The 72089-nt window shown below is 44.3% G+C and overlaps 1 protein-coding gene across 2 annotated transcripts; it reads right to left on the reverse strand.

Annotated features, from left to right (window-relative positions):
- Positions 1–16991: 16991 nt before the first annotated feature.
- Positions 16992–37671, reverse strand: ZNF395 (zinc finger protein 395). Of its 2 annotated transcripts, none has more exons than XM_075201164.1 (10): positions 37596–37671; positions 30859–31094; positions 26393–26640; positions 25900–26006; positions 24799–25043; positions 24529–24629; positions 23837–24095; positions 22833–22925; positions 22371–22474; positions 16992–21784 (listed from the first exon to the last, which is right to left on the reverse strand). In XM_075201164.1, the coding sequence occupies exons 2-10, from the start codon at positions 31087–31089 to the stop codon at positions 21673–21675; spliced, it is 1500 nt and encodes a 499-aa protein (XP_075057265.1). In that variant the 5' UTR covers positions 31090–31094; positions 37596–37671; the 3' UTR covers positions 16992–21672. The 2 variants fall into 2 exon arrangements, with proteins under 2 accessions (XP_075057265.1, XP_075057264.1); XM_075201163.1 differs by lacking the exon at positions 37596–37671 and adding an exon at positions 36520–37210.
- Between the last annotated feature and the right edge of the window lie 34418 nt (positions 37672–72089).

Below are 72089 nucleotides of genomic sequence, written 5' to 3' on the forward strand. Positions count from 1 at the left end.
TTCCTCTTTCTGTGTGTGTGTGTGTTAGGGAATTTAGACTGTAAGCTCCATGGAGCAGGGACTGATGTGAGTGAGTTCTCTGTACAGCGCTGCGGAATCAGCGGCGCTATATAAATAAATGATGATGATGATGATGAATATTGTATGACATTTGCAAAACAATCAGTTCTGCTGCACTAGTACAGGCATGGTTTTGAGAATGACACAAATATTGGTTTTCACAAAGTTTGCTGCTTCAGTGTTTTTAGACCTTTTTGACAAATGTTGCTATGGTATACTGACGTAACATTACAAGCATCTCATAAGTGTGAAAGGCCTTTATTGACAATTACATTAAGTTTATGCAAAGAGTCAATATTTGCAGTGTTGACCCTTCTTTTTGAAGACCTCTGCAATTCGCCCTGGTCTTCTAAATCTGCAGTCAGATTGTACTGTGTTATATAGGTAAAAAAAACAATGAGGAGTGCTACATTGCGCCATTGCTAGTTGTACCATTTTTCTTTACTGCCACTGCTGTGTGGCAATGTTTCCTAGATGTGCTAGGAGCTGCTGTGTGTTTGTGTCATTGCTCTGTCGCTTACCATCCAGCCAGGTCGCAGCAGTCTTTGTTTGAAAGTGTATGAAAATAATATTGTGAACTGTGAGGTGGTCAAAATTGACTGCAAATGACTTGAAACTAGTGTTATTGAGGTTAATAATAATGTAGGAGGGGATGGAGCAAAAATATGTGATTTTAGGAAAAAAAAATCAGGATTTTACAAAACAATCGGTATCCAAAACCAAAACCAAAACACGCAAGGATGGTTTGGCCAAAACCAAAACCAAAACACGAAGTTAAATCAGATCCAAAACCAAAACCAAAACACGGGGGTCAGTAAACACCTCTAGTTCATAGCAATGTGAAGGACAACAGAAGGCGAGCGGCCCCAGCCAAGACTCGGAGGAAGTAGTTAAGGTGATGGAAACAGTGAATCCATTAAGGTTATTCAATCATTGGCGACTGCGTTGAGCCAATCAGAGCTCACTGGGGGCATTTGGAATTTGCGCACCTCGACAAGTCAATCCAGGTTCGCTGCGTCATTTGCTCTGCCCTCTCACAATGGTTTATATTTAGTCACTGGTCAGTTCTTCGTTGGAGACACAAGAGCTCCAGAAAAGAAGAGAGAAGTGCTCTGGCGAGTCAAACAAGAAGGCAGCCAGCAGATCCTTGAGAACAGCTGGCGAGTCAAGATAGGAGTGGCCATTGGAGAGGGCCACCGAGAGATGGTCGGGATCAAGCAACAAGATTGCCAGAAGACGAATTGGCTCTGTTATCGCTAGAGTAACAGCAGGGAGAAAGTAAAGGAGCTTTCACGTTTCCCCCCTGATACCAACTAAAGCTTCCAGAGTAAGGTTAGGCCTCAGGCAAAATATTAAGGCACTAGACCCTTAGCCACCAGTCATAGTTCGGGCACTAGGCCTGTGTCCTAAAGCGCAGACATTCCTGCCATGTTGCGGCTGGCCCCATTTTCCCGGTCGGTGCCATCTTTCATCCCCTCAATCACTGGACCACCACAAAGGTCAACTATCCACGCCTACAAATAAAAAAAATAAATTAAATTAAAAATACAAATTTCATGAGCATCAGCAGATTGGAGAAAACACATAAGTGACAAACTTGAAATTCTCAATATACCGTCCATAGTGAAGTTGACATTCCAACTCATCCCAAAGATGTTCGATGGGGTTGAGGTCAGGGCTTCCGCACCAAACACTGGAAACCATTTTTTGAATGGACCTCGCTTTGTGCACGGGGGCATTGTTATGCTGAAACAGGAAAGGGGTTAACCCAAACGGTAGCCACAAAGTTGGAAACACACAGTACTGTAGAATGCCATTGTATGCTGTAATATTAAGATCTCCCTTCACTGCAACTAAGGGGCCCAGGACAAACCATGAAAAACAGTTCCAAACCACAATTTCTTCCCCACCAGTTGGCAGTATGCATTTGCATAGGAGGTGTTCACTTGGCATCCTCTAAACCCAGATTCATCCATCAGACTGGCAGATGGTGAAACGCAATTTTCCACTCCAGAGAACACATTTCCTCTGCTCCAGAGTGCAATGGCGATGTGCTTTACAGCACTCCAGTCAGTGTTTGGCATTGTGCTTAGTGATCTGGGGCTTGTATGTGCGGCTGTTTAGACATGGAAACCCAATCTATGAATGCATTTTGGAACTCGGTAGTGAGTGTTGCAACCGCGGACAGAATTTTACACGCTAGAAGCTTCAAAACTAAACAGTCCCGTTCTGAGGGGCTAGTGGAGCCTACACCTTCGCAGCTAAGCAAAGTTGAAACTCACTGAGCTCTTCAGCGTGACCCATTCTACTGTGAATGACTATTGCTGGCTGTATGCTTAATTTTATACACCTGTTAGCAATGGGAGTGGTTGAAAAGGCTAAACACACTAATTAGAAGGGGCGTCCACATGCTTCTGGCCATGTAGTGTATATAAAGAAGCCTACAAATCACACTGCCCTACAAAAAGGAGTAACTGCTGGTGCTTGTTCAATGCTAGAAGTATCAGCTACTGGGATGTGCACTCAAAGGCGCCCATTATTTGTATTGAGCATATAGCCGATTTGCAGATCCTTGCATTTATAGATGCATGTTAGGGGTGTGAGAAAGGTGTAGAGCACAAGTCAACCACACCCCTTAAGGATGCATCAATTTGGACTTACACCTATCCTGAAGACACGGCTTTTAGGATGCGTAGCTTTGTATGTCCCATAGGCATGGTGTCAATTGCCTTGTGACGAAGGCCACATCTTGGCAATGGGCATATCTATATGCTAGATTGCAAGCTGCACATGTTAAGACTGGTACAACTCAAACTACACATGAACAACTGCAGTTTTTGCGATCAACTCTAAATGAGGTCCTCTGTGCTCTGTTTTGGAGGGTGGGGGCAGCACAGCAATGCTGTCTAGGGCAACAAATAATTGTAGTCAAGGCTTTGCAGATTAATTTAAGAAAGTGTTGTGAGCCACCGGCGCTAGCCATGACAGGTGGCCTACCTGCCTTCCTGGTCGCGTCTCGGCTGTTTCCCTGGCAGTTGGGACGCCACGTCCTGGTCTCAGCGCCCTGGCCATTGCCAGAGCAACCGGAATGCTCTGTTCACTGCCACCACTTCCCGGCAAGCAGGCTGACAGCCACACTCACATGCTGAGTAAGACCTAATTAACTAACAGTCCTCTGAGGCTGATTTTGGAAAGTTGAGCTCTGTGTTCTGTATTTAATGCAGGAGGGCTTAGCCTCCCTGCCGTTAAAGTGTTTGTGCCACACATTAGTGACCTGCTCCAGTTTCCTGTGGATACTCTGCCCGAATTCTGATTGATTCCTGTTGTGACCCCTGACTTGTTTCTGGACCCTGCTTGAACTCTGATTGCCCCTGACCTTTGGCTTTGTCTTTTGAATTCTCCTTGCTTGAAACCTGCCCTGACCTTTTGGCCTGTCCCAGACTAATCTGGTTGCTACTGACTCATGACCTTTGACCTGGTATTTTCCTCCTACCTCTGCACTACGGTAGCCATACATAAACTTTTACTATGCTAGAGCTAAGATCTAGGGACATCCAAGTATCTGTGAGCGTGGTAGGCTCTATAGGAAAGGCGGCTGCTATAGGTGAAGACCTCTTACCATCTGTTCTAAAAGTTTATGTCAGTAGCCGTTAGTCGTAACATTCTAACCGGCCATACATTGGACGATTTTGTTTCGAAGGACCCCAATCAAACCAGTTAAGTCCGGCCCAGGTCTTGGGTAGTCAGATTCAGACTTTGTCGCAAATGATCTAAGAACTCTCGTATTCATGGTGCCGGATGCGGAGCCCAAACTCAATCTCCCGGATCGAATCTCCGGAGACCGAAGGCAGTTCCGCAACTTTAAAGAGAGTTGCAAGCGTTATTTTTGCCTGAGACTTCGCTCCTCTGGTCTGAGAAACAAAGGCTTGAGATCGTTATCTCTCTTTTCCAAGGAGATCCTCAGACCTGGACCTTCGTCTTAAGTTCTAGCAGTCCCACTCTCCAATCTGTGGACGTATTTTTTTTTTTAATGTTTTGGGGTTACTGTATGATGAAACATGGACGGCTAACTGCTGAAGAATATTCTGCTGAGTTCAGGGGTTGGTCCACAAACAGTGAGTGGGATGATCCAGCCTTCTGAAGCCAGTTCCGTTTCAGATTGTCGGATTAGATTAGAGATTCCCTAGTACAGTATCCTTCACTAACCTCATTGAAAAATTGTATGCAGCTCCCCATTAAGATTGATAGGTGTATTAAAGAGAGGAAAGTGGAAAATAAATCACCATCTTCCTTTGCACCTTCAGCCTCTTTTTCTGTACCTGTGGATACTGTAGAAGCCATGCAGCTAGGAGCTTACCACTTTTCTTAAGAACAAAGATCAAGAAGATGTTCTCTGAGTCTCTAACTGTATTGTGGCAATAAGGGCCATCTCCTTTGCTCATGCCCTAAAAAGGCAGGAAAAGATCAGGCCTAGTGTAAACAGGAGAGGTCCATCTAGGAATACTGATCATCTCTTCCAAAGACTCATTATTGGTTCCTGCTCAGATCTCTTTTGGCATTCATTCTGTTTCTATTTCTGCCTTTCTGGATGGCGGTGCAGCTGAAAACTTTCTGGATTTAGAATTCATTAAGACCTTAGGTATCCCATCTGTTGAACTAGAGATGGTGATTACTGTTTGGTGTCTAGATGGGAATTCATTGACAGATGGTAAGATCGTTTCCAGGACTCCACCACTTCAACTCATGGTGGGCACCCTCCATTTAGAGACTCTGACCTTGTACTTGATTAACTGTCCTTCAGTTCCGCTAATTCTGGGTCATGCCAGACTTCAGCTCCACAACTCATAAATAGATTGGAGTAATAAGGAAATCACCCACTGGAGTCTTTCCTGCTCACCCACCTGTCTGACCTTGCCCCTCCGACGAGTCCTACAGCCTTGGTCTGAACAGCTCCCCTTACCTTACTGGGACTTTCTAAAAAGCACGGAAGCCTGAGACCGTGCATAGATCTTCCAAGGTCTTAATAAGATAACCATCAAGAACACCTACCCTCTCCCTGTCATCTCAATCCTCTTCGATCATCTCAAAGAGGCCATGATCTTTTCTAAAATAGATCTTTGCAGCACCTAAAATAAAAATGCAAAAGTCTTAGTTGCACACATTTGCAAATGTTCCACCTCCAGAGACCCTGCCTGATAATCGACTATTCAATCCTGACCATCTAAGAAAGGCAGTGCTCTCTGAGTCTCTTGACAGTAAAACCTCTGGACATCCTTGTACTACTAACAAGACAATTGAAAATTTGTCCCGTGTTGTCTGGTCGTCCTCCTTGTCTATTGATGTCAGAGAGTGCATTCTCTCTTGTGAAAGCTGTGCCAAAAATAAGTCTTCCTGGAGTTGCCCGCCAGATCAACTAATGCCTTTAAATGTTCCAGAAAAACCATGGACACATCTACCCATCAATTTAATTGTAAATTTAGCCTGGTCGTCTCTCCATAATACCATCTGGGTGACTATAGCCTGGTTCAGCAAGATGGCACACTTCATCTCTCTGACCAAGTTATTATGTGCACGAAACCCTGGCATCCTTGTTCGCTCAACATATTTTCCGGCTCCATGATCTCACAAAGATATTGTGTCAGACGGTGACTTTTAATTTGTCATTGTTTTCTGGAGATCTTTCTGTACCCTACTCAGAAATAATCTCAGCTTTTCCTCAACGTACCACCCTCAGTCAAATGGGCAAATGGAGAGGGTCAATCATTCCCTCAAGCAATTCCTAAGGTTATATGACTCGAAATTCCATAACGACTGGACCACCCTTCTTTCCTGGGCAGAGTTCGCCTACAACAATACCTGTCACTCCTCTAGTCATGTATCCCTGTTCTTCTGCAACTTTAGTTTCCATCCCAGGGCCAACTCCTTGTCTTCTATAAAAGATTCTGAGCGTCTAACGCTTCACTATGGCTTGCAGCCTCTAGTATGTAAATGGAATACTACCACAAATTCCACATAGATATAACAGACAAATGTAATGTATTACATACACGAAGCGCTTCCTTATTTTGCACTTGATATTATTCCACACAACACGAATGGAATATAGCTGTAGAAATCTCTATATGAAAGAAATTAACCTCACATAGTGTATTACAGTGTATAACATATGGGAATTAATATGGGATAGATGTGCAGTAATCTAAGGATCCACCATCCAGACACCGTGTTGACCCCGTAGTATCTCCCCCTAATGGTTTAAACTTACAAGATGTAACTCCAATATACGCAAAAACAGTGTACTCATAGGATGGCTTCCTTCTCCCACTGAATTCGATATTACTCCATCGATACCACTTCCGCTACTCTCATCACCCAATGTGGATATGTATATAGAGGAGAGAAACAATCTAGTGTTTTACCCTTTATTTAAAACAGTACCAACAATAAAATAGAGGAACTGTACCGGAAGACAGATGTCAAAACAGCGTGTCAGAACAGCATACAATCATCAACGAGAGCCCCTCTCACGGACTTAACAAGTCACGCTGCTATTCATCTCCCCGATACGTCCTCTGCTAAAACCAACGCGTTTCAACTTCACTGAAGTCTTTATCAAGGTATGATATCCGGTTCCATTGGGTTCCTTTTATATTACCCCGTCTGATGTTGAATCTCCGTCCTCTTTCTCCAAACGAGGCTTGGTCAGAGAATTTGTCCGGAAGTCCTCAGTTCATATCGAGGTTTGAAACAATTTAAAAAAAAAACACAATCAAATGTAGATAGCTTCTACTACAATGTTAAAAAACCTTGGAACTTGATGACATAAATAGATCTTCTTATTGAGCATATGGCATATAAATACATCTTACATATGTATGTTATAACATATAGTACGCTAAAAAAATAAAAATAAAATTTTTGGGTTTACAACCATCATCGCATGTTGTTGGATACATACATATTAAAAACATGTATAATACAAGCATACAACTGTCTAAACAACACAAATCATCATAATCTTTATCAGTTGATCCCTCGATGAATGGGAATAGCTCCATATATGTGAAAAGAAAAAAACAGCATCGTTAAATATGGACACTGTGGGTCCCAAAATCGACTCCACACAGAATGGCAACCTAATCTAGAGATATCTGCTAAAACAAGCCATTGCGATTCAAATAGATCGTTCTATATCTCCCAATCAACCGTCAGAAAAAGAAAAATTTCAGAAGCATTTATCCCAAAAACCATTTAAGCTCAAATTCTGCATTGAGACCTCTAGGAATGAGAGGCTCTATATCATATATGTGCTTCATCTATAGTTTGGCTAATAAAGTGACAATATCTCTGTTCTTCCAATTATCTTCAATCTTTGTTAAACCCCAAAAACCCTTAATATGTTCACCCAAGCAGGAGTGTGTCTGCTTAAAATAACCTTTTTTAATGTTATACAGATGTTCCCTTAGACGTACTTTAAGGGGTCTGGTGGTTCTCCCCACATATATCTTACTGCAGGTGCATTCAATTGCATAAATCACATTCTTTGTGTGGCATGTTATAAATTGTTTAATACAGTAATCTTTATCATTCAATTTAACATTAGTAAACTTGCCACATTTACTTTTGCACATCTTGCACGCTGCACACAGACCACATCTATGAAATCCTTGTGTCCTAACAGAATTTATAATTGGTTCCGGAAGATCACTCCGTACAAGTTTATCTTTTAGATTAGGAGCTTTTCTATATATAAACTGGGGTCTATCAGGAATTATTGCACCAATAATGGCATCTTTCTTAAGAATACCCCAATGTCTGACAAAAATCTTTTCTACTTTAGAAAAATCACTATTAAATTTTGAAAGGAACGCCCATTCTATGTTCTTTTTGGACCTGGTCGAATCCCTACATTTCTTTACTAATAGATCTTCCCTATTGCATTCACTGAGTTGTTGTTCTGCATTGTCTAACATTTCTCTGGGATATCCCTTACTGATAAAGACCTTTTTCAAATCTTTCACTTGTTCACTAAGTACTTTTTCTTCCGTACAATTGCGCTTCACTCTTTTCATTTGACCAAGAGGTACACTGTTCAGCCAATTACTGTGATGATTACTATTGGCCTCTATGTAACTAATTGTGTCAGTAGGTTTGTGAAACGTTCTGGTTTGAAGACCACTTTCTTCTACATATACCGTAATGTCTAGAAAGTTCACATTTTGTCTGTTTTTTGTAAAAGTGAGTTCAATCCCATAGATATTAGAATTCAGGTGCTGACAAAAGGATTCAAGATCCACATCTGAACCCCTCCAAATAAAGAAAATGTCATCTATGTAGCGAAACCAGGACACCAGGCTCACCCCAAAGTCATGGCCAGACCAAACACTCTCCTCCTCCCATCTGGCCATAAAGATGTTAGCGTAACTTGGGGCGAACCTGGTGCCCATGGCAGTCCCCACACACTGGATATAGTAGGAACCCTGATATCTAAAATAGTTATGTGTTAACACAAACATGATCCCCTCCATAATGAAGGCCTGTAAGTCCTCACTATGGCTGGTCGTAGCAAGAATTAATCTAGCGGCTTCAACCCCATATTCATGTGCAATCACAGTATAAAGTGATTTTACATCGGCCGTTACAAGGATCATGTCTGTTTCCCAAACAATTGAAGATAAATTGTGCAAAAATTGCATTGTGTCTCTTAGATATGACTTAGAGCTCTGGGCTAGCGGTTGGAGGTACACATCCAGTACTTCTGAAAGGTTTATGGTAACCGACCCCGTCCCAGAGACTATGGGTCTGCCTGGGGGGTTTATGCTATCCTTATGAATCTTTGGCAATATATACACTACAGGGATTCTTGGATGTTCTATTTTTATATAGTCTGCCATTTTCGAATCAATGGTACCCTTTTTCTCATATTTATCAATCATATTTCGGAGATCACTATTGATCTTTTCTGTAGGATCTTTATTAAGTTTTTTATACGTGTCTCCTGTTCCTAATTGTAAATAGATTTCCTGCTTGTATTTGTCTAGATCCATGATTACCACACCCCCACCCTTATCCGCAGGCTTAATCACAATCTGGTGATCTTCAACTAGAGCTTTGATGGCTTCTCTTTCTTTACGATTCAGGTTCCCTACCTTTTTAAATTTTGATTTGTTTGACATCTTTCTAATGTCATCAGCCACTAGTTTATTGAAAGATTCTATAAAACATCCCTTTACATGTTGAGGAAAAAAGGTGGATTTGTTCTTAAAAATATTCTTATCATCCCCTTCCTCTTTATTGATAACTTCCCCATTATTTTCTTTCATTTTGAAGAACTTCTTCAAGGTTAACTTCCTTACAAATTTCTGTAAAATTTAAGACCTTTTTTAAGCAGAGACTCCTCCCCTTCTGTGAGAATATGTGAACTAAGATTATATATATTCTTACTACTCTCTACTTCTTCCAATTCTGGGACAGGGGATGTAGTCCTTATAGGCTTTTTCCTCTTTTTCTTATTCAGACCCCTATTACATCCACCTTTCTTTCCTCTCTTTGTGGGCCTAGATTGACACATTCTGGATTTGTGTTTTACCTTTTCCTTCCCCTTCTTTCTCGCCAGGATAAAAAAGGGGATTTGGTAGGTGGAACATATCTTTTCAAACTCGTTCCCTCACCTGGATCTTCTCCTAGAGGTTGGAATCTATTATATGTTAAATGGTTCCTCTCATCTTTTCTGTAAGTTCTTTGCGGTGAGTGCTCTTTGTACTCATCACGGGAGACATGATTATTCCTATTCCATCTCTTCTTAGGGGCCTCATAAGCCTGAGTTCCATCTATATTTCTAGTGTAGTTTTGTCCCCCTCCTATCCTGTCATTTGAGACAAATCTTTTTCGATCATTATAATTTCTTTTTTCCCTATTATTTCTACTGTGAAAAAAATGCTTAGACACTGGTGTTCCCACATCAGTGTGTATATCCTTCCTATATTTGTTATTAGCCTCTGTAGCATGATCTCCTACGGGGGTCATCCCACCACATCTATCTCTCCTATATTTTTTCTTTTTCCTATTCCTTGTCTTCTATGGTTCCTTCCAGTCTGCCTGAGGCTCGCCATACTGCTGCCCGCCTCAAAATTATGTGGAAAAAGGTTTATTCTGCTCTACGTCAAACCTCATTTACATGTAAGTACTTTGCTGACCAGCATCACAGACCATGCTCCTTCAAGGACGATGACAAGGTTTGGCTCTCTACTCGAAACATCAAACTCCGGCAGCCCTGCAGAAAATTCAGACGTTGGTTTATTGGACCTTTTGTCATCATGAATGTTAGGAACTCCCAAGCCAGTACAGTGAAACTCGGGGACTACTCTGAAGGCCCGGTGTTCGCTGGAGCCCCTAGTGGTGGGGACAGACTGGGCTGCGGGCCGACCGAGGGTCGAGTAACGTATACTGACTTAAAGGAGTACCCAGGAGTGGAGTGATTGGCGGGCTGTAGTTAAGAAGAATCCTAGGTCAAAGGTCACAAGCACAGATGCAATATCCAGAGACAAGCGAAGGGTCAGACACACAGGCAAAGAAGCAAAATCCGGAATCCAGGCAAAAAAGTCGAGGTCAGAAGAGAAGGTTCACAGGTCCAAAAACAAGCAGGGGTCAAAACACGGGTAGTCAATCCAAGGTAGCAAGAACCAAACAGATAGCACAAGCAGGGAGCAGGACTGAGGGCAGAACGCTATAACCGGCAGTGAGGTTCAGTCCTCACTGCCTTAAATAGTACTGATGGCCAATCAGAACACAGCCCATAATGTCCTCAGCTGCAACATAATAAAACTGCAGAGCCTGCAGCCAATGGAAAAGGCAGTGTGCCAGCGGCAAACTAAGTTCCTAATCAACCCTGATTACTGATCTATAACAGCCTTGCATGGCTGTCCCATACTTTCCCTATGCGCATGCGCCCGGCTGTTTGACAGCTGGCCGGGCGCTGCGCCAAAGCTCCCCTGCGTCCCGGTTGTTGCCCAGGCAACCGGAACGCTGAAACCGGAAGTGACGCCCCGGTTGCCATAGCAACAGACGGGGCGTCCCCAGAGAACCCGGAAGAGTCACGGCGGCGCCCGCGGCCGCCGCGATCCCTAACAATGAACAGGTCAATCCTGTGGCCTTCATACTGAAGCTCCCTCGGTCCTTGAGGATTCCTAACACCTTCCATTACTCCCTTCTGAAGCCAGTAGCATTTTCCAACAAATTCATACCACATCGTTCACATAGACTACACCATGTCAAGATTGATGAATGCCAAGAGTTTGTTGTGGAAAAAATTCTTGACTCCAAGAGGGTCCAAGGCCAAGTTAACTTCTTAGTACATTGGAAGGATTACAGCATTTAGGAAAGATTTTGGAGTCCCCAGAAGCATTTGCATGCTGACAGACTTCTCAAATAAGTCTTCAAACAATTTCCTATGGAACTTTGATGTAGCGGCTCCTTAAATCTTCAAGGGGGAAAGGGGGGGTACTGTTACGAGTTGCCCTGGCAGCTGGGATGTTACATCTGGCCTCAGCGCCCCGGCCATTGTCAGGGCAAGCGGGATGCTCTGTTCACTCCCACCACGTACCGGCAAGTAGGCTGAAAGCCAGGCACGCGCAGTGAGACCTAATTAATTAACAGTTCCCTGAGGCTCATGTTGGCAAGCCGTGCTGTGTTCTGATTGGCCCCTTTACTGTATTAGGCATGGGGGGGCTTAGTCTTCCTGCTGGTTACAGCGCTTGTGCCACACATTACTTGATCTGTTCCAGTTTCCTGTGCAACTCTCCCCAAATTCTGATTCCTGTTGTGACCCCTGGCTTATTTCTGGACCCTGCTTGAACTCTGACTGCCCCTGATCTTTGGCTTTGCATTTTGGATTCTCATTGCTTGCAACCTCCCCTGACCCAGACTAACCTGCTTGCTAATGACCCACGGCCTTTGGCCTGTACCTGGTCTCTGTCTGCTGTGTTTCAGTTATCTGCTTCCTATCTCTGTGTTATGGTAGCCATAAATAAACTTTTACTACGCTAGAGTTACGATCTGGGGGCATCCGAGTACATGTGAGCTCGTCAAGCTCTACGGGAAAGGCGGCTGCTATAGGTGAAGACCTCTCCATCTGTTCTAAAAGTTTATGGCAGTAGCCGTTAGTAGTAACAGAAAGTAGATGCAAGTAGAAACCATCTTCCCACTGTGCCCTCGGGTGTATTGCATCCACTGATCCAGCTTCCAGACTGTATGCACCTACTTGGTGTCCTTCCTAAACTCTAATAATTTCCTTCATACTTATCAGCCTGGCTTTTAAACTTCCAATACCAGCACACCATCCCTAACTAAAGTGAGTAATGCCCAGAATGGCCTATCAACGCCAGATCCTTTCAGAGGTTGGTTAATTAATCATTGAGATGACCCCACAGTAGCCCCATGTTCTTAGAAAAGCAACATAAAGACCATTGGATGCCTTATCTAGAATTTTAATCTAAGTTAGTCCTATATTTCCAGGTTGTTCAGGGTTTCTGAAGACATCTGTTCCTTATGGCTCTTTGGTGACCCTGTAGAGCTTTAATCTAGTTAGATCTTCCCATCAAAGATCCAATGTGGCCAACAGTCTCTGATGATGTACTGCGTTATGGTACCACAGGAATCGGTAACAGATGGATTAAATAAAACGGATTTGGTATATTTAGACTAGAAGATAAAAGCTGTGTTCTCACCCTTGGACCTCATCAGATCCCACCACTTACTCACCATATAATATTCAATATACTTACATATGACTTTTTTAGGCATTATATTTGTTGTAGTGTATTGTTTGTGAGGTTCTTTTATTTTGTCCCTCTCCATGTTCCATAGAGGATAGTCTATGCTTGTGAACAGTTAATAATGTACTTTATTAAGACACATCAATGTTTTAATAATGAAATGAGAATCCCTAATGGTCAATGTGATTAAAATAGAGGCATGTCTAGTGCCCGTATTAATTCTGCACTTCTGAAGAAGCCTCTATCTATAAGTGATGAATCGCGTTGAGCTTATTTAGCATGTGTACAAGTAACACAGGCCTGGATATCACCTATGATCATTAGCCGATAATAAACCAGCAATACAGAATGTAATACAGGGAAACATTGAGGCTGCATCAAGGTAGAGGAATTTCCTTGTCAGCCACATCTAAGCACCTGGGGCCTGATTCATTAAGGATCTTAAATGAAGAGGATTCTTATTTCAGTCTCCTGGACAAAACCATGTTACATTGCAAGGGGTGCAAATTAGTATTCTGTTTTGCACATAAGTTAAATACCACCTCTTTTTTCATGTAACACACAAATACTTGATCGCTTATTTGTACACTGATATTTGTGTGCTACATGAAAAAACAGTCAGTATTTAACTTCTGTGCAAAACAGAACACTAATTTGCACCCCTTGCAATGTAACATGGTTTTGTGCAGGAGACTGAACTAAGAATCCTCTTCATTTAAGATACTTAATGAATCAGGCCCCTGGTGTCCGCTGACCTGATTGACAGCTCATTGATTTGCTTCATGATCTCTCAATTTCCATCAGCATCTGTAGCCTTGAACCATATATCAACTAATGACTTTTCCTTCTTAAGACACGTGATCTAATTATCTCCAGAACAATGACGTGTGTTCTTAATACTTATTCGCAATGTTTTGTTCATAGAGCTTTATATGCGTTTGCCAATCGGTGGTCTTTCTTTCATACGTTTTTTATATACTTTTTATATCTAAAAAAAAAACCAAACAAAACATTTTTATCTATAGGATGAGATTTACGATCTATAAATTACTTGACTTTAGTTACAATTAACTATACTGCATACGGACCAACATTTTACTAATGAACACATTTGCCTCAACATCAGCGCGACTTTATCAGTGGACGACCACGAGCGATGACTACGTTTTTTTTATTATATTGATATTGATGTAGAGATTGTAAATTAATAGACATTGCTCAGTGCAGTGTTGGCTAACCTGTGACACTCCAGGTATTGTGAAACTACAAGTCCCAGCATACCCTTCTAGCTATATATTGGCAAAACATGCTGGTACTTGTAGTTTCACAACACCTGGAGTGTCACAGGTTAGCCAACACTGATATTGTGCCAAAATAAGAAAAAGTATATAGATTTGTCAGCTAGTGTTAGCTTGTTGGATGCCAAAAAAACAAAACAAAAAGTATATTGTAATAAAAGGTCTGGTACACCCAAGAGATATACTAAGATTCTGAAATGTTTCATTAAAACAGTGACAGTGGAACAGCTTTGCAGATAAAATGAAAATCCGGTATCTATAAAAAAAAAAAAAAAAAATTCACTTATCTATTTTAACTCACACCCTCCTAGCTCACAAATCCTTCCTTGACTATCATGCTTAAGAGGTCTAAATCCTTCCTAAGGCCCTACAATTGTTTGATACACAGAAGCAATTAATCCTGCAGATCTTAAATTCAACATTGCACCTGGTGATCAATATCAAGTTAGCCAGCCATTTAAAGGTACGGACAGAAACAGCTAGAAAAGCTGGAAGTTACTCATAAGGCAACCACTGAAATGTGTCTGTTTGATGCACTAACTCGAGCAGCGTTCATCAGAAAGCACTAATGGTATTTGCTTAACATTAAACAAAAAATGCTAAGCAAACCAATAAACAATTTGATCAGTGTTTACGGATACAATAATCCAACACATAAAACAACTCAAATAGATCAGCTGTTGCTAATTTCGTACTTAATTATTTAAACCATTTTCCATTTGTGATTGTAGACAGCTGTGTGACAATTTCATTGAAAACTATATTTGGCAACAAAGTGTCTGTGGGCAGATTTAATGCTGACTGTACCAAATGACATCTCTCTCGCTCTCTATACATTTTTTTTATGAGAATAATGTACCCCTAGTGTGAAATATTACAGTCCCTGCTGGATACACAGATCGATCCTACTGCTCAACCCAAGAGTCAGGCAATATAATCACCATTTTATGTGGCCACATGCGTTGCTTAATTATTATTATTATCATTTATTTGTTAGGCGCCACAAGGTATCGGCAGCGCCGCACACAGTACTAACAGTAGACTATACAGGGTGAAACCATACAGAACAATGAACAAAAAGTACCAATACTTCAGAAACTCCGGCCAGTCATATGCAGTAAAGACGGAGCGGAAGAACAGGTATGGAGACAGGAGGGGAGGGGGCCCTGCTCATACGAGCTTACATCCTAAGGGAGGGTAAACAGACCAGGCACAAGAGGAGCCAGTTGAGGCAAGAGGAGAGAAGAGAGGACGAGCAAAGGGAGGAGATGGGGGTTAAGTAGATGGGTGGTAGGCTTTGAGGAAGAGGTGAGTTTTGAGTGCACGTTTGAAGGAGCACAGAGTAGGAGAGAGACGGATGGAACGAGGGAGGTCGTTCCAGAGAAAGGGGGCTGCACGGGAAAAGTTGGATTCTGGAGTGGGAAGAGGTGATAAGAGTGGAGGAGAGGCGGCGGTCGTTGGCCGAGCGCAGGGAGCGAGCAGGAGTGTGAATGGAGAGGTTAGAGATATAGGGGGCAGTAGAGTGGGAGAGAGCCTTGTAAGTGGTGGTGAGGAGTTTGAAAAGGATTCTATAGGGGAAGGAGAGCCAGTGTAAGGCAAGGCAGAGAGGGGAGGCAGAGGAGGAGCGGCGTGAGAGGAAGAGGAGTCTTGCGGGCGCATTGAGTATAGAGCGGAGGGGGGAGAGGGGGGAGTGGGGGAGGCCAGTGAGGAGGTTACAATAATTGAGGCGGGGGATGATGAGTGCGTGGATGATAGGTAATCTTCTGACTGTATATTCCGCAATCCCCATATTAGAGTGTAATCAGTTTGAGCCATTCCGCACATCAACCTGATCTAAAATTAGAACAATGGTGACATTGTACACCAAAACTCCTTTTTCGAATTATGAAATAATTGCCCTAATTCTCCCATCCTACATGTTTTTGGTAAGAGATATACAGACGCACCAGATAATCATATACCCGGTCTATTATTATAATATTTGTTATCATATGACTGGGTTGGTGCACCCTACACACGTTGGACTGATATTTACAGAGGTAAGTAGAGGGTAGAAAACGTGTATATTAGGGGCACTCTATGATTGTTTATTTATATAAAACATACATTTTAATAGTTCATTTAAAACGATAGTAGAGTCCCAAATTAGTACCTTAGTACCACTAGTAGCGAAATAAAACCAAAATAACCAAAATAAATTTATTAAAAAGGCAGAACCAACTGCCTAGCCTCGCTGTGTAATTTGTATTACAATTTCCCTAATTATATTATATCTGGGTAATATTGACCATCATGCTGTCCAGGTGTCTGGCATAATAAGCAGATTAACCAAATCAGTGTAGACACTATTTAAAAGTGCAAGAGAGATAAGTTACACCGTTACAAGCCGTTCCTATTTGCATACATATGATGTCATAAATCTAATGCAAATAGATAATATCCTCCCAATGTTTTTGGTACCTTAACAAAAAAATATTTGTATTGTAGGATTGAAGGAAAAAATAAATACCAGTATGAATTTATTTTTTTATTTCTGTTGAGGCATTGTCATCTGCTTCTATGCAAAAGGTGGAAAAATCGAAGCGAGGTAAGAAACTTTCTATGTTGTGCTTGGTGAGGAGTCATCGGTGGGTTGTCCTCACAGTATCAGTGGTCCGATGTCGCCACATTTTAATTCATACATATAAAATTTAGGACCACACAAAAAAAAAAAAAAAAAATTATAAAATAAAAATCTGCCCTTACACAATTTTGTCTCGTGGAACCCCTAACACCCATTCCTTGGGGAGGCCTTGGTTTTCCCGAGCAACCCAGTTTGAGAAGACTGCCCTAAACAATAAAGACACCAGCAACTCCACGGTATTATTTATAAAATATATTTCATATCGCCGCTGTATAAACATACAAGTTCACATTTCTTTATTGTATTACAATGGAAATAATACTTGGAAGACAGCTGAAAAAAAAACAAAGAAAAGCTCCAGCAAAACCAACAGTGAGGGATCATGCACATATACAACATAATCATTTCACAAATGAACAATTTTCATCTCTCGCATATTTATGAGAAAACAAAACAATTACCAAGTTTAAAAACTGCATAACAATTTTTGTGCTGCTGTCATGTGGTTAGTTTGGTTAGTGTTTATAGGAGATTGTGTCGAATTTACAAAAAAAAAATATAAAAAAAAAATATTTAAATTCAAATGACGAAGAGAGGGGGGAGGGGGGGGGGGTACATTGTAACCCTTTACTTGCCAAGCAAGTCTATTACCCAAACAATGCCATACAATAAAGAAACGTATGAGTAGTAGTGCATTTCATAAATTGCTGATCTAACCAGGGCATATTATAGATGCCATAAAAACTGGGAAGGCTCCCAAATTAGCGCTAACTCACATCGGTGTGAATTTTTTCTCCCACTTACGTTAAAACAAAGCGGAGAATTATTACGGTAGAATAACAGACAGCATAGTGCATGGGAAGGGCTACCGATATATCAGAGCATCGGGTACTTCGAAACAAAAAAAAAAAAAAAAAAAAAAAAAAAATCTGGCCTAGATGTTTTAAAAACAATATTTGTGCATGTATGCAGATTGAGCGAATAGCAAATTACATTTTACCAACAGCTCCTGTTATTTTATTTAAAAAAAAAAAAAAAATTTAGTGGCAACTGAAGAAAAAAAAAAAAAATGCACCAAAATTCTAAATTGTGTCTCCCAAACTAGTATTGGTAACATTTTGATTCATTATTATTCAATGACAGAAGCTAAAGCATGTAAAAAATAGTTAGACAATTTTATATCTGAATTACTCCAGTGGCAAAGAGTTTAAAATATGCTAAAAAGTTGAGCGACCAACTAAAAAATAAACAACAAAAACAATATATTTACAAAAACCACCATCAGCACCAGTGATGAGAATCTTCTCATTCCCACTCATACACCGTATTCCATTTCTTAGACCAAACTTATTTCCGTTCAAATTATCCAAACGGTTTGAAATCTTGCCCAAAAAAATTTAAGATAAAAGCACAAATAACTTCTGTCAACTGAAAAGTGTTCACTTCATTCCAGGAGACTCAGGTTCATAGGTATATAAAAAAATTGGAACTTACAACTTTTGTATACTGCAAAACCAACATTATAGCCACGCGTTTCACTGCCTTCAGAATGGTAGGAGCTGCATTAAAAATAAGCATCTGTAAATGGCTTATAGTACTGGTAGTCATTTTCTACACTGTCGACTGTGGAACAGATTTTGTAAAAATTCCCCCAATGTATTTTTGTTGAGCAACAAGGAGATAGATTAATAGAATTAGATCATGTGGTCGGCCAATGTAAACAACCAAAAAACCAATGCCACATTGCCCCAAGCCTAAAAAATAAAATACAATATATAATGTACAATCGAATACAGGTGTCAAACTTATTTTAGCTGCCATAGTATCAACTTTAAAGAGCTTCCTAAAAACCATATGGTGAAACGGATAAGAAAATGGAATAAAATCCTTTTCTCTGGTCTCCATTTTAAAAATGTATAAGCAGTCCCCTACAATCCAACACCCCATTTAAAATAGGTCCATGCACTTCAGAAAAACTGCATTCACCCCACAAACATAAAAGTATAAAAGTTAATGGAGCAGGCAGCACAGGTGTACTGTAACCAGTAGCGGCCAATGAGATTCCAGCTTTCATCAGTGCACAGTAAGTAACTAATGAAAGCAAACATCTGATTGGTTGCCACGAGTCAAACACAAATCAGAGCTGTATAGACCAAATTGAGGAAATTTGGTGCACTTTAGAAATGATGCTCTGTGGAGGAGGGAGGTTAAAAACAATCAGAAGTAAAAATAGACTTTTATTATGAAATAGGAATTTAATAAATTCCACAATGAATACTAAAATTTGCACAGACGATACTTCATGTCATTAAATGTAAAGATGTGACCAAGTTGTAAAAGAGGAGGAAGGGAACTGCTCACCATAGCCATCAAAGAACATTGTGACACCGCAAACGAGTTTATGGATAATTATATGTATATATAAAAAGTTGTTCCTTTTAAAATTAGCACCACGTTCACATAACAAAACTGGCTCAATTTTGAAGTATTCAAAAATACTGCACCTCAAAACCAAGAGAGCCAATTATACCTGCTTACAGGAATTAGGCTCTCATTGGTCTTGGCAGATGTACTTTAATTTCAGAAACCTCCTTTCCCATCAGCAAATCTGTGTGTGATAAAAAAGAAAAAAAATCCTAAACCTATGGTCCCATCACAACATGGCAGAGTAGTAACTTAGGAGAGAACATGTGAAATATATAATTATATATTTTATACTCGCATAATTATCTGCTGGTGTCAGAATTTTTTACTTTAATTTAGAAGAACTTAGGACCTTCGCTTGGGAACCGACCCCTCCCCCTCCCCGATGATCCAGGGTTTGCAGATTTCCGACACAGTCAACAAGACAGCCTCTGTTTACAACCAAACCCTAGACACAGCGAGAAAGTCATCTCGCATGCCCCATTGGTGGCAGGTTCAGTCAAAGAAAGCAAAAAATGAAAAACAAAAACAAAAAACAAACCAAAAACACACAAATGTACATAGTCATTCAGCCATATCATTGTACATAAGCCGGGGTTCTCTTACGATGGGAAGCCTATAATCGGGGATTGTCTACCCCTGGCCTGAGTGGTTTCTTACAATCACAATTAATATCCATATAGAATATGCAATCAATGCATAAAAACCAAGATAGCGGTATAGCTTAGTTACACTATGCCCATAGCAGCAGCAAATTATAAAGGACAGACGTACAACTGAATTGCTACATGTGGAAGAGAAGAAACACACAGACATGGTATTTTTTCCAGTATAGGCTGCAACAGCGCCATGCGGACAAGCTCCACTGCGTAAAGGAAAAGGTATAAAGCCTGGTAATTTAATATATATATCTATTCCAGATAAGTGCTATATTGGAACGCTAGTCTTGGACCAGTTTACTCATTTAATACGCAGAAGCCAGACTATGAAAAGCACAATCCTACAAAAATAAATGTACAGATACTTTCACATGAATTAAATCAAAATGAAGACACAATGGCGTAGTCGGCAGAATAACAATTCCTTAAAAGGTGCAAGTGTAGCTTTAAAGACCATTCGCACTATTACTGCTGGTGTGTGGGGAGGGCTAGGGGGGGTGGGGTGGTTTCATCTTCATTCCAAGGTGGCTGCACAATGCTCCTTCTCACGCAGAATCCAGAGGGATCAGTCATCCCCACAGCCGGAGGGCTTGCCACATGCTATATGGCTACAATGAACATACGTAGTCATTGTGGGGGGGGGTAATTCAGTACAGTGTGAGGCCCCATAAGAGCCTAGCGAGATTTCCGGCAACGCCACTGATTTCTGGGCATTACGGTACCCAAAACATCGGCAATGCAGCGCCTTCTACCCGATAACTCCTCACATACAACCGCTGTGCCACCCACTCAAATGAGTCACTAATGGCAGTTTTGGTACCTCACGCGTTTCTCCGTTGCCTCACACAAGGGAGGCAGCTATATTGTAGATTAAACCAATAAACAAATGGCACTTATCCATTCATTAATAACCACTGACATATGCCACATTTCTGTCACTGGCTCCTAGTCAGTGGTTTGCCCGCGTTCTCACGACTAATGGTTCACCCATTCGATGACCTGGGTTCCTCGCCAGTTGCTAGGTCAAGAAAATTGGTTCAGGCACAAGATGGCTGCCTCCAGTGTGTGCAGGCAGATACATAGAGCAATGGGCTGAAGCGTCGGCAGACCTTTTACAGATTATAAAACAATATTAGCGTACCCAGTTTTCACTGTAGCAAATGCAAAGTAGCACTTGATATTTATAAATTATTTATTTTTTTTAAAGGTTATTTTCCCAAATTAAAGTAAAATAGACAGATATAACTCCATCCCCCCACCCCACACACACACACACACACACACCAGCCCCTCACACAGAAGAGCAGAAAAACGACTGGAATATTACACATCTTCTTACAAATCAATCAGCTGATTGATGGTTCCGGCCGTCACCGGAGTCAACAATGCGTCTTTTACATTTGGCTGCATTAAAATTCAGGTCATAAAAATAGAAGCATGGTACAGAAGCAGGTCTCGGACATCTACAAGTGATTTAGGGGGCAGCAGGTGCTATATTACATGAGGACGGGTATATCGAATCTTCTTAAAACTTTATGAAACTGTAGCGATGAGGGATTTTAGACAGACAGCTCGGTTGTGTTTGGTCCCTGCACGTCCATTTAGCAAAGATAGGAAAAAAACTACAGTCAAGTTTAAAAGAAAACGGGAGGGGGAAGGGAGAGCTTAAAAAAATCTGGCAAACATACAACATTGTACAGGTGTTGGAATATACATCTCATACAGTCTTTATTCACCACTGCGTTTTCAGAGAGGCGTCAAATCGCGCTCTTTAGGTATCTAAGCTGGGACTGTCCGCACTCTCGGCGAAATGTGCAGGTTCGGCAAATGGGCGCTCAGTCTAGGAATCTCTGGCAGGCCTTTTTCCACCGGCAGGCTGTGCACCACTGGTCCCGATGCTCGATGCCATATACCTTACGGCACTTCTTGGCCTCGCCGCGAACCTTCCTGGAGGCATAACAATTGGACAAAAACTGGTTGGCACCAACTAGACTTAAAGTATGGCCCAATATTATTCCACAAACCAGTTCTACACAAATACCAAACCACCCAAAAATAATACTTCCCTTGGTAACCCCCTCCCCTATTAATTAGTTATAGCAGGGTCCAGACACTGCCTATAAGCACCACTCTCTCCCCTGCGATTTCCTTTTGTTATTGTGGCATTGCAATGCACTTGGTATTAGAGACACAATATTCAATAATGAACGCTATATGCGGAGATCGCTGGGCACCAAACAAAGCCCCAAGACTGGACCCACGGGGCATTATTAGTAACAAGGGGTCAAAAAAAGAGGGCGGTGGGCTTGGGAATGTGCTTTTACGACGGTTAACAAAATGGCCGTACAGAGATTATGGGTTCTACGAAACGGCCCAGGGGAAAGAAGGGGCTAGGGGACCATAAGATGTCGGCCCCCGAAGGCTGAAGGTTTATGGAGCAATGAATCCTATTGCCGATTACAAAACGAGGGGAGAGAGGAAGAGCGGAACGACTTACGGTGAAGGACACAGAGGATGTACGATGAGAACGTACCTGCTGCCGTTGGAGGCTCTGGGAGGCGAAGCCACGATCAGTTGGGACTTTATGGATGGTGTCTGTTGTTGCTGTTCACTGAAGCTGAGTGACCGGCTTCTGATCTGCGGGCAGCATGGATAAAAATAGGGACAGAGTCAGAGAATGACTTGACGCCTCAGTGACGTCCCCGTTTCCCAGCGCTCTGCCATGTACATTGGTTCACCGCAGAAAACGGCTGTCTCCACTGAGCGGAACGAATTAAGTCAGAGTTACAGCTGCCGACTTACAGACAGATCCTTTCTTATTAATCCATTAAATCTGGCGATCATCTCAAAAGACAGACTGAGCGGCCAGTAAGGCCTGTGACCCCTATTACCGTCACAAAGATAGATAGCGCCAGAACTACGCTACGCGAGCAGGATCACACCCAAGAAAGAATTGTAGATACAATGTATCAAGCAAGAGGATTTCCTTACTCACCGGAGACAGAGTGGGGAGAGCAGAGGGCGCAGCCGCCCAGCTTATGCTGGTAAAGATGTGGGGGGACACTGGGATCTGGATGGAAGGTAGTGCCTAATGGGAGATTAAACAAAACACAACAGTTAATAAGGAAAAACAAAACAAAAACAAACAGCAAATAGAAAATATATTTGATAGTTTTTAAGGGTATATGAGTAATATCAGAGCACCTGTTGTAGGATTCTTCAAAACCAGGGAGACGTGGACGGACATATGACCTGGACGAGGCTTAAAGCTAATTACAGCACTGGAATGTTAACAGTGGCACAGAGTATTACAGCCGAAGCTGACCATATAGCCAATTATTCAGTTATATGATTGTACAGAAACTGCAGGTACCAAGGGACTAAGTGGATGTCTCTTTACTGGACAAATCCTAGCTCAGCCCCGGGATCAGCAGCCGGTCTGCAGCACTTCAACCAAAGCATGGTGTGGTCTGTGTGCGAACCAAGCTCACTGAGGACTTACTGTCCTCTTCCATACAGACACGCCGCCTTCATTGGGGAATGGCTCTGGCTTTTAAAACGTGGAAAACGGTTTTAAATATCAATATTGGCTATTTGGTATAGAAACAGGGTCCTGGTATTTCCGTAGAATATCGAGGACTGACGAGATGCACGGTGACGGTGGCTGTGGTCGGATGACAGGGACTAATGAGGTGCATGGTGATGGTGTCTGTGGAGGGACTGGCGATTGTGGTTTTGGTTGGATGACGTGGACTCGCGAGGTACATGGTAATGGTGGTTGTGGGGGGGACTGGTGATGATGGCTGTGGTGGGATGACAGGGACTAATGAGGTGCATGGTGATGGTGGTTGTGGTGGGGTGCACAAGACTCATGAGGTGCACAGGAACTGTGGAGGGACAACAGGGACTGGTGATGTTGGCTTTGGTGGGATGACGGGGACTCACGAGGAGCATGTTGATGGTGTCTGTGGTGGGGCATCAGTGTGTGGGTATAAGTACCTGGTATGCATGGTCAGCCTGGATGTGCCAGAAGGACCCTGGAGCAGACTGACTGAGTGCACTGGTCAAAGGAGATCCAACTGAGGGCACCTCTAAAGCTCGAGACTCCAGCTTAGGGGTCAAAGGCTGGATGAGAAGCGGGGCGGTGGGCGTGCTTGGACTTCTAGGCGTGCTCTCCACTTCACCTTCCGCCTTCATTTGGACCTCAGTGTAGTAGAAGTCCTCTTCTCTCTTACGTTGATCAGAGTCCGCACCATCTCTGTCAAGTATAGAGAAGATTTGATTGAGAAAACTTAGGTCACATAAAATTATGATCCCAGGAGAAAAACGGAAAATCAACACAAAATATTAGCAGTTTTCCAGGCTGGTTTATTGAGGAGACATTATAGGTCCATAAGGGGTATGCGATTATATTGGGAAAGTGGAAGAAAGTCTTCGATAGGACCCAGTACATATTTAATCCTCATCCTTATAAATAAGGATTATTCTACATTCTGCCATGCCATAAAAACCCATCAATAAATAATTTATTTCTTATACCCAATACCTTATTATTTAAACAAAGGAAGTATTGCCTTTATATACAGTTCCAAATGGTCAATACAATCACAACCTTCAACATCAGACCAGAACTCCTTTTAAGAGTCTCTCCTGATGACCCAATATAGCAAACAAATCGCTTAAATTCTCACCCAAGATGTTGAGTCTTCACGTGACGCTTAATGCCGACAATGGAACGCAGGAGTTTGCCGCAATTTGGCCACAGACACTTGTACATCACTTTCACCGAGTTCTAGAACAGGCAGAGAGAGAGGAACATTGGCATTTAATAATGGTAACGAAAAAAAAAATAAGAATGGAGCACACTTCTGAAAATGCTGGGGAAAAAAAAAACAGAGAGAAAAGCACAATTATCCAACTCCATAAAGCGCCCTACGGCATTCTCAGATCGTTCCCCGTACCTTTCTTTTCCTGGGGGCCGGTTCGTCCAGAAGTAAGGGATCGGGGTCAGTTTCGAATCCCTCGTCCACATGGGAAGCACTGAAGACTTCGTTTGAATACTTGGGGCTGGCTTCGGTGTGAGGAGGGGACGGAGTGGAAGGAGTGGACACACCACACTCGGCACTCCAGTGCCCACTCGTTGTGCTGCTCCCGCTATCCGACACGTCCCCACTCTCTTTCCACAAGTCACATGTCACTTGGGCCGCTGCAAAAACATGAGAAATACATATCTATATCACGTACAATCCTAGAAACACATTGCTACAAAAGTCATATAAACAGTTCATTAAATAACCATTGTTTAAAAGAAAAGAGACCTTAATATAAAAAAAAAAAAAACATTTGCCCATGTGTAATAGAGAGAGCATTACTTGCCACGTTGCAGGTACTTAAGTATTGGGACATAGTTTAATTTTTTAATTAAAAATAGACTTGACTTGTTTTTTTCTAGAAGATCAGCTCTTTATGTTAGAAGGAGAGCAATTAACTTGTCAGGACAGACAGTGTATCATCCGTCAGCGACAAAATATTTTTTATTAAATTTTTTTAAATCAAGAGTAAAAGTTCAAAGTCAGTAGACGAGGTGGGATTTCTAATACTCACTATACGTAATAAAATCTGTGGGGTGTCCAAAAATTCAATAGGGGTGGCCTGAGGTGTCTGGGACATGTGTGTAAGGATTTTGGAAGTGGCCTTTAGGGGATCTAACAGTTTAACGTAGAATGTATGTTGCTCCTTAAAATATGGCCATCGGCAGCAGAGACTGCAAGTTTGCACCTTCGACGACTGACCTTCGAAAATAACCACAAACTAAATTAATCCAAGAAGCACCTTTCAGAGGACAACTTCAAGTTCTAGAACACAGCCGCGCAGATTGGTTTTGGCCGGCAACTAATTCATTTTACATTCCCGGAGTCTGGAAAGTAGACTGCAAGGCAACTATGGAAGCCACCGTCGCCCTTGGGTAACTGAAGCCAGCAGTGAAGACGGCAACAAGGCCCATTGTATTCTACATAAAACATCGCCGTAGAGGCAGATCGGCCAATTCTACCGGTACTTACCCGGAATGGGGTCACAGCACGGAGGGCTCTGCACAATGGGGCTACAAGACAGGCTGGTGAGGACCATCGCCGCCATCATCTCATCCATTTCCACGGCATCCGATCTTCTAAGAAAACGATGCACAGATAAATATACAGTAATCTAACAATAAATAACAATTGTTGACCAAACTAGATACATGGACGCGAGTCAACACCTTCGCCCAACACAGTGGAAGCCGGTATTTTATGAACTAAATTAATATCCCAGACAATGGGGGATTTGAATTCACTAAGTGGCCATTTCCATCGGCCGAACCAATATCTATAAGAATGAATGAAGGACCGGAAATTCAGATAGGCGGCATTGGGTTGTGCCTCATTGGAGGTCCCCGGTTCTCCTGTATATTGAAGCCGCTTTAGAAACGGCCGCCTTCGCTCTGTGCCTCTGACATAAACAGCGGAGTCTGCACAAGAGACGATTGGTGCTTTGGCCAACAAACCAGCCACTCACCTCTTTGGGACGTCAATGCTCCGAGACACCGATCTCTGGGCGGCGCTGGAAGACGCCACAGGGCTGGAGGACAAAGTCTGCTCCATTGGTAAGCTCATGGTTTTATGGGTCTCCGCTAGACGGACGTCTTCTATCTTTCGGCACAGGTGAAGCCCAAGTTCGAAGACAAATAGCTTCACCTCATCGTCCACGTGGTTATGTTGTTCCACCAAACCGGCACTTTCCTTGCCGTTGTGCGTAATGAAGACCTGCCAAAAAAAAAACACAGAGAGGTTAGTGCAATGTATTATTGGTTATATACCCTTCCTAATAAATGCAGATAAGAGGAATGATATCACATTGAACATATTGGTAAAATATTCTAGTGCATAAACGCGTGGATGCCAACCTGTGTACTCCTACATTAGTATGTTCAGTTGGCCTCGTGTCCAAAGTTCACTTAAAAAAAAGGAGAACAGTCACCTCATAGATCTCAGTCTGTAGTAAGGATTAAAAGGAAACTATTGCAAAACTGAAACTAAAATATTTAATGAGACAAGCAGGGCGCATTTTCTTTGTTCAGACCTCAATGGAGATGGGCCTAAAACATCCAAATGTGTCCTTCCTACGCCCGCCGTGTGCCTTCAGACAAGGCTTGGGACAATGTGGCAGCCAGTTTAAAGGAGTGCAACGCTGTGGGCGTGGTTTATGCTAATTTAGGTATGGTCTACGCTTATGTGGCAGTGGGTTTACTTCGGAATAATCCACAAATTCAATGTGGTTCACTGGCCGACACTATAAAAAACTTGAAACCCCACCGCTCCGGATTCCCTGGGTCACAATTATTCAGTGACCTTCCAAGGGGGCCAAAACAAATACAGTCAGAAAATAGTCAGGTATCCCTGCCAGGAAAACTGCGCTGTCACAACAGCGCAGCCTACTTACGCCCCCTTCCTATCACCCAGCTTCCGCTCAGTCCCAAGCTCCGGACCACTACGTCACTGTGCAACCTTGCTCTCCGCCAACTACCACGACTTACCCTGAGCAGCTCACCGGCCACTTTCATTGGTAAGTACACAGAAAGAGGGGCGGGGCCAGGTGTAAACCAGAGATCTACTTTCTGGAAATCTCAGGGGCTATTAAGTGGGCTGAGGGCGACAACTGACGTCCCACCGAGTGACTGGAGAAGACGCTCTGTAATACAAGTATATTTCTACTAACGGTGGGTGTCATTTACATTGCCTCCATTTTATTTTTAGACGATCATCTAGCTCTTGTTATTATGGAAATAATTACACTAATTACAAATCTCCCTACACCTCCAAATGCGTCTCAAGAAAGCCCGTTGGAAGAGATAAACAATCTTGAAAAAATGCCTTTATTCTTCTTCCCCAACTAAAACACCCGTTACCTGTGACAGGTCAATGTCCAATAATATGCAGATGGAAAGTGACGCGATCATCACTAGAATGTTGGAGAAGGCGTTCGGAATGTTACCACTACTGGACTGTACGCTCGGACATCTTCCGAATGCGCCAACAGGCCCCAGTTTCAGCTGGAAGCGATCAGGCGGCTGGTTTAGGATCAGTAACCTCAGGCTTTGTGCCCCTTAGTGGGTCTCTACAGGGCAAAAGGTCTCCACCCATTGATCTCGGTCTCTGCTCACGTATCCTGTATCATACCTCTCCCATTTACTGAACTGGTGGGACAGACTTCAACAAAAAGTACCCCTCAATTCTATACATATTCTTGTATCAGCCATCTCTAACCCCATGGTCCATGCGGACATTGATCATTTCACGTTCCGCTGGTGGAAAAACAAGTGTCTTCTATTGAGTAAAGGACTCTATATTCCCTGAATAATAGGTTCTTTGCGCACGAGATTCCTCCGACAAAAAGGTCATCATTATCAGGTTAAACACTTTTTCACTTCTCTTAAACATTCCCGGGTAAATGTGGACATCACGATTAGGACTCTCATAAAACACTATGTGCCGAACAGCCGGAACGGAAAAAGTATTCAGTCCAAGTTCTTTGGTTGTTCTAAAAGTAACCTACACCCCTTAAACAATCAGGAAAAAGAACACTATCGGCAGTATATCTCGATAGCCTTAGGACGTGCGGCTCTTGGATAAAATAGCCCATTTCATGAGAAGACCTTTCAGATACTCCGGCCTGTGAAGCTCTGTAATTAACCAGAACTTTTTATTTAAGAAGAAACGGACAGAGCTAGAAATTCATAGGAAAATCTCAAAACTTTCCAACCATTTCTGCTAAACACCATTTCTTCTTTTCCAAACTAATCCCAGGGGCCCATATGTAAACGCTGCAAGTATGTTGGAAACTCGGACGGTCTGGCATGAAACACAAATTCCTTTTACACGGCAAGTAATGTCCTACCAGTCAATTGTCCACACACGTTCACATTATGTGCAAATAGTACAACCGTATGTTCTCTAAATAAAGCTGGGTACACACTACAGAAGAATTCACTTGAAGCGATACAGTTAGCAATTGTACCAACGACTAAAAGTCCCAATGAGCAGCTGATTCATGTGTACACACTATACACGATTTACCGTCAGATCTGTGATCTTCATCTGCGATAACCATCGGCTGAAAAGATGGTGACTCTGCACACTGTACAGATATCTACCTACATTGCTGGCCGTGAGTGCGTGCACACTGCCACATTTCCCCCGACATTGTGTCATCGGTTATAGCGATTTTTTTGTCACTTTATAAAACCAAATGATACAATGTGTTTTGGAACGATAAAACATGATCGCACACACCAATGCGATATCGGACCCAACAGTCGTTTACCGTGTAAGCGAGTGGAAAGACCTGTAGCGTGCACCCAGCTTTACTCTCTAATTGATAAATAAGAGGATTTGCAAATTGCTATGAACTCATCTGCTGCGGAGCAGATAATTAAGTTGTTTTTAAAGTAACTTCCCTAATTGCAGAGTTCAGCCGACACGTACAATCAAGTGAGTCTCACAGCCAAGATATATAAAACTACATTTATCTCATGCCTGCAATCAAACTGAGAAACAATCCCCACGTTATTTACATTTTGTCCATCTAAGCTCCTCTCCGCCGCTGGCTTTGTTAGATAAGTGTGAAGAGATATTTCGATATTCAATCTATTGTAGGAGATAAATATCTAAAAAAAAAAATTAAATTAAAAAAAAGTGGAGGCGTATCTCATAGCAACCAATCGGATTCTAGCTATCATTCTCTAGAATGTACTAGATAAATGATAGCTAGGATCCGATTGGCTGCTATGGGCTGCGATACATTTACTCCTAGGAACTGAAAGAAGAAGTGCATTATGGGACAGAGAACAAACACAATCCTACTCTAGTCAAGGTAACCTAGTAATGTCTTTATAGAAACTAGGGAAAGCTTAAACAATGGGAGCAGACAAAAATCTCCCAGCAGACATCCGAGAACAAGATTAAAAGTTTCTGTTTTAAAACACACAATACATAAATCTAGACAAATCCTCATTGGATGTTGTAAATATAGGAGATTAACAATTTAACGTGCACTTGTCGGCTACAACAACAATAATCACGAGCAGGTATCCAGCTGAACCTACAACATCACAGAGACACTTCACGGCCAAATATTTGCGTGGCCCTGGTTCATGGTGAACTTCCAGGCTGCATTATCAGGAATATTGGTTCCGCACTCCAGAAACTAAATATTGTTTCTGCCTGATCCACTCTCCGGTACGTACAAGAAAGAGACTCTTGCCCTATGCATCCTGAAACTCAATATGAATCAGGCGATACACTACCTGTTAAAAGGTAAATCCCGTCTACATACGTACAAGTGTCCATTATTTGCTTTGCAACACACAAGAATACACCCAGAAATGACATTATTTTACAGAGATGTCATGCATAATGCTTCTACAGATTCAATCAGTATCAAAACCATCAAGAGATCTAATGAATGAAACGTTGGGTGACCCACCAGGCTCTCGAGATCAGCGGAGGTCGATACAGTAACACATGGTCAGCTTGAGGACAACCAGACTAACCTAATGATTAGACTGCACTTATGACGTCAGAATCAGAATCGTCAGAATCACTAGGGACAACGAGGGAAAGGTGCGCCCCCCACTGGTGAAGATGAGGTACAATCAGAAAATGACTTTACAAGTTTGAAAAACTAGACTTAAGCCCGGATGACCTGTGCCAAATGAAAGCTATGAAAACTCCTCCTAATAGTTACACGCAGGGAATACATTTCCTATGTTCATAGCTATTGGAATGGGAATTAACCCGTAAAATATCCCCAATATTGGAAGTTAGGAAAGAGAAGGCTGTTTCACGCACCGTATGTAGTTATCACATGATTATTATTTTTGTATGTTTTGTTCGGAGGCAGGAAAATGTGATCAGCAAATGACTGGGCATCGCGCATCTTGTAATCCTATCTGTACACACACACACACACACACACACACATACCTTCTGGCCAGGATACAGCTTGAAGCGATTGATAGGCGAATGCGTAGCGGAACACGTGCTCTCCTCCAAGCACTCTCTGAGGCATCCGCTCTCGTAAGGTCCGAGATGAGCCGCACCGGCAAGGTCTCCTTGCCCCTCCACTAGCATGCCATCTGCCGATATACTCGGGGTACAGACCCTGGCCCCAAGCAGCGATCTCTTCCCGAGACGTTTAGACAGTATGCTCGCCATTTCAACTGCAAAATAAAGACACAAGAACACACATTATTCAATCATTAGTTATCCAAACACGATAGACTTATAGAAACAATCTTACACAATACGACAGGCAATGTTTGAAGGAGATCTGCTGAGAATCGGCAAGAGAATATTCTATGTCATACAATAATATTCCCACCAGGGGGCGCTGCTCTATGGGAGTCTACGGCTTCCATAATTTATTAGATGTATATTTTAATTAAACATTACAATGCAGCATGTTACAGTGAGCCGGTGAAAGGGGCTACTATATCTAACAGGCCTGTCTTTATTTTCACTTCAGTCTCAAGTTCCCATCTTGCCTCCATATGGAACATTCAGTATTTGTTTTCATTAACTAAATGTTTTCCTAAGCGGTATTCACACAGATGTAAAACTTATATTGGAGGAATCTCGCTGTGGACTTTAGCCCTGCAATGGAGGCGTCGTGTTTACACATCTTGTCACCTATAAGGAGAGCAAGCAGTGTCAGCACAAGGGGAAGACCAAAGACTGGCTAGTGGGAGGAGTTAGCTCTCAGCTGTCAGATACCGCACCAGCATTTAACCAGGACGCTCAGCACATTATGAAGAATCTGCCTTGGCAAGCTGCCCTTACAAGTGTGCCCCCAAGAACGAAAAGATGTCAGTGCATTTCATCCAACGCTATGCAAAGAGAAGCCGGATCTGGAGCAAGGGGGGAGGCAGGGCCGTCTCTCCCATTGGGCACAATGGGCAGGTGCCCAGGGGCCCTGCAGCCCAGGGGGCCCGTCAGAGGCAGCGCAAAAAAAAAATATCCTGCAAAAAAAAAAGAAAAAGAAGAAAATACTTACCTTGCGGTCAGCTGGCGATCCGGCTCCCTCCCTGGTCTCCTCCTCCGTGCGGCGCTCGCAGTGCATGCCGGGCGTGACGTCATCACGCCTTCTCCACATCCATTGCGGAGCGCAGCACGGAGGAGGAGACCAGGGAGGGAGCCGGATCGCCAGCTGACCGCAAGGTAAGTATTTTCTCCTTTTTTCTTTTTGCAGCACGAAAACAATTTAAGTCAGCAGACAGCAGCAGTGACTTGGAAGAAAAGTGAAGAGGATCGCATCGGAGAATAAGATAAGGTTTTTTTTTTTAATTATTTCAAGGGACACTGATGGCTGACCAGTGCATAAAAAAAGTTATATATATATATATATATATATAGGCCCCAGTGCACTACTTTGCCCAAGGGCCCATAATGTTGTTATGAGGGCCCTGGGGGGAGGCCTGGTCACTGAAACAGTCAGACTTCTTTCTTTCCTGCTATTCGCTCTAAAGACGAACGGCAAAATAAAAACAAAAAGTAAACAAGATAAAAACAGAAGCGTGTACTGCACAGCAGGGTAACGTGGGGTTAGAGGAGCGCTCCTAGTTAATCGTTGTCTGTGCCTCGCCTTTGGGGTAGCAATACCGTGAAGCAGTCAACGGTGTATAGAGGGTAACTAAGCAATTCCCTGAAAAAATAAATAAATCTATACTTGATATTTTATTTAATAGATTACAGGACACAAAGCTTATTATTTTAACAATTTCTATACTTTTAAACCTACAGACCATAGAACGTTCTTGTTGTATAGTGTCCCTTTAAATAACAAATGACTTTAACTTGCAAGATTCGTAAACGTTCTCCAGTTCTTTCTCTAAGGGGCAGATTCAATTCGGCCCGCGCACTATTTCTACGGTAATAGCTGCGCATTATTATTGCAGATACTACAGTATTTTCTCCGCTGATTTTTTTGCTCTGCGCTGAAATTACCGTAGTAATGGTAATATTGCATGAGCCGCGTTGGAATTGAATCTGCCCCTAAGGATCTAAAGCGGCCGGTATGCGTTCAGAACCGATAAACAGTCATTGGCTCCAAACTAGTGACATTACTGCGGCGCGAAACACACTTAGCGCCTCCTGATTCAGCGAGGTCGCCAGTTTCTGGCGACAGGCTGCACTTTCTCCATTATGGGTTCAGCTGACAAAATAGCTGCCGACGGCTACGCTTTGAGAAACAGCAAAGGTGGACTAGCAGAAAGACGTGGCAAAAAAATAAAATAAAAATTACAGAGGTTCCCTCTCGGACAAGCCCACAAACCACACAGCAGTGAGGTTAAGAAAACTCGGCTCAGTGCAAGTTCGTGTTGTAACACAAATCCTGTTTCGACAGCGCTGCAGAGCGCCGGTTTACCCTGACCATTATCATCATATTAGCAGAGAAGGCCGATATGAAGTTCGGAGGGAGCATCACATCTAAGCCCGACTGTTCCAGCCCCTCACCCAGCTCTGCTGACAGCCGAGGCATGTTGTTAGACAGTGCAATAGGCCCCAAGACAGACGTGACAGCTGAAGAAAATATTTTCAGAGCACAGGAAAGGGAAGAACATTTGCAGCAAAACATTGACCTATTTAGTGCCGAAAGGCTAACTCCGAAGTATGTCAAACTAGGAAGAGGACGCTCGAGAGTCGTTAGGGTTAAAGCCATTAACTCTGAGAATCACCTGATCTGCAACACAACAAAAAATGCATTTTTCAAATCATTTTTACAGTCCGTATAGTTGGGTGTTTGTTTGTTTTTGCATAGTCTGCAGGCGTGCAATTAATAGAGAGCTTGATTTTAAAAAAGTTCTAGTGCACTATTGCAAATTTTTTTGTTTTGTGTTTTTAATTAAATTAGATCATGCTTTACAGTCTCATTTGAATGTAATAACGACATGCTTATAATATTTTAAAGATCTTCAATTGATTAAAAAGTACAAAAAAAAAAAAAAGCCAGGCAAAACAAAGAAAAACGGTCAAATAGATGGCAAGCTCTGCAGCCGAACAGTAAGCAAAGCGGTTGGGCGTTCTGCCCGTCAGCAGCACAGCGTGGAAGATTTAGCATGCCAGGCTGGTGGGTGTGGCAAGGAGCGGTCGGCACGCCAGACTTAGCAGGAGAGGTGTGTCGCTAGATAAGGGTAGAGGTTCTAAAGCCTTTCACAATAACATCAGCAATTAGAATCCATAATATGAAATCCATAATATTATAAAAACAACAAAAAACAAAGAAGGAAAAAAATAAATAAAAGAAAATATCTGCATGTATTGAATAGTGCCGTGGGCTTCAACCAAATCCATCCAGATCTCAAAAGTGTTTCATCTTCAAGAGGACTAAGGCTGGGTACACACTACAGGTTTGTCAGACGATTATCTGGCCAATCACACGACCATTTCGATTGTCGTTCCAAAGTTCATATTGTTTGTTTTGATTTTTAAACCAGACTAAAACTCTCATTCAACGATGTCGTTCCAATCCTGCAGTGTGTACACACTCACGACCGGCAGTGTCCATAGATGTCTATGGAGTGTGCAGAGTCACCATCTTTTCAGCCGATGGTTATGACGGATGAAGAGCAGATGACAGTAAATCTTGTAAAACGCGTATAGTGTGTACACATGATTCAGCATGCCGATCGGGACTTTCAGTGGTTGATATAAACGTTATTATCTCATTGAGAGAATTTTCCTGTAGTGTGTAACCCAGACTTAGGTTTGTGCATATAGAGAGGTGCAGCTCCACTTCAGGGGTTAAGACCGCTGAGGTGTGCACAGGAATTTGCCGTCACATACTTGGCATAATTGTATGCAATAATATATTGGTTTGAGCTGGGGGGATAATGTCTAACCTGTGACAACTTCTATTTGTGGAAACCACAATAACAGTTGTCAAGTTGCATTACAGAAGGGGCAGATGTATAACATTAAACAGCAGCCATTCTGTGACCTAAACCAAAAATGAATAAGCCAATCAATACACTAGGAACCAGTTGCTCATAAATACCATTGATGAAAGCCCCTCGGTGATATATTGGTTCAGCCCACAAATAGACCATCTCCACTGAGTGTAAGCGACAGGGGGGAGGGGGTTCTAACTCTCTAAAAGACATTATAAAAGAAGACTTCAGTATAAACACAAAAGATATTGAGTTGTGAAGACAAGAATCTCAGGCAACGCTGCTCCGTACGCCAGTCTGATATCCTATTTCACCTCAACAGAGTAAACACAGTGGCAGCTGCTACCAGCCAACACGTGGAACAAATGTGGAAAAATTAAGATTTTCTGTGTCTCGAACTGGAAATTGTGCCAATGATCCGTTTGACAGGTACCAAACGGTCTGCCAACCGATCAATGGTGCCAGCAAGGGAAGATCACATTTCATCCATGTCGTGCCAATCCGATTATATTGGCCAATAAACAGCTGAATTGCTGGCTGAGAACCGCACTGTGGCACTAAATTTACTAATGTAAACAAACAAAACTACAAAAAAAACCAAACCAAAAAAAAAAAAAAACACACAAACAAATCCACTATTCCCCAAGTGTGTGTGTGTGTGTGTATATCTATACCTACACACACTCACATAAATACACATCTCACTCAGCATTTTCAGTTGGCAACCTACATAGTATCAGACTGCATCATCAGACATTATTTCATGTAATATTTATGACACTTGTTAAACTTGCCAGAGATACAGTAATCGCAGTGTGACACAATCTCTACTGTAACCCTAATTCACATGTCCAAACTCATATCAAATTAAAAGCACACACTGATCTGATATCAATGCATCTAAACCGGTATGTTTATGCCCATTGCTAGTAACAAATCTGCCAAGGGAAGAGTATTACTTTGTCCATTGCAGAACATCACTACCTAAAAACGATACAATTACAATGATATCAACATTCCAAATAGAATACTGCAGAGTTGATAGCACAGACGTGGTGGATAAAACTGGTTTTGTTTAACAAACAAAAAAAAAAAAACAACAACAACAACAAATATTTAACTTTCCAATCGATAGAAGTGAATAGGATCCATCACTTGGCAATAATGTGGCTGCTGGGGGCCCCCATCTGAGTGCTGGGAGGCCCAGGGATCTCAGTGGGTGTGTCTGTGCCGGTTCTGGCAGCACAGGAGGGGGGTGTGAGCAGACGTGGGAGGGGTAAATGGAGCATTTGCAGTAAACGTGAAAATAAGCCAAAAAAAACTCCTCTGGAAGGATGCATGTGTGCAAAGCACGGAGCCTGCAGCGTAGTGTGCAAGGGAGCCAGCATCGGCGCCCACGCCGTCCTCAGCAGATAAACAAGGGGCAACACCCCCTTCACCCTCCTGCCACGGTGCCCACTGCACCCCCATCCCTATAGCACCCATCACATGCCAAGATAGCTAGACGCATGCAGTGCCAAGCTCTGATCCCCTGTGGGGTGCACCCCACAATTTACCATGCATCCCCCAAACATTGCATATGCAAAAAGCCGTCTCTGTGCAAATGAATGACCCCAATAAGCTGGGCATTGCCTGCTTTCATGATGCCCACCCAGGTACCCCCAGGGTGCCCGGGGGCGCCCTGCTGCATGGCTCTTACCTGCCCCCCGTGCAATCCTTCGATGTAAACACTCCCTGGGCTTGTTTGGGAATGGGTGTCCTCTCCCCCTGTGCAATGCCTCTTGCCGCTCTCCCTCCGCCTCTACCCCAGCTATGTGAGCCTCCTGCGGAAAGCGCACAAACCCGCGCTGGATTCTGGCTCTGGCTGCTCGCCCGGGGGCTTGGATGTACCCGGCAGGGTGCAGAGCTGTGAGCCACCCTGTGCCCCGTCCTGTGCTGGGCGCTGTGGGCTCTATGGATGGGTCCAGGGACTGGGCAGACGTGCGCAAAGCTGCTCCTGCGCGCCGGGTTTTCTCCCTTACATGTCAGTGCGTCTGGATGACTGGGCTGAGCACAGCCCCCTCCTCCTCCTGCCGGCCGGGTTAAAGCTGCTTCTCTTAGTTGTAAACAAGCTCCCCACATGCTCAGCCCTCTTCTTCCCATTGGCGGCCCGGCTGCCATCGACTCACACGCCCACCGAACGCAGGCGGAAAGTCAGACAGCGTGCGCTACGTGTGCGCTGGATGTGCGCTTGTGGCGCCACCAGCTCCCGTCTGAGTGTGCGCTCCTGGTGCCACCGGCTCCCCTCTGAGTGCGCACTTCTGGCCCCCATCAACTCTGTGCACTGGAGTGTCAACAGCCACTCACACTCTGCATTGGAATGCGTGCTCACAGCCACCCCTCACTCACACTGGATCTGAGTGCGCGCTGCAGAGTGTGGCTGCTGCAGAGCCTCTTGCGTCTAGGACTGTCAGTCACCCCTTAGAGAGTGATTGACAGCTCTGCCCCACAGGTTCTGCAGCAGCAGTGCCAAGGGACCTCTACTATAATCATACAATGGGAGAGAGGGGGGGGGGGTGTATAAATAATTAAGGGGGTGTCTCTATAAGAGGACCCTGTCCATGTTCCCTACACGTGGCTGGATGCACAGCAGAGGGATCTGTTTGTTATATAGCAGCCCCCACCTCTCAGCCCTGCACTGTACACACATGCGGCGCAGGCGCCCTGGCAGGAGGTGGGTGTGCAAGGCAGGGACCTCGTGCATTTGTTATGGAAACAAAAATAAGACCACTGCACCCGCTGACACCCGGCTCCTGGAACCCGGGGCCCGATGCTGGTCTGGTCGGGTGTCAGTCAGCGGAGAGATTGCGCTGCAGAAAGCGTCACTCGCTGCGCTCAGGGGCGCACGGGGAGGGGGAGGCGCAATTGGGGAGGGGGGAGAGAGGCAGAGGGGAGGCGTGGTGTGTGGTGGGAAAAGCCGGTATATGCCGGCTCTTGCTGTCTACGTGCATCCATCCACGTGAGCTGGGGCACCGGGTTACAGCAGCCAGAGCTGTGCAAATAGCTCCGGGTGGTGGCTCCTCCAGCGCAGGAATGCAGGGAGGGAGCCTGGGAAGTGTTAGATGGGAGCCCGCAGGAAGCTGGTGGCAAGGAAATGGGTTTGTGAATGGGATGCATTCAATATAACTCTATACAGACTATATATATATATATATATATATATATATATATATATATATATATATATATATATATATATATATATCTCACTCTATAGTATAGCACAAACTAGTGACATATTGTCAGGACACATTGCAACCGGTGTATGTAAAGATGTTTATTATCTCGGAGATAATTCCATGTCATTGTAAAATGTTTTTGCTGGGGAATGTATGACATAATGTAAACAAGGACCTAGAAGATTTGGTAGTGGGGGGGAATAAAAGAAACATTTTTCTTAGATACATATGATAAGTATATACAATGCAGATTTGTAGATACAAATTATAATAATAAATAAACACAGCTGCAAACAGCCCGAAGCACTAGAACATGATAATATACAGTGAATGTTATACATTTAGGCAGCAACTGAAAAGTCTATTGTTACTGATTTATACATAAGACCTGAAAGTTGAACATTTTGGAAGGAACATGTTTTGGAGTCCAAAAATGGGACATTTGAATGTTTTTCACATTTTCCCAACACAGGGTGAATATACACCGATCAGCCACAAGATTAAAACCACTGACAAGTGAAGGGAATAACATTGATTATTTCGTTACAATAATACCTGTCATGGGTGGGAGATATTAGGTAGTAAATGAACAGTCAGTTCTTGAAGTTGATGTGTTGGAAGCAAGAAAAATTGGCAAGCGTAAGGATCTAAACGACTCGGACAAGGGCCATATTGTGATGTCTAGACAACTGGGTCAGAGTATCTCCAAAACGACAGGTCTTGTGGGCTGTTCCTGGTATGTAGTGGTTAGTACCTACCAAATGTGGTCTAAGGAAGGACAACCGATGAGGGTCATTGGTGCCCAAGACTCATTAATGCACGTGGGGAGCGCAGGTTAGCCCGTCTGGTCCAATCCCACAAAGAGCTTCTGTAGTGCAAATTGCTGAAAAAGTTAATGCTGACTATGATAGAAAGGTGTCAGAACACACAGAGGTTGGCTACATTCTGCAGACCAGTCAGAGTGCACATGCTTACACCTGTCCATCACCGAAAGCTCATACAATGGACATGTGATTGCCAGAACTGGACCATGGAGCAATGGAAGAAGGTGGCCTGGTCTGATGAATTACGTTTTCTTTTACGTTATGTGAACGGATGGGTGTGTGAGCGTCGTTTACCCGTGGAAGAGATGGCACCAGGATGCACTATGGGAAGCCGGCGGAGGCAGTGTGATTCTCTGGGCAATGTTCTGCTGGGAAACCTTGGGTCCTCACTCCCCTGAGAAAGCCTATCGGTGAAACGTTTGTCAGACAGACGTCACAAACCCAGCAGTGGGGACCGGTAGCGGCTGTATGCCGTGCTCCCCGGGCACACTGATTGCAATTGGAAATGATACCACCTTGGGCTAGGAATAATTAGACCGTCAATTGCACTTTAGTTCCACAACACAGTAGATGGCACCAGCCTTTTCTTACCACTGTGCCTCAGGTGAATCGCAACATGGTGTGAACAGGGGCACACAGCCAAGGATACACGATATATATTTAGTGGTGTATAGATGGTGGTGCATATAATGATACCATATTGAGGTGCAACCAGCTTTAACTTACATACAAGTCCTTAGGATACTTTGATCTATAACCTATAGGGCGCTTTTTCTTGCGTGATATTTTGCAAATGAATCCCCAATGTATGCATAATTGAGGAAGATCGATAAGAAGGTTTCTTCTGGAATTCAGAATACTGATCACTGCTTTCTAGATTTCCTAAAATATGAAGATGGGGGATACACAGTGTGGAATAGGTTTTACACATGAAGTGAATATAGGGTCAGTGTTAAACATGAGAACTTAATAAAGTTTGACTGGCATTCAAGTGGACGTTACTTGGACACGTACATCCTACCCAAATACCAAGTACACCCCTTCATGGCAGCGGTATTCCCTGATGGCAGTGGCCTCTTTCAGCAGGATAATGCGCCCTGCCACACTGCAAACATTGCTTAGGAATGGCTAGAGGAGCATGACAGAGTTCAAGGTATTGACTTCCAAATTCCCCAGATCTCAATTCGATCGAGCCTATCAGCACCTCGCAAGTTACAGGACTTAAAGGATCTGCTTCTAACTAGGGGTCACTCCTACGCTATTATTAACCTCAATAACATTCAATAACAATCATTTCCACTAATTTCCAGTCTATTCTGAACACCTCACACCTCACAATATTGTTTTTAGGCCAAAAGGTTGCAGTACTAATTTTTCTTGACTGCAGGAACAGTGAACGTAGTTTAATATTGCAGTACTAATTTTTCTTGACTGCAGGAACAGTGAACGTAGTTTAATATTAAAATTCCTTTTTACTGCAAGGACAGTGAATGTAGTTAGATATTGCAGTACTAATTTTTTTATACTTTTTTTATAAAAAAAAATTATAATTTTTTTATACCAATGGACTTAGCAGGACAGAGCACAGGACACAGCACCACTGGACTCAGCAGGACAGAGCACCACTGGACTCAGCAGGACAGAGCACAGGACACAGCACCACTGGACTGATCAGCAGGACACAGCACCACTGGACTGATCAGAAGGACAGAGCACAGGACACAGCACCACTGGACTGAGCAGAGCACAGCACGAGAAAGAGCAGGACAGAGGACCACCTAACACACCCTCCCTCTTCCCTGATCAATGCGCGAGTGAAGATGGCAGCGGCAAGCGGGGAATTTATATAATCCGAGTATCGTGAGATCCGACGGCGGGATTTGGACTCATAGCCTCGTTTTCAGTTTTTCTCAGCGCCGGAAATACCCGAACAGTGCTCGGATCACCCTCTGATCCGCACTGTTCGGGTGGGCTCGGATTGCGATAATCCGAGTCCGCTCATCCCTGCTTCTAACGTCTTGGTGCCAGATACCACAGGACACCCTCAGAGGTCTTGTGCAGTCCATACCTCGATGGGTCAGAGCTGTTTAGGCTGCACAACGGGGACCTAGTGGTTAGCACTTCTGCCTCACAGCACTGAGGTCATGAGTTCGATTCCCGACCATGGCCTTATCTGTGTGGAGTTTGTATGTTCTCCCTGTGTTTGCGTGGGTTTCCTCCGGGTGCTCCGGTTTCCTCCCACACTCCAAAAAACATACTAGTTGGTTAATTGGCTGCTATCAAAATTGACCCTAGTCTCCCTCTCTGTCTCTCCATCTGTGTGTGTGTGTTAGGGAATTTAGACTGTAAGCTCCAATGGGGCAGGGACTGATGTGAATGAGTTCTCTGTACAGCGCTGCGGAATCAGTGGCGCTATATAAATAAATGATGATGATATTAGGCAGGTGGTTTTAATGTTGTGGCTGATAATTGTATACAACAATACAGATTTGGAGAGACAATATTATATATTTATACAATTGAAAAGTTTGTAACTGATTTATAGACTAGACCTGAAAGTTGAACAGTTTGCAAACAATGGGTTTTGAGGTTCGAAAAATGGGACATTTGAATGTTTAACTCATGTTGCCACCACAGGACAAATATACATCCAGATGGAAGGATGCGGATCTGTGGGCTGTCCACACGTGGTCATGTGGTGTGGAAGGAGTTCGGTACCTGTCAGCTGACCCCTAGATAGTCATTATGGTAAATGGTAGTGGAAAAACAAGATTAACCCACCCTGCTATTTGTGATATAGAAACTGCTGGAGAACTTGCGTACGTCCAGGTGTCCTGTTCAGTGGAACCGGTTTACCTTGGCCGTGGGAATCCCTCCCCTGGAATCTTGTCCATCGACATTGGCTGCAAGCCCCCAGGGGGAGTACCAGTGCTAAGTTTGAGTTATCATTTTACTACACTCACATGAGCGGTCAGACGGTTGTTGTCTTGTGATAGCTGTGTAGAAGGTGGTAATAGGTTAACTTAGGGAGATTAAGCGGGTGGTTAAGGAATATTATAAGCTTGTCTGAAGAGGTAGGTTTTCAGAGAACGAGTGAAGGTTTGTAGACCAGAGGAAAATCTTGTGGTGCGAGGGAGGGAATTCCACAAAGTAGGTACAGGCCGAAAAAAAGTCCTGTAACCGAGAATGGGAGGATGTAATGAGAGTGGATGAGAGACGCAGATCTTGTGCAGAATGGACGTGTTGAGAGATCTATTGAGACAAGTGAGGAGATGGTTGTTGGTGCAGTTTTGTTGATGGCCTTGTATGTTAGTAGAAGTATTTTACAATCTGTAAAAAACAGGCAACCAGTGTAGAGACTGACAAAGTGAATCGGCAAAGGAAGAACAAGTTCCAAGGAAAATCAGTTTAGCTGCGTGCAAAATAGATTGTGGGTTTGAGAATCCGATTCGGGGAAGGCCAGTAATGAGGGTATTGCAATAGTCAATGCAGGAGATGATGAGTTTTTGAATAATAGTATATTTCTGCTAAACAAATATTGCCTACAGTACTTCTGTGCTTGGATGTCAATATATTTTCATTTTATTCACTGAGTATAAAAATTATGTTGGCAAAACCAGTCTGTAGTCCCTAGTTTTTCAATGGGAATGTAAGACTGTAGCAAGTCAGATTATCAGAATACACAGAAGCACAGAGTATATCAGGAGATGAGGGATGTGTCAGTGAGGACAGGGCTGCATGTGACAGGGGCAGTGACATAATGTGAGGAGGGGAATGGAGGCAGCTGGAAGTCACAGACTGAGAGTTATACAGTGGAAGGAGCAGGGTCCCCAGCAGCACAGAGTATATCAGGAGTTGAGTGATGTGTTAGTGAGGACAGGGCTGCATGTGACAGGGGCAGTGACATGATGTGAGGAGGGGAAAGGAGGCAGCAGGAAGCCACATACTGAGAGTTATGTAGTGGAAGGAGCAGGGTCCCCAGCAGCACAGAGTATATCAGGAGTTGAGTGATGTGTCAGTGAGGACAGGGCTGCATGTGACAGGGGCAGTGACATGATATGAGGAGGGGAATGGAGGCAGCTGGAAGTCACAGACTGAGAGTTATATAGTGGAAGGAGCAGGGTCCCCAGCAGCACAGAGTATATCAGGAGTTGAGTGATGTGTCAGTGAGGACAGGGCTGCATGTGACAGGGGCAGTGACATGATGTGAGGAGGGGAATGGAGGCAGCTGGAAGTCACAGACTGAGAGTTATATAGTGGAAGGAGCAGGGTCCCCAGCAGCACAGAGTATATCAGGAGTTGAGTGATGTGTCAGTGAGGACAGGGCTGCATGTGACAGGGGCAGTGACATGATGTGAGGAGGGGAATGGAGACAGCAGGAAGCCACAGACTGAGAGTTATATAGTGGAAGGAGCAGGGTCCCCAGCAGCACAGAGTATATCAGGAGTTGAGTGATGTGTCAGTGAGGACAGGGCTGCATGTGACAGGGGCAGTGACATGATATGAGGAGGGGAATGGAGGCAGCTGGAAGTCACAGACTGAGAGTTATATAGTGGAAGGAGCAGGGTCCCCAGCAGCACAGAGTATATCAGGAGATGAGTGATGTGTCAGTGAGGACAGGGCTGCATGTGACGGGCAGAGCTTGGAATCTCTGGACATGTCCCCTCAAGATCATAAAAACAAAAGAGAACTACTCATTTTTTTCACCTATATGTTACTTGATTTATTAAAACATGAAAAACATTCAATCCTACGAATCGTTTCTTGTGCATTAATAAGATCGCAGTGTGAATGGTGAAGTCAATATAAATGTTTTCAGGTTTTTCTTTTTTATTGTTTTTTTTTTTTTTTGAGGATTTAATCCAGGCTCTTCTTTCTCTTTCCTGTCTACAATTATCCCTGAATGCTCTGTGGTTTTCTACAAATATGTCCAGAGCCGGATTGTCCAGGAGCAGCCAGAACATTTGATAGCTCCGGCATGTAAATATCATTTTATATCCATATGGCGCCAGGAATAAAGCACGCTAATTATAATCCAGAAACGTTATAATGTATAGACTCAAGAATGGTATTTAGCTGCATAATGGAGACCCAGCCCAGGGGGGTGGAGGAAATCGTGTTCAATTTAGGAGCCAGAGACTCCACTCTAGGGGCCAGCCGGATTTTTTGGAGGAGGGAAGGTTTGCAGCCATCGTTATCGGTAGAAATGATTCCCAAATCGTAGGCGACGGCTGTAAAAGTTGTTGACGCGTTTATCCAGCTGCGATCATTTTCTTCTTGTCTTCTCTTACTAAGCTGTGCTCTTTTTATTCTGCATATACATGTGAATACCTTTTAGTACACGTTTCAGGGAAGATACCAATGTGAGAGAAAATGACGATGTGTAGGTCTGCGGAGAGGAAAGTACAGGTCACGAACTTCCGAGTCCTCGATCTGCCCTCTTTCCTGTCTGTATAGATGCAGTTTGCTGACACAGCATGCTGTGAGTGACTGCAGAACAGGTCTACACTGTTTTCCCACACGTTTATAACGGCTGAATACAACATCACCGTTTTGATCAGCAAGTAAGCTTTTATTCCCAACAAAATAAACAACCAGCCAAACCTTCCTAGCCTACGTTAGAGCTTACCTTGGAACCACCACTTTTCCGACTTAGCACAGCTAGTATGCTAATTAGCCAGACTAATATGCTAATCACTGATCTATACTCTACAGAAAAAGTAGACAAAGCAGATCACGTTTTTTTCATTATCACTTCATAAATACAAAACTACATTATTGTAAATGATTGAATCCTCTGTTTTTTTACAGTATTTACATGTGTTTATCACAGGCAGTGTGTCAGTCCCCATCCCCAAAGTGGCTATAGAGCACCATGTTTATAATACCATTCACCCAGCGCGTTAGCGTGTTGTCTGTGTAGCTGTATTACGTTAGCGGTGGTTTAGGATTTGTGGAGGAATGTGGTAGCACCCAGAAGAGAATGTATATAATTTTCCCTCGGGAGGTACATGATAATGAGATTGTACAGTACTGACATGAAATATTGGTATTATGATATTCAAATATGCATTATCCCATGTGATTGCCTTAATGTTTTATGGATGTAGATTACTATAAAATAATTCTAGAGTGAGTGTAAAGTAAATGATTGCTATGTTGACTGGGGCTGTCTTGGTTGCAATATATTAGCTTAAGAACATACTTGCCTACTTTGGGCAAGTTTTTCCGGGAGAGGGGTGTGGCGGGAGGGGGCGGGGCGCTGCCATACACGTCATTTTGGCCCCGCGACCAAAATGTTTTGTTTGGTCGCGGGGCGGGGCCTAAATGACGCAATTCAGCGCGAATTGCGTAATTTTGGGACGCCAGTAGCAGGATGCAGGAGATTTGCCAGCTCTCCCGGAAGTCCGTGAGACTGACCCGAATTTCGGGAGAGTTGGCAAGTATGCTTAAGAGACATGTTCTGGTGATATAAAACTCTGGTCCTGTCACTTGGAGAGGGAAATAATACACACACACACACACACAATGTATGGTATAGTCACATGGTTAGAGCAGCGTAATAATACACACAGTGCATTCTCTAGTCACATGGTTAGAGCAGCGTAATAATACTCCCAGTGCATCCTTGCGTCTCTATCACATTCAGCAATATATAGCTGTGTCTGCTCAACTCTCACGGTGGTCCCAGTCTGGGACACTAAGGGCTAGATTTACTAAGCTGCGGGTTTGAAAAAGTGGGGATGTTGCCTATTGCAACCAATCAGATTCTAGCTTTCATTTATTTAGTAACTTCTACAAAATGACAGCTAGAATCTGATTGGTTGCAATAGGCAACATCCCCACTTTTTCAAACCCGCAGCTTAGTAAATCTAGCCCTAAGTGTTCTTTATCAATCTCCCGATGATCGATGTGAAACGTCTCATTGTCTATCACGCTTTTTGCGAGCCCAATTCATCTTAAAAATGCAGAGCCGGAAAATATTATTTATTGCATCAATCTTTTCAGTTTCTCTATCTGAGACATTAACAGAACAGGTACCACATGCTTAATAAATAGCCTTTCTCCATGCAAGGGGCTACTCCCGTCAGCTTTGGGTACCGATGTTATCACCGGCGGTGACCTCTTGGATGTAGAGGGTGAAGTGCACAAAAGCCTCACTGAGTTTTCCGCTGCTAATAGTGATTTACACCCTTTGTTATAAATAAGCCACAGGGAACGCTCAGCGTGGTGCAGCCGAGTTAGACATAAACACGACTCTAGTTTCTCTATTGCAGAGAAATGCTCACACAACGCTGTAAGGTAGAATCAGGATAACCTTGTTTCTTCCATCCCATAGTGCCTATATGTCCCCTACAGCTAGGGGTCTTTAGACATGACTGGGAAAAATTCTGTATGTTATATTAATGTGTGTTCCATGAATATATTAATACTTGCAGCTATATGAAAAATTCATAACGGTTATCAGTAATTAAAGACTTGAGGCAGAAAAATTGGGGCAGTATTATGTATGAATCCAAAAACTGGGGGATTCATTCATCCCTGTCGGTGACTATAAAAAATTGGTGTATTAAAGGATGACATAGGGGATACAAATCGGAGACCCCTGTACTTCAGGAGAACTCACTTCCGGCGTTGAACGGAATATTCATGGTTTTTAAGAGACTTCTGTCCTTTGACATCTACAGACAAATGGTTTGTATAAAGAAGACCCTGGAATAAGGACGATTTGTGGAAGGGGAACAAAACTGGGTTAGGTGTGCCTGGCAGACAATGTGATAGGCATACTTGCCAACTCTCCCTGAATGTCAGGGAGACTCCCTGAAATAGGGCTGATCTCCCTCACTCCCTGAAGAGTCTGGCATTCTCCCTGATGCTGAGCCAATACAAGACGTGCATAGGCAAACCGAGGGGGGGGGGTTCTAGTGCCTGGAAACCCCCCTCCAAGCCTGGGGCACTGTATAATTGAGTTGGCTGGACCCTGCCCCTGCTTCACAGGGCTCTGCTTGAAAAGGGAGAGCTGCGTGCACCTAACAGTAGTGCACGCAGCATTGCCCATATATATTATGGGGATAGGAAGAGTTGGAGAGCAGCCGAGCACTGCCTAAAATTATAGCCACGCCCCCATGCATGCTGGTCACGCCCACTGGCGGCGTGGTGTGGAAACCCGCCTCTACAAATCCTGCGTTTGCCCCTGACGTGGTTGGCTTCGCCATCTGTGGCATGATGACACAGTTCAGAAATTGTGTCCTATGTCCATGTATTGATGCCTATGGAGGTGGCCATTTTCATGGAGACCAAGATTTAATCAAAGACTGACAGGTAAGACAACATAACTTCAGTAATGGAGACAGAAATGTAAAAGACAGTTCAGTCTCTAGAGATTCATTGGCTGCTTTTCTTTAACGCATAGTTGCCTGGGAGACCTCCCGGGCTCCTGGGAGAGCAGGGCAACCTCCCGGTTCTCGACCCAACAATAGATAAGTGGTGGGGGCGGGGCTTAATGATTCAAATATTGCATCACCGGGCCACAATTGTGCGATTCGTCAAGCCCCGCCCCCGCACGCCCACCTGCCCCGGGATCTCCCTGAAGCCAACAAGGAAAAGTTGGCAAGTATGCTGATAGGACAACATTATTGTAGGTCAAAGAGTAAACATTGGTTGGGGTAGATAGTAGGTGGGCTTAAACTCCTAGGGGGGTATTCAATTGTTTGTTTTAACGCGCTAAAACCAAAAAAAAACGAGCGCTCTAAAAAAACTTCATATTATACGGTAATTTTGCGCGCGTAAACAGTTAATACGGTACTTACTCGCTGCCAGCGGGCTGAATTTCAGCTCGCTGCTCAGGGAGCTGCGAGATGAAATTTAGCGAGTAATTACCGTATTAACGGTAATATTTTTAGAGCGCTCGTTTTTTTTGGTTTTAGCTCGTTAAAACAAACAATTGAATACCCCCCCTAGTGGGGTTTTGTATAGAGGGAAGGGATTGACATGCGATTGACTGATGACTGATATTGACAAAGTTCAGGCCCAAACTGCAATTCGAGGTCTGAATACTGAAGTGGGCTTAAATTTAAAGCGGCGCTGCCTTGTAAAGAGAAGTTTCCCTTTACAAGGCAGCGCCGCTTTAAATTTAAGCGCTGAAGATGCCGAACTCGCGGGTGTTGAAGAACCCGGAGCTTCATACATTTACCCCCAAGTCCTTCAATGCTCAACCCACCTCTTCAGACAAGATTATAATATTCCTCAACCACCCTCTTAACCTCACTACATTACCCTATTACCACCCGTTGCACAATTTCACACAAAGAAAATGTGTGCAGAAATGCCAATTTGCTTGATGCAAATGTGTAAGCCTGGGGTACTTACCTTGTTGGCAAAGGCAATGCCTAAAAGCGGTAATGTTTGTCTTTTAAAGTGCATTAAACTGATACATGAGTTTCTGGCAGTTTGGGATGAGAAGGAAACTAGTTACCAGCCTGGCAGCAGAAGGTAGGTAGATGATTGGGGGTACTGCATAATATTAAATTTAACAAAATTGTATTGAAAAACAATGTGATATTACATTACATTAAAGTTGCTCATTCTAAATATGGACAGACTGACTAAACAAAAGAGTGTAAAAAATAAACTAAGAATATACACTGCGGATGTGACTAAGTGTCGCGTCTGACGACAGCGGCTCGCTCCCGTCGGGAGGAAATCTCACCTCTCAGTTTCCACCTGTGTCCGTAGGTACAAACCTCCGTCACATTCTCCGACAATTAGGAATTTGCAGAGGAGTATTTTATAGGTCTCTTTTCTTTCGATGGAGATATGTGATTGTCCACAGCAGACTCACCCAATTACCTGCTGAATATCCCCAGGGACCGTCATTGTCTACACGTGATTCATTGTCCTGTAGTATGAATTTCGTGTTCATTTCTCTTCGTTCGATTTGGTTATACAAAAACTAATGACCATGGGGTTAGATTTATCAAACCTTTTAAACGGGAAGAGTGGAGGCGTTGCCCATAGCAACCAATCAGATCCTAGTTATTTATCTAACACAGCGGTGGGCAACAGACGGGCCGCCAGCGGCATGACGAGCCTTCAATGTAATGAGCAGGGTCCTCAAGCAGCACAGAGTATATCAGGAGATGAGTGATGTGTTAGTGAGGACAGGGCTGCATGTGACAGGGGCAGTGACATGATGTGAGGAGGGGAATGGAGGCAGCAGGAAGTCACAGACTGAGAGTTATATAGTGGAAGGAGCAGTGGCCCCCAGCAGCACAGAGTATATCAGGAGATGAGTGATATGTTAGTGAGGACAGCGCTGCATGTGACAGGGGCAGTGACATGATGTGAGGAGGGGAATGGAGGCAGCAGGAAGTCACAGACTGAGAGTTATATAGTGGAAGGAGCAGGGTCATCCAGCAGTGTAGAGTATATCAGGAGATGAGTGATGTGTTAGTGAGGACAGGGCTGCATGTGACAGGGGCAGTGACATGATGTGAGGAGGGGAATGGAGGCGGCAGGAAGCCACAGACTGAGAGTTATATAGTGGAAGGAGCAGGGTCATCCAGCAGTGTAGAGTATATCAGGAGATGAGTGATGTGTTAGTGAGGACAGGGCTGCATGTGACAGGGGCAGTGACATGATGTGAGGAGGGGAATGGAGGCAGCAGGAAGCCACATACTGAGAGTTATATAGTGGAAGGAGCAGGGTCCCCAGCAGCACAGAGTATATCAGGAGATGAGTGATGTGTTAGTGAGGACAGCGCTGCATGTGACAGGGGCAGTGACATGATGTGAGGAGGGGAATGGAGGCAGCAGGAAGTCACAGACTGAGAGTTATATAGTGGAAGGAGCAGTGGCCCCCAACAGCACAGAGTATATCAGGAGATGAGTGATGTGTTAGTGAGGACAGGGCTGCATGTGACAGGGGAAGTGACATGATGTGAGGAGGGGAATGGAGGCAGCAGGAAGTCACAGACTGAGAGTTATATAGTGGAAGGAGCAGGATCCCCAGCAGCACAGAGTATATCAGGAGATGAGTGATGTGTCAGTGAGGACAGGGCTGCATGTGACAGGGGCAGTGACATGATGTGAGGAGGGGAATGGAGGCAGCAGGAAGCCACAGACTGAGAGTTATATAGTGGAAGGAGCAGGATCCCCCAGCAGCACAGAGTATATCAGGAGATGAGTGATGTGTTAGTGAGGACAGGGCTGCATGTGACAGGGACAGTGACATGATGTGAGGAGGGGAATGGAGGCAGCAGGAAGCCACAGACTGAGAGTTATATAGTGGAATGAGGAGGGTCCCCCAGCAGCACAGAGTATATCAGGAGAGGAGTGATGTGTTAGTGAGGACAGGGCTGCATGTGACAGGGACAGTGACATGATGTGAGGAGGGGAATGGAGGCAGCAGGAAGCCACAGACTGAGAGTTATATAGTGGAATGAGGAGGGTCCCCCAGCAGCACAGAGTATATCAGGAGATGAGTGATGTGTCAGTGAGGACAGGGCTGCATGTGACAGGGGCAGTGATATGATGTGAGGAGGGGAATGGAGGCAGCAGGAAGCCACAGACTGAGAGTTATATAGTGGAAGGAGCAGGGTCCCCAGCAGCACAGAGTATATCAGGAGATGAGTGATGTGTCAGTGAGGACAGGGCTGCATGTGACAGGGGCAGTGATATGATGTGAGGAGGGGAATGGAGGCAGCAGGAAGCCACAGACTGAGAGTTATATAGTGGAAGGAGCAGGATCCCCCAGCAGCACAGAGTATATCAGGAGATGAGTGATGTGTTAGTGAGGACAGGGCTGCATGTGACAGGAGCAGTGACATGAAGTGAGAAGGGGAATGGAGGCAGCAGGAAGTCACAGACTGAGAGTTATATAGTGGAAGGAGCAGGGTCCCCAGCAGCACAGAGTATATCAGGAGATGAGTGATGTGTTAGTGAGGACAGGGCTGCAGGTGAAAGGAGCAGTGACATGAAGTGAGAAGGGGAATGGAGGCAGAAGGAAGCCACAGACTGAGAGTTATATAGTGGAAGGAGCAGGGTCCCCAGCAGCACAGAGTATATCAGGAGATGAGTGATGTGTTAGTGAGGACAGGGCTGCATGTGACAGGGGCAGTGACATGATGTGAGGAGGGGAATGGAGACAGCAGGAAGTCACAGACTGAGAGTTATATAGTGGAAGGAGCAGTGTCCCCAGCAGCACAGAGTATATCAGGAGATGAGTGATGTGTTAGTGAGGAAAGGGCTGCATGTGACAGGGGCAGTGACATGATGTGAGGAGGGGAATGGAGGCAGCAGGAAGTCACAGACTGAGAGTTATATAGTGGAAGGAGCAGGGTCTCTAACAGCATAGTGTATTGATGTCAGGCTCCAGTCACACTGATGCAGGGAGATTGTGGTGTGAAACATACCTCTATATGAGAGAGAGTTCATGTCCGTAATACATATTTACACAATATTCCCTTTACTGGTATTAGAAATGAATCATTTATTTATTTCCCAATAATGTCCAAATAGTGCCCAGTTCTTGCACCCGCTATCACTGCTCCAGTTCTTCTGTTAATCCTACTATCTATCTATCTATTTATCTATCTTTTTCTTTTTTTTTTTTATTTAGTACAGGAACCGCACTACTGTTTGTAGCGGATACATAACCTTAGGGGGTTATTCCATAAAAGTGAAGCAAGATATGGCCCCATAGTAAAGTAGCACAAAGTCAGCACCATATTTTATCAACTTTACTTGAGGTTCACTTTTTTTTATTTTTGGCGTTTCTTCAGTATCTTGTTAAATTAAACTTTATCACGTTTTTTTAAAGTTTATAATGGTCGTTGAGCTATTTATATTTTGGAGTAGTCATCGATCAGACAGTTCTATAAAAGTGGAATTATTTTTGGGAGCTACCCTCACTCTTCCTAATACTAACATGAAGGGATGTAGGGGGGGCAGCTGAATGCTCACAGATACAGGCACGTTTGTAGCACTGGTAAGAAACAAGTTTGAAGGTACAAGGCAGCGAGCATGCACCCCCTCCCCCCACCCGCCCCCCCACAACTCTTATAGGCTTCAGATGGCCATAGGCAAACCAAGGGGAGGGGGTTTCTACTGCCTGGAAACCCCCCTCCAAGCCTGGGGCACTGTATAATTGAGGTGGTTGGACCCTGCCCCCGCTTCACACGGCTCTGCTTGAAAAGAGAGAGCTGCGTGCACCTAACAGTAGTGCACGCAGCATTAACCATGTATATTATGGGGATAGGAAGAGTTGGAGAGCAGCCAAGTACTGTCTTATATTATAGCCACGCCCCCATTCATGCTGGTCACGCCCACTGGTGGCGTGGTGTGAAAACCCCCCTCTACAAATCCTGCATTTGCACTTGGATGGCCATCACTAAGACGTCTTTCACCCCGGCATAGCCAGACCCCAATCATAAATTTCTCCTTCCAACAGACAATATGCTATTTGTCTCCTGCATCTAGATACTGGAGATAACTTAATAACGGGATCTGAGTTTACTTTGGGAACCTGACTCAAATCTGGAATGTGGATGTGATGTGGGATAGAGCCAGGCAGTGGGGGGACAAGGTTTCCACTCGCTTTAATACGTGATGAACTCAGGACACGACTGCTGCACCCAACACCTCGATGGATTCCACTTATCAGCTAGTTCATAATGTAAGGATCAGCAGGCGACTGCCAATCAACAACAAAAGGGGATCAGAATCCCACAGTATGATTGGGAGGGTATACAGGGAAATCTTATTACTAACAGCCATAATACTGATGGTAACTATGAAAGGAGTGAACCAGAGGAAGCCATGGGCAGAGATGTTACTGCGGAAACAAGCAGGTATCACGGAAGGCCTTGGGTCAATACCAAGAATTGGATAGAGTGCTCTATATATTGTATACAGTAGTGTACTCTATATGTTGTAGGGAGATCATTATAATGCTCACTGGGAGGTCACTAGAAGGGCCTGTGCTTTGTCAGATCGGGCTGATATAAATCACACCCACACTAGACAAACCATCTTCTGCATTATCAACAATCCTGATTGCAAATGTTCCCAGCCTTTGGGGGGGTCTACCCCCCCCCCCCCCCCGAAGTAGCGCCGCGATAACTCTATTACTGTTATTATGGTAAATTTAACCCGACTTTCTTAGCTGTGAGCAAGAAGCCGGCATTGAAACTACCGTAATAACCATAATAGTGCGCTTAAATACCGTTACTTTTTACAGTAACGCGGCCAATTGAAGCCCCCCTTTAATGTCCAAAAAAAATTGGGTAATGTACAGCCGTATACACATACAAGAGAAAATATTGTCTCCACAGTCTATGGGGATCATATTATATAAATGTATATAAAAATATATAACTGTTGATTCAGGAGTTCAAAATGCATAAAAACAATTATTTTCTTTGTGATATACAAAAATGAAAGAACCGGAACCAGTTTCGATATTATGTTTTTTTCTTAGTTCCTGAATTTATTATAACATGAGACTTGTATAACATATGATGTAATGCTTTAGTTTCTCTTTTGCCTTAGATGTGTATTACCGGACACTTACTTGACATCATCATCATCATTAGCTATTTATAAAGCGCCACTAATTCCGTAGCGCTGTACAGAGAACCCATTTACATCAGTCCCTGCCCCATAGGAGCTTACAGTCTAAATTCCCTAACACACACACACACATACAGACAGACAGACAGACAGAGACTACTTGACAGTTGACTTTTATTATTATTATTATTATTATTATATTTTATCTATAAGGTCCCACAAATGCTCCGCTGCGTTGTACATAGGAGGTGCAGAGACTAAGCACTGATGCACAGACACATTGGGCCTGATTCATTAAGGATCTTAAATGAAGAGGTATCTTATTTCAGTCTCCTGGATAAAACCATGTTACAATGCAAGGGGTGCAAATTAGTATTGTGTTTTGCACATAAGTTAAATACTGACTGTTTTTTCATGTAGCACACAAATACTTGATAGCTTATTTGTACACTGAAATTAAAGTTGATATATGTGTGCTACATGAAAAAACAGTCAGTATTTAACTTATGTGCAAAACAAAAGACTAGTTTGCACCCCTTACATTGTGACATGGTTTTGTCCAGGAGACTGAAATAAGATACCTCTTCATTTAAGATCCTTAATGAATCAGGCCCATAATGACACCATCCATTGTTCTACAGAGATCCGCTACAAATTAACAGAGTACAAACAAGCTGGTATTACAGATTCACGTTAATGACCAGACAAGCAACCATGTTGTCACATGACGTCACAAGTCTACTAATTGTCAGCTTAGGACGAGATTAGGCTGAATGCCTCCTCCTAATTGGCAACAATTGCCTTTGCTCATTCACAAAGCCGCCTCGTCAACCGTCGGGGACATTTAACGACTGTTTGCAAAAGAGCAAGAGTTCACTCTACTCCAGGGACTGCCAGTAAACATTACTGTGGACTGTGACGTTGTCACTGTGAAAACAGCTTAAGGGGGGGCGAGTTACAGTCTGAGCGTGGATTATGTGGCCCTCTCATTGGGCTGCAGCCTGCACTGTAACACTGGCAATCGGTGACGGACAGGAGAGAGGACGCTGCGCCCGGCCTTTAGGAAACGACTGCCAACAATCCAGGCTTGAACAAGCTAGTCTTAACCAGTTTGGTATTTAAAGCTAAGGGGAGGAGTATGAGGATTGTTTGCCTTGGTTTGGCTCAGAACATGCCTATGGTCAGGGGCCGGCCCCTTGTTTTGTGGTTTTTGCTTTTTTGCTTTTTTTTTTTTTCCCCCTGTGTTTAACACTGAAAATCTAACACACAAACCCTGTGAGTTCCAGACAGTGTTTGCACAGCAACTAACTTTAAAAAACGCTTGTGATTGGCTCAGCCCAAGGACTTGCTATTTATGGAAGAGCACATACACAAGCAGCCAGTGAGGATGCATTACAGCACAGCTCAGAGATTACATAATCTGCTGCTGGATAGGCTGATGTGTCAGACAGACACTAGTATTATAACACATGAAGTATTTCACTCTCTCCTTCTGCAGGAGCAGCTCAGCTTCTATATGTAGCTCACTGCACGGGAGAGAGAGAGAGAGAGAGAGAGAGAGAGAGAGAGAGAGAAGAGAGAGAGAGAGGGAGAGAGAATTTGGAGCAGAGGATCGTGGGTTACATGTCAGCTCATGTCTGGGCTCTGGCTCCTAGCGAGACGTTGTAGCAGGAGCTTCCAGCAGGCAATGGCGGGATAGAAGTGTTTTATTTATATCCTTAATTCCTGACAAGACCGGGCTGCGTCATTCAGTAATGTTACATCTTAAAGCTGGTCCCTTCTTCATAGACCACCTAAGTCTCCTTACCTTAGTCCATTTTGCATTCATTATAACATTGAGGCAGTAAAGTCATACTTGTTGATTTGTTTTGAGCTCCCCCTCCAGGAGATTTTGGTGCGTCTGGTTGACCTACGCCGCGCTCATCCTGCCTATATGTGGGGAGAGGCGGTAATATACCCAAATACGCACTGTACAAATGTCAGATCCAAGTCCAACCTCCGACCTCTTTACCTGCACCTCTTTCATTGCGATAAAGTTTTCTGCCGAACCTATAATTTTGCTCAGTTTAGCTGCAGTCATGGCGCATATTAGTCATTAGAGTGACATCCGCACGGTCTGTGTTACATTTGACAACTTCATACATAGTAAACTGTTTAATACATTGCTCTAAGTGTGCCTGGATGTGTACTTCTCCGACAGAGCGCGACATGTAGGAGCAAAGCATAGGCAAACCGAGGGGGATTTCCTAGTGCCTGGAAACCCCCCTCCAAGCCTGGGGCACTGTATAATTGAGGTGGCTGCACCCTGCCCCCTCTTCGCACAGCTCTGCTCGAAAAAGGGAGAGCTGCGTGCACCTGACAGCAGTGCACGCAGCATTACCCATGTATTATTATTATTATAGTGATAGGAAGAGTTGGAGAGCAGCCAAGCACTGTCTAAAATTATAGCCACGCCCCCATGCATGCTAAACGCCGCGATTCATCGGGAATCGCAGCGTTTGGGATCTAATTCTGCCCACTTCACTAGGAAGTGGGCAGAATTCGGGAGATTGCCACACTCACCCGGGAGTCCGGGAGACTCTCGCAAAATGCGGGAGTCTCCCGGACATTCCGGGAGAGTTGGCAAGTATGGTTTATGCACTTGTTGGAACATGTAATAATTCTCTTGTGCAAAGATAAAGTTGGTAAAGTCTCTAAAAATTGTTTGAATGAATGTGGAGCAACTAATATAGCGCAAAAAAAAAAACCAAATAATTTTTTTTTTACCGCTACCTTTTTTTGGCACCAAACTTGTATATATTTTATTTATTCTTTACTGTCTAACCATTTATGTACAGTCAGATTGTAGATTGCTGGATCTCTCACACTATCATTACATATACGTTGGTGGTGCCCGTTTGCATAGCATAAATCACGTGGTTTAGCTCTGTTCATGCCACAAAAAATGGCCCCACAAGTACCTACGCCTACGCCGACATGCACGCATCCGCACTGCGCCTGAAGAGACGGGGGAGAGAAGGAGAATTTTAAACTAGAGTAAAGACATGTTCACAGGATTGCAACCCAATGCAAGCCTGAAGGCACATACACAATACATGCCAACATTTGTAAAGTTAATTCCGGGAGATCCTGGGCAGGGGGTGTGGTTGGATTGCCCCTACCCGAATTTCCTTCCGGGACCTACCTGAATTTCAGGAGTCTCCCGGACATTCCGGGAGAGTTGGCAAGTATGAGATACACCTTTTTCTGCTGTGTATTTGCGCATTAGTGCAAATAATCGCTGATGAATATGACAACCGCCAGCACTAACTAACTGCCCCAGATTGGCTGATTGGTTCATTGCTCGTCTCTACATTATAGGGTTTTGGGTGCGTATTAATAATAATAAAAATAAATGTTTTATTTCTTTCATGTGTACAGGAGAAGGAAGGTTTTATCTGCTGTATTATACTAAGCCTAACGTGATCTATGGATAACACACAACCAGACACTTCTGCATTGTTAAAGGGATATCCCATGACACTGGTGTCATGATGTAATCAGGGATTCCCTTGACTGAGAATTAGCCCGGAGAGTTGAAAGGGCGACTTGTATCAGGTCTCATCTGCTTGTTACCTGGGTGTAGTAATGACTGTTATGCCAACCGCTGGTAGGTGCCCTTTACCCTGAATCCATTCATGCTGGCACGGTGGATTCAAGAGAGGTTTTACAAGTGAAAAAAAAAATACAGGAAAGCTTGTATTTTTGTTTTAAAAACAAGAAGTAATCTATCTACTGTCAGGCCAGCGATAGGCAACGGGATACACTTCAGGGGCCACATGGGCGGCCCTCTAGCCTACAAAAGGGCCGCAAATTACCCTTAAACCCTAAAATGAAAACATTACGTTTAATGAAACAAACAGACCCCTATCTGTAATAACATATTGGCAGACATTTTTCACAAGTGTTACAAGTTATAACAAACAAATCTGCCAATAAAGCTGGGGGGGGAGCTCAGGTGAAGGCTCGGTGGGCCGCATACGGCCCTAGGGTTCCCTGCTGCCCATCGCTGCTTTAGGTTTCTATAAATGAGCGCAGTTGTGAAGTCGTGGTTTGATCGCAGATGCATAAAGTACTCTCGGCCATGGAGGGGTTAATATTGCTTTGTGATGTGTGTTTGTCTTTAGTATTAGGTGTTTGTGTTTGATTCGGGGAAGTGTTCTAGACCAGCAGACAGGAGGGGTGTAAACAAGAGCTATGTGTAGAACGTGCTGTGTGTGAGATTCGGTGGTCATCACAGACAATCTGATTCGTACCGACGTCATCAGTCAGACTGAGCCAGCAGCCTGTGCCGATGTGTGCATGAACCACACACAACGGAAGTGCCTGGGGCTGACTCACACACACTGTCAGATCAGCTGATGACACTTCTGACGCAACACCCTATGCACAGACTCTACCCAGGCTGATGGAGAGGCATCTGCCTTTCACAACCCAAGAATGCGATCAAAGGTTTTAAGGGATTAAGTGTGCTGCCCGTTTCCTCTCCTTCTTGTGAGCGGTGAATAGAGTCTGTGCTCGCTGCCACATTCTCTCTCAGGAACGGAGCCACTGAATGTTGAGCAAGGAACGACGGAAATGTTGACAGCACAAACTGTGCCATGTAAATGCGGGCAGGACTCTGTTTTAGTACGTGGGATTAGGCACCTTAATGCGGCCTTAGAATTAGAGGTTACCTGCAGTAACATTTGACAAGTATTTACCATTCCCAGCAGTTATTTTTCTTAGGGTTGTGTCACACTGGCAGATTTCTTTATTTGCATTTTTCTGGCTGGGACGAGCTGGAAAATCGCTGAAGTTTAAATATGCGAGCTATTTGCTTATGGCTCAAAAATATCCACTTGAATGAAGCTGACATATGAAATGGGTGATTAGAGAGGCTTAATAGCTCAGTGTTTCCAACTGCAGCATCTTCTCACTGTTGGAATGCGATGTCGGCTACAAAACTGCTTGTGTGACAGTCTGATTGATCATCATCATCATCATCTATTTATTTATTTATACAGAGAACTCAATCACATCAGTCCCTGCTCCATTGGAGCTTACAATCTAAATCCCCTAACATACACACACACACATACATTGATGAACACGCCAAAGCGCTGTACAGATTTACAGTTCTGCAATTTCCCGCTACAGCTTTTACACATGCACAGGCATGGAGCTATGTTACTGTACCCAGGGGTTGTAAGAGTTCGCACCCTCTGTTGGGGCAGCTGGGTGTTTCTGGGTGTTTCTTACTAAAACATGTAAAATCGAGACTTTGTTCTGCAGGACAAGATTATTGAAATGAGGTTAGTGGTGGGGAAGGTGCCTTTAAGAGGATGTACCCTGTATTGTAGGAGGACTTCCCTTCTCTCCTCGCACATTGACCTAATTTATTCACCACCTCTGAGGTGGCGGAGATCGGACCAGCTACAGGTGGCAGTACACCATCAACACTGACAGCTGCAACATGTGAGTATCCACCACAATACCAGCTACAGGTGACAGTGCACTATAAACACTGATAGCTGCAACTTGTGAGTATCCACCACAATACCTGCTACAGATGACAGGTGGCAGTACACCATAAACAGTGACAGATGTAACATGTGAGTATCCACCGCAATACCAGCTACAGATGACAGGTGGCAGTACACCATAAACAGTGACAGATGTAACATGTGAGTATCCACCGCAATACCAGCTACAGATGACAGGTGGCAGTACACTATCAACACTGACAGCTGCAACATGTGAGTATCCACCGCAATACCAGCTACAGATGACAGGTGGCAGTACACCATAAACAGTGACAGATGTAACATGTGAGTATCCACTGCAATACCAGCTACAGGTGACAGGTGGCATTGCACTATCAACACTGACAGCTGCAACATGTGAGTATCCACCGCAATACCAGCTACAGATGACAGGTGGCAGTGCACCATCAACACTGACAATTTTTGTCTTTTTATTGATGCCCATGGCGGGGTGCTTCCAACCACCCAGTTCATTGCAATGACTGTATTGAATGCTTGAGACTTTGCACCCTTCCCTAAAGGGAATTCCCCCAGGAGCAAAAAGGCCAGAGAGAGGGACAAGGGTCTTCAGGTGTTCCCTTTACCTAAGCTAGGGAGGGCCCTTTAACATCAGCTGCACATTCTTTTCCACTTGCTGCAATCAGCAATTTGCTTAAGGTCATGTCAGTTAGGACTAAGAACCCTCACCTGTATGCAGCCTTTAAAAGATCCCCACTCCTGACAATCTTTGCATGACTTGGAATTTTGTTTCTCTGCTGGTGCTTCAAAGAGTCTCCAACCCATCCACTACTGCTCTGTTCCTCCTGATCCATCTATGCGCCTCGTCCCGATCGTGGTTTGTCTCTGATAGCTAGCGCAGCCAAGTGGTTCTTCCCTCGGAGCTGCCAGCACCGTGAAAGGTGGACAAATAGCTACATAAATAAAGGAGCAGCACAATAAGAATTTGTTTGCAATGTATAAATAAGCTTTTTATGTGTTCATGTAAGGAACCCCTCCAGCCGGCACAACACAACCCGGAATCTACTCTGCCAATCAGGTGTTCACTGGAGCCCCTGATGGTGGGGACAGACTGAGCTGCAGATTGACAGAGGGTCGTGAAGTGTGTACCGGCTGGGGAGAACCCAGGCAAGCGGGGTGAGGTCCACGCAGAGGTCAAGGGCCGGCAGCAGACAACAGTACCACTAAACAAGCCGAGGTCAGGGGTCACAAGCAGATAGCAGAAATGGTAAACAGGCCAGAGATCAGGGTCACAGGATACACAAGCGAAGTCCAATTCAAAGCCAAGGGTCATACACGGGAAATCAGTAGAGGTTCAGGAAGACAGGAACGGGAACAAGCAGGTCAGCAGACTGGAGAGCAGAAACTATAACCGGCAATGAGGCAGCAAACCTCATTGCCCTAAATACTCAGGCAGACCAATGAGAGCCCAGCTCTCTGATTACACACCAGCTGTTCGAATTAGCCCACAGGCTTGCCCCGCTGTTTGCGCACGCGCCCGGCTGCGGCGCTGGAGAGGAAAGCGTCTTGCCGGAAGTGACGTCCCGGTCGCCATAGCAATGGCCGGGACGGAGGTAGGGGAGTCGCGGCGGCTGGGCACCGCCGCGGCTCGTAACAGTACCCCCCCCCCTTGAGGAGGGGTCGAGGGACCCCGACATCCAGGTTTTCTTGGAAACTTCCTGAAGAACTCCTTCAACTGTTTAGGGGCATGAAGTTGTCTCAGCGGAACCCAAGTCCGCTCTTCTAACACGCGGTTCCTCCACTGCACCAGGAAGTGCACCTGCCCTTGCACTTTTTTAGAATCAAGGATCCTCTGAACCACGTATCTTTGTGGTTTGTTAGAATTTTTTCCAGGCCCACTTGAAGACTGGGTACGACTAGGATATAGTACTGGTTTCAACAGCGAACAATGAAATGTGTTGGGGATTCTCAACGAGCCCGGAATTTTTAATTGGAATGCGACGGGGTTCACCTGCTTGATGATGGGGAACGGCCCGATGAACTTAGGACCCAACTTCTTGCAAGGCTGTCTGAGCCTTATGTTCTTCGTAGACAGCCACACTTTCTGGCCCACCTTGAGGGAGCAGGTGGTACGGTGGCGGTTCGATTTTTTTTTTTACCACAAATGAGGCTTGTCTAAATGATGACTGGACCTTCTTCCAGATAACTCTGAGATCCCTGGTAGTGGAGCGGATCTCCTGGGTACCAACGGAGTTGAGGGAGTATAAAGAGTTAGACCTGGGGTGAAAACCATAATTGCAAAAAAACGGAGAGGTTTTGGTGGATGAGTGACAGGAATTTTTGTAGGCAAATGCCACCCAGGGTAACAAGGAAGACCAGTTGTCATGGAACTCTGATGTGTAGCAACGTAAAAACTTCTCCAAGGACTGGTTAACCCTCTCGGTTTGCCCATTTGATTGAGGGTGATATGCGGATGACAAACTGACCTTGATTCCGAGAAGGGTACAAAAGGATTTCCAAAACAGCGCTATGAACTGAGACCCCCGATCAGAGACGATGTCAGTAGGAAGTCCATGGAGCCGAAAAATGTGTTGAATAAATAAGACGGCCAACTCTCGAGCAGAAGGGAGTCTGGTTAACGGAATGAAATGAGACATCTTACTAAACCGGTCTACCACGACCCAAATGGTATTGTGTCCTGTAGAGAATGGCAGATCCACTATAAAGTCCATGGACAAGTGCGTCCATGGTTTTGCAGGAATGGCCAAAGGAACCAACTGGCCTACCGGACGAGTCCTGGGAATTTTGTTTCTTGCACAAACCTCACAAGACAAGACATGATCCTTGACGTCAGCAGACAAAGATGGCCACCATACCGTACGGGAAAGAATTTCCAAAGTTTTGAAGACTCCAGGATGTCCAGCAGTCTGATTATTGTGTGCTTCCGCAAGGACTGCCTTCCTTAGATGAACTGGGACAAACAAGCATCCTACTGGAGTATTATCAGGAGCCAATTTCTGAAACCTTTGTAGGATACAGCTTAGGTCTTGGGTTAACCCAGCATGAATCACAGACATGGGAACAATAGGCTCTGGACTAGTAACTGGAGCATGATGAGCCAAGAAACTTCTGGACAGGGCGTCTGCTCGGACATTTTTAGAACCAGGACGGTAGGTGATTATAAAGTTAAACCGAGTGAAGAACAGTGACCAACGAGCCTGTCGGGGGTTCAGTCATTTGGCTGACTGTATATACTGCAGGTTCTTATGATCCGTGATAACGGAGATCTGGAGTGCAGCGCCTTCCAACCAATGTCGCCATTCCTCAAGGGACCATTTAATAGCCAACAGCTCTCGGTTTCCCACATCATAGTTGGTTTCCGCTGAAGAGAACTGACGGGAAAAATAGGCACATGGATGTAAGCGGTGGGTATGTGGATCTTTTTGTGACAAGATGGCCCCAGCACCGACGTCAGAGGCATCTACTTCAAGAATAAATGGTATCTTAGGATCCGGGTGTCTAAGGACCTGAGCAGACACAAATGGTTTCTTCAGGGTTTCAAATGCAGTTATTGCCTGTGGTGACCAATCAGCTGGATCAATTTCCTTGCGGGTTAAGATGACGATAGGAGCCACGATGTCAGCAAAGCCGCCAATAAATCTCCTGTAATAATTGGTGAATCCCAGGAATCTCTGGACCACCTTGAGGTTATTTGGTTGTACCCAATCCAGGATTGCTTGGACCTTGGTTGGGTCCATGGAGAAACCTTCTGAGGAGATTATATAGCCTAGGAAGGATACCTTCTGGACCTCGAACTCGCATTTCTCGAGTTTAGCGTAGAGATGATGTTCCCGCAATTTCTGTAGGATTTGTCTGACATGACCCTGGTGCACTGACAATGATTCTGAATATATGAGGATGTCGTCCAAGTAGACAACGACGAAGTGTCCCAGAAACACGCGTAACACCTCATTAATCAAATCCTGGAATACTGCAGGGGCATTACTAAGGCCAAACGGCATGACCAGATATTCGTAGTGGCCCGAGAGCGTGTTGAATGCCGTCTTCCACTCATCACCTGCTCTAATACGTATGAGGTTATAGGCACCACGAAGATCAATTTTTGTGAAGATAGTTGCCCCTCTTAATTGGTCAAAAAGTACGGAGATGAGAGGAAGGGGATAGGTGTTTTTAACCGTAATAAGATTCAGCCCTCGGTAATCGATACAAGGTCTGAGTCCACCGTCCTTCTTGGATACAAAGAAGCACCCTGCTCCTACTGGGGACTTGGATGGCCTGATGAAGCCTTTCTCCAGGTTTTCGTCAATATATTCTTGCATGGATTTGGTCTCTGGACCGGAAAGAGAGTACAAGCGTACATTGGGTAATTTAGAACCCGGAATGAGCTCAATGGCACAGTCGAAATCCCGGTGCGGTGGTAGAGTATCAGCAGCCTTTTTGGAGAAAACATCCCAGAAGTCATGATACTGTGAAGGGAGCTGCTCTGGAATAGGCTGAATCACACGCAGAGGTAATGTCAAGCAAGACTGTGTACAATGAGAGCTCCACTAGACAATTTCTCCTTTTACCCAATCCATGACAGGGTTATGGCGGGATAGCCATGGGTGGCCCAGAATCAAAGGAACTGACGGACATTCGATAAGGAGGAAGACTATGGATTCCGAATGGAGAGCGCCAATGTTCAACTGTAGTGGTGGGGTCTCCCAGGTAATCTTGCCGCCTGGCAATGGACTACCATCTAAGCCACATACCGTAATGGCAGCTTGGAGTTTAATCCGCGGAATCCCAGCAGAGCGGGCAAACTCGATGTCTAGGAAGTTGCCCGCAGCTCCACTGTCAATGAAGGCCGACAGGTTCACCGAACCGGCACTAGACGTGAGTTGTGCAGGAATTAACACAGCATTTTTTGAGGAAATGATTTGCAGACCTAGGTAAACCTTCCCCTCGTTCCCTAGCTATGCTCTTTTCCCGGCTTATTAGGGCAGGAACGGGAGAAATGGCCCTTAGTGCCACAATAAAGACATAGGCCTTGTGATCGCCTCCTGTCTCTCTCTTCAGGGGAGAGATGATATGCTCCAAGTTGCATAGGCTCCTCGTCATCCGTGACAACAGGAATCAAGGCAGATGGAAGAGAAGATGGCTCCTCGTCAGACTTGCATTCCTTAATCCTTCTGTCAATTTTAATGGCGAGGTGCATCAGATCCTCCAATGAGGAACGAAATTCAGCGCAGTATTCCTCTGCCGAGCGCTGGCCTTGTTTCAAGGCCCGTAGATGAGCCTCAGCGGAAGCCATACGATCCGGGTCATCATATAGTAGACCCAATGCCTCGAAGAAAGCGTCTACTGACTGCATGGCAGGATTGGTCTGCGGCAAGGAAAACGCCCAGGACTGGGGGTCACCCTGTAGAAGGGAAATGATAATTCCGACTCTTTGCTGCTCTGAACCGGAGGAGCCGGGTCTCAACCGAAAATAGAGCTTGCAGCTCTCCCTGAAATTCCGGAACAGGGATCTATTTACGGAGAACCGATCCGGTAAATTCATTTTGGGTTCACAGGTGGGATCTGGAGTGGATGGCGAGGTCTTAGTAAATTCCTCCTGGACGGACAAACGCTCAGCCAATCCCTGGATCACCTGGTACAAGGACTCAACATGGCCTGCTAAGACTTGCGCCGGAGACGGTGTGGATCCGCTTCCATCCATCACAACCTCGTCTCAGTGTGGCCGGTTATAATGTAAGGAACCCCTCCAGCCGGCACAACACAACCCGGAATCTACTCTGCCAATCAGGTGTTCACTGGAGCCACTGATGGTGGGGACAGACTGAGCTGCAGACTGACAGAGGGTCGTGAAGTGTGTACCGGCTGGGGAGAACCCAGGCAAGCGGGGTGAGGTCCACGCAGAGGTTAAGGGGCGGCAGCAGACAACAGTACTAGTAAACAAGCCGAGGTCAGGGGTCACAAGCAGATAGCAGAAACGGTAAACAGGCCAGAGATCAGGGTCACAGGATACACAAGCGAAGTCCAATTCAAAGCCAAGGGTCATACATGGGAAATCAGTAGAGGTTCAGGAAGACAGGAACGGGAACAAGCAGGTCAGCAGACTGGAGAGCAGAAGCTATAACCGGCAATGAGGCAGCAGACCTCATTGCCCTAAATACTCAGGCAGACCAATGAGAGCCCAGCTCTCTGATTACACACCAGCTGTTCCAATTAGCCCGCAGGCTTGCCCCGCTGTTTGCGCACGCGCCCGGCTGCCCTGTGGTGCCGGGACGCGGCGCTGGAGAGGAAGCCCCCGGAAGTGACGTACCGGTCGCCATAGCGACGGCCGGGACGGAGGTAGGGGAGTCGCGGCGGCTGGGCACCGCCGCGGCTCGTAACAGTTCAAAGGATTTATTTATTTAATTCTTGTTTCTTCAAATTGACAAGTTGAACTGCAAATATTATCTTATCCGTAGCCCGAAGGGTTAACTGTTTTCAAAGCGATAGAATATTGGTTCAACAAACTGGAATAACTAGCAGTGATGGCCGCCTGCCAGTGGTGCTTTAGTTAGACAAACTCGATATCGGTGGGCTGAAAACTGGAGAACTAGGTGAGCAGAAACTTAATATATTCTTCAATTTACACCAGAAGGCAGCCGAAAAGTTGAAAATTGTTAACAAATCATCTTATCCAGTAGGGAGGGGAGGGGTTGTCAGTTTATAATGAATGATGGGAGTTCCGTTTAGTGTGGCCCTAGCTGTAATAAGAACTATTATTATAAGAGACTGTACTTGCAGCTACATAGTTTCCACTACACATTCTTGACAACAACAGCACTTCGTTCTGCCACAAACGCTACAATTGTAACAAGCCGCTTCTGTCCATATTTGTAACATTGTTATTCATATATATGAAACAAAGATTTCATGTGAACACAGTAATCGATCCTATTATAATATAGGAACTAATAGAATGTAAAGAAAAGTTTGACATAGTAACATTTTAATTCATCACGTGACATTATAAAGTTCTTGCAAGCGTTGCACACATTAACTAATGGACGGGAGGGGTAACAGACAATGTGCAGCCTGTATTGCAGGTGACTGCCGCTACTAGAAGTCTAGCTGGTCTCTGCCCATCTCCCAGAATCCTCCTCAGCAGCTTCTCCTCCAGCCTAAGATTCATATCCAGTAGTTCCAACACGGACCAGGGTTCCCGACAAACTTTAGTAGAGACAAAAGGCCAGAAATATCCTCCACCTGGGACTTTGAAGTTGATTTTCCAGCTACTAAGGACTAAAAGGGAAACCACACAGATGCATTTTTAATGTTATCACCCACCCCCGACACTAGAGCCATGGCATCCTCAGTTGGCCATCTTGCATAGCAAAGGTTGGCTCAGAGCTGTCTTTACGACATGCATCATCATCTACTTATATAGCGCCACTAATTCCACAGCACGGTACAGAGAACTCATTCACATCAGTCCCTGCCCCTTTGGAGCTTACAATCTAAATTCCCTACAGACACACTAGGGTCAATTTAATAGCAGCCAATTAACCTACAAATATGTTTATGAAGTGTGAGAAGAAACCGGAGCACCAGGAGGAAACCCACGCAAACACAGGGAGAACATACAAACTCCACACATATAAGGCCATGGTCGGGAATCGAACTCATGACCCCAGTGCTGTGAGGCAGAAGTGCTAACCACTGAGCCACCATGCTGCCCATATACATGTTATAGTTCCATTCTGATCATTTAGAACAGTTAGAAATTAGGTTTGAGATCACCGGTTGTTTTTCTAGTGTAATTACAATTCCGCACCCTTAGTGCTATGACGCTGCCTGAGGCAAGGGTAAAAGAGCTAAATCATACACAGCTGTCAGAAAGCCCTCGACCTCAAAGAATGACAGGCCCCAGGCGCTTTCCTAGTTGAACTACTAGGTAATCCAGATCTGGTCACACCAGGAACATATAATAAAGAATTGGTTTTATAACCTTGACTGGTCAGAGAGAGATTGTCTGAGATGTCACCAAGAGAATGAAGTGACATCCTGCTTGGCCGAGAGCAGTATATCACAGGCAGGGGCAAACACAAGATTTACAGAGGGGGGTTTCCACACCACGCCGCTAGTGGGCGTGACCAGCATGCATGGGGCGTGGCTTTAAGTTTAGACAGTGCTTGGCTGCTCTCCAACTCTTGCTATCCCCATAATATACATGTGTGCACTACTGTTAAGGGCACACAGCTCTCTCTTTTCGAGCAGAACCATGTGAAGCGGGGGCAGGGTCCAGCCGCCTCAATTATACAGTGCCCCAGGCTTGGAGGGGGCTTTCCAGGCACTAGCAACCCCCTTCCCCCTCGGTTTTGCCTATGACAGGGTTGTCCTAGAAAGTAAATATGAGCTGAAACATAGGAGAAATGAATTTATCGAAGCCTGGTGAGCAGATTCCTCAAATCTTCATTCTACTATATTGAGAGAGCTGTACCCCTGGCTAACGCTGGTTAATCCAGCGCTGTAACATTGTACTGCTGGTCTCTTCGGCAACTACTTTGTAAATAGGCACATTTTTTTGCTTGCTGTCTAATGACAAGTGCACATGTTTTCTCCTGGATGCAAAGTTACCATAAAAACAGCTTATTATCATCATCATTATTTATTTATAATGCACCACAAAAACGGCAACGTCTGACAGTCAGTATAATAAAATAATCGTACAAAAAACAAATCATACATAAAAAAACATAAAAACAGAACAGGGACCTACGAGGTTGACGGAGCAGGTGCAGACATGAGACAGAGGGTAGAGGACCCTGGTTGTAAGAGCTTACACTCTAATTAATCACAGTCTCGTCTAATTATCTACTATACTAGTAGAGCAGTGTCACTGATGTATCGATGGGAGTGGCGGGTAGAGGTATTTGAATGGTCATTGGAGATCATGATACATTTTTCTGAATTTCAGCTATTTTCAGCAGGAAAATCAGTTCACCCATCCAGAGCTGAAAAAAGTTTGAGAAAAGATACAGAAGTCAAATAAAAAGAGCCAATCGGAATGCAGAGGCTCGTCACATGAGGGTACAGTGCGGTCTTGCAGTGTTTTTTTGCCAATTTTATGTGCGATTTTGAAAACGGATTTACTAAAGGCCAGATGGCACATAAAATAGTATTTTTTTGTAAACTGTACAGTTCGAAACCGCCATTATGATTTCTTTTTCTAAATAGAACATAGTTTCCTACTCTCCCGGAATGTCCGGGATACTCCCAAATTTTTGAGAGTTCTCCCGGACTCCCAAGAGAGCAGGCAAAAATCCCGGATCCAGCTGTCAAACGCTCCATCATGGCCACGCCCTCTGATGCGATTGACTAAAATTGCCTGAGATTGACAGGGGCGGAGCCTAATGGCGCACCACGCTTGGCCATGCCCCCCTCGACGGACCCCCTCCCGGACAGCTGCCTTCAAAAGTAGGCAAGTATGAAATAGAAGTATGCAAACCATGCAATTGAGGAAGCTGCGGTTTCCAAAACAGCACTTCAAACCGTCAGAAAAATACCTGCCTCTGCTAGGCCAGATGGCGCAAACCTCATGCTGGTTAGGCTATTTAGTCTGAAAGAACAAGAAATATAAATAAAGTATTAAAAAAAAAGAATCAGGCCTGATCTTCTTTGGGGGGGGGGACCCTGAACCAACGATGGGATCCTGGCACAGTGCTGAATGGCTTAATGTTGAGTAGCACTGGGCTCCTCTTGGTACCCCTGGCCGGTGGGTACCGGGCAATTCTGTGCCACTACATGTGCCAGCATGTATTCACAGTCCATGACTATTCCTGCATGCTGACACTTGCTGAACTAAAAGCCCCAGCATGCACGTGGGCACCTGTGCAAGCTGTCACTTGCATTGCCACAAGTGTGCACCCATAATAAATATACTTGCCCCGCCTTCTCATAGTAAATAATAATATTGCCATTTGAAAAAACAAAATGAATTGCTCTCATGATTAAAAAAAAGTTCCCTCCATAATTAATACTTACCTGAAATCTTCTTTTCATGGATCCGATGGAATCCATAAGGGGAATTAAACTTAAAAAAAAAGAAGAAAAAAAAAACCATTTAGATGACAACGCCCCCGAGGAGCTACTTAATATCCGGGCAGCCACTCAGGAGTGGCTATTAATAGTTATTACATTTTGTATCGGGACCTGCCCATGTCTTCTAAATGTATTTCCTTTAAATCTACGTATGGGATACTGCGGATCAAAGAAAGAAGATAAATAATTTTTTATGGGGCAATTCATTTTATTTTTATTTTTTAAGATAGTAATAGTATCATTTACTATAACAACAGGGCAAATAGTATTATTTACTATGAGATCAAGGCTGTACTATTAGTAGTAGACTCTCTATAACACGTTTCTTTTACGGAAAGCTTTCTTCACCCTCGTGCCAAAAAGCGCAACCACAAATAATGCACCGGGGTTCGGTAAATTCAGGCCCTCCTCTAAACCGTAAGGAACCGTAAGACCACTTAAGGAGTTAAGGTTCCTCAGACCCCCACCCCCCTCACTGCAAGGCTGGGGGTCGCTAACATTTATTTATATACATTGAATCCTTTAATCTCATGTTATAATAGTATACCAATATGAACCTTCTTTAAAAAGAACACAAAACAGACTTTGCATGTTTGTAACAAGCTTACATTGTGCATCTGCAAACAGGATTACAGTAGCCCTGAAGGACTGTGGTTAGGGATATGCAAATGTCATTTTCTAAAACTAAACAGTGCACCCCCCCCCCCCTTGACAACTCTCTTAGTGTTGTCATAATGCGTTAGAACAAAGCGGATTTCTTTCGCTAAAGAACGCTTCCTAAAATAGCTGTTTCTCCGGATTTCGTGGCTCTTATAACCATAATTTGTTGCAATATGTTTAGATCCACGGCCCTGGGGACAAATTGTTTAATGCAATCAGCAGATGCGTTCACAGGAACATTTTCCATCTATGTCACACCGTGCAGTCATTACATTATGTCCCTCTGTGAGGCATCTAGCAGTATAGTTATATTATAGCTTCTAATCGCACCCAGCAACTATTATTCCGGCCGACGCGACTTTCAACGTGATTTACTATATCGTATATAGGGAGCACATTTATCAACAGCTGCATGAAATGAAAAATAGTTTTCAATAGTTATCGCATTGATAAGGATTGAACTAATTATCATATTTATCATACTTGCCTGCTGCAGTAGGCGACGTCCGGGAGAGGGGCGTGGCTAGAGGGCAGGAGGGGCGGGGCACCTTGAATCGCGTCATTTTAGCCACGCCCCCACTAGCAAAATTACAATTTTTGCGGGGGCGGGGCCAAAGTGACGCGATTCCCGGTGAATCGCATCATTTTAGCAAGGGAATTTCGGCCAGACTCCCAGGCTCACATGCTTCAGACTCACATGAAGCATGTGATTAAAACGTGTCAAAAGCACGAAAGTCGTTTTTCTTTGTTTTTTTTTAACCCTTTTACCAGCGCATATGTGAACAAGCTCTTGACGTTGTAAGTAACGAGTTGTAATTTTTGCTCATGTTTTCCTTACTCATACTTGCCAACATGGGCAGGATGTTTCCCAGAAGGTCCAGGGTGCAGGTGGGTGTGTGGAGCAGGGCCGGATTAACCCGAGGTCTAACTGTGTAAGGGCGCCCCCGGCCCGATCAATGCTGAGCTCTGTCACTGCAGTCCTCCTTCTCCGGCGCTCAGTAATCTCCTTACTGAGGAGATCTCGCGAGAGTGTCACGAGATCTCTTCAGTAAGCAGCGCCGCGGAAGGAGGACTGCAGTGACAGGAGAAGGTAAGCACTTGGGGGAGGGGGCGGTCGGCTAACAGGGGGGCCAGTCTGCTAACGGGGGGCCTCACGGGGGAATGGGGGCCCCCTTAGCCCAGGGGCCTCCATTCCGTTAATCCGGCCCTGGTGTGGAGGCGGGGCTAGAAGAATTGCCTCATTAGCCCCACCCCAAAACGGGCATCATTACTCTGGACCAATAAAAACATGGGGCGGGGCTACGATGATGCGTCCATTACATCACTAAAGCACACCCCCTCCGTTTAGTTTACACAGGCGGCCACAATCAGGGAGAATTGCCTGCTCTCCCGGGAATCTGGGAGGACTCCCAGAAATTCTGGAGTCTTGCGGACATCCTGGTAGAGTAGACAACTAGGTCCTTACTAGAAAATCCCCCTTTTCAAATAGACCACTCAGCCGCCATAAACCTTTATTTTTCAGGTTACAGATGCTAGTAATTACCTGTAACAATCTAGCAATATTCAAGATCAAGAAAGTGATTGGGGGGTGCTTACATTACACCCTCCCCCATATAACTGACATAAGGGGTGGGAGGAAGGAGGGAGGGATTGATTTGATTAGAAGGATTATTGCTTAGGATATGAATACTATGATAAAATTAGCACAAAGTGGACATAGCCTTTACATTATTATCCTGGTTTAAAAACAATAAAGCCATTGCTACATGTTATGCCGAGTGCGTCTTGTATGACTAACATTTGTCAGGTCGGAGATTCGTTCGCAGTTGGAAGATTATTATAAAGGCTCTGAATCATTTCATAATGTTCTTTCTTCCCAACGTTTACCCCACAGAGTGAATCACTCAACTTCCGAGTCACGCGGCCGAAACCACAGAACAAACTGCTGAGTTAAATATATTCAGCAACACAGGAAACATTTGTACATAACATAATATAACAACAACAATAGGACTCTAGAACCAGCATCCAGGTAGAGCCATCTGATGGTTTGACCTAGAGAATACGTCTCTGTTCATGTACCCCTATGTCATTGTGTTAAATGTGAACCATCGATGATGGAACAAAGTTTTCTCATTAAACCCACCTCCCCAATCCTGGTAGAATCCTATTGTCGCCCATATCTAGAATTAACAACCACAGGGGCAAGTACTGAATGGAGATTGTCTTATATAATAATAATTAATAGAGATGTGACCTGCTCTGATTATGCCAGTTAGTGCTCATGTACTTCTAGAAACGGGAGAGCGAGCACCGGATTTCCTTCACATTTTAAATAGTAAACTTGGTTTAGAAGGAAAGTTTCAGGTGTCTGTAGTCA

The sequence above is a fragment of the Mixophyes fleayi genome, chromosome 3 (genome assembly GCF_038048845.1).
Source record: "Mixophyes fleayi isolate aMixFle1 chromosome 3, aMixFle1.hap1, whole genome shotgun sequence".
Classification (NCBI taxonomy): Eukaryota; Metazoa; Chordata; class Amphibia; order Anura; family Limnodynastidae; genus Mixophyes; species Mixophyes fleayi.

What these genes read in the sequence shown, in the direction of transcription:
- ZNF395 (XM_075201164.1), bottom strand. Translation starts at nt 31,089, where the DNA reads ATGGCGAGCATACTGTCTAAACGTCTCGGGAAGAGATCGCTGCTTGGG. An exon ending in AGGCTGACCATGCATACCAG is followed by an intron (nt 22,926 to 23,836) that starts GTACTTATACCC and finishes ATCTCCCATTAG; the next exon opens with GCACTACCTTCCATCCAGAT. An exon ending in AGAGCCTCCAACGGCAGCAG is followed by an intron (nt 21,785 to 22,370) that starts GTACGTTCTCAT and finishes TTATGCCTCCAG; the next exon opens with GAAGGTTCGCGGCGAGGCCA.